Source organism: Bos taurus, chromosome X, assembly GCF_002263795.3.
Source record: "Bos taurus isolate L1 Dominette 01449 registration number 42190680 breed Hereford chromosome X, ARS-UCD2.0, whole genome shotgun sequence".
Classification (NCBI taxonomy): domain Eukaryota; kingdom Metazoa; phylum Chordata; class Mammalia; order Artiodactyla; family Bovidae; genus Bos; species Bos taurus.
In genome coordinates this window covers 60,949,422-61,021,510 of record NC_037357.1, presented here as the reverse complement: position 1 = coordinate 61,021,510, position 72,089 = coordinate 60,949,422, and positions in this window count along the sequence as shown.

Below are 72,089 nucleotides of genomic sequence, written 5' to 3'. Positions count from 1 at the left end.
TGGCTTTGACTATATGGACCTTTGTCTGCAAAATGATGTCTCTGCGTTTTAAAACACTGTCTAGGTTTGACATAGCTATTCTTCCAAGGAACAAGTGTCTTTTAATTTCGTGGCTACAGTCACTGTCTGCATTGATTTTGGAGCCCAAGAAAATGAAATCTGACACTGTATACACATTTTCCCCATCTGTTTGCCATGAAATGATGGAACTTGATGCCTTGATCTTAGTTTTTTGAATGTTGAGTTTTAAGCCAGCTTTTGCACTCTCCTCTTTTACCTTCATCAAGAGGCTCTTTAGTTCCTCTTCACTTTCTACCATTAAAGTGGTATCATCTACATATCTGAGGTTGTTGATATTTCCCCCAACAATCTTGATTCCAGCTTGTGCTTCATAGCCAGGTAAATAAGCAATGTGACAATATGCAGCCTTGACACGTTCCTTTCCCAATTTGGAACCAGTCCATTGTTCCGTGTCTGGTTTTAACTGTTGCTTCTTGACCTGCACACAGGTTTCTCAGGAGGCAGGTAAAGTGGTCTGGTATTCCCATCTCTTTAAGAATTTTCCACAATTTGTTGTGATCCACACAGTCAAAGGCTTTTCATAGTCAATGAAGCAGAAATCGATGTTTTGGAATTCCTTTGCTTTTTCTATGACCCAGTGTATGTTGGCAATCTGATCTCTGGTTCCTCTGCCTTTTTAAAATCCAGCTTGCACATCTGGAAGTTCTCAGTTCACATACTGCTGAAGCCTAGCTTGAAGGATTTTGAGCAAAATCTTACTGGCATGTGAAATGAGAGCAATTGTATGGTAATTTGAACACTCTTTGGCATTGTTTTTCTTTAGGTTTGGAATGAAAACTGACCTTTTCCAGTCCTGTGGCCATTGCTGAGTTTTCTAAGTTTGTTGGCACAAGGAGTACAGCACTTTAACAGCATCATCTTTTTAGGATTTGAAATAGCTCAACTGGGATTCCATCACTTCCACTAGCTTTGTTTGTAGTGATGTTTCCTAAGGCCCACTTGACTTCACATTCTAGGATGTCTGGCTCTAGGTGAGTGACCGTATCATTGTGTTAACTGGGTCATCAAGAGCTTTTTTTGTGCAGTTCTTCTGTGTATTCCTGCCACCGTTTCTTAATTTCTTCTGCTTCTGTTAGATCCTTGCTATTTTTGTCCTTTATTGTGCCTATCTTTGTATGAAATGTTCCTTTGGTAACTCAAATTTTCTTAAAGAGATCTCTAGTCTTTCCCATTCTATTGTTTTCCTCCATTTCTTTGCATTGGTCACTTAAGAAGGCTTTCTTATCTCTCCTTGCTATTTTCTGGAACTCTGCATTCAGTTGCACTGCGGTGGCAAATTAACACCAACTGTGAACAGTGACCTACTTATTGATCACTCTATGTTTCTGATGTAGGTTTGGGAAAAGACAAAGAAGCATATGTCACATCACACAATCATTCAGGGAGCTGGGAGGCTGGAGGCATCATCTTGTAGCTGAACCATCTAGAGTATAAATCTATTATATTTCAGATACTTCATCTGTTCCTCATAAATAGTTTCTCTACTACTGGCCTTTAGTAACCCTCAGACAACTAAGCACTAATGCCCCAAGGTAATGGTTGAGTATATAATCTATTAACTTCTTTTTTTATATAATTTTATTTTAATCTTTATTTACTGGTTGCACTGGGTCTTTGCTGAGCACAGGCTTCCTCTAGTTACGGACGAGTGCAGTCTTCTCATTGCAGTGGCTTCTCTTGTTGAAGAGCATGGGCTCTAGTGCATGTGGCTTCAGCAGTTGCAGTGTGTGGCCTCAGTAGCTGTGGCTCCTGGGCTCTAGAGCACAGGCTCAGTAGTTGTGGGGCTTAGATGCTCCATGGCATGTGGGATCCTCCTGGATCAGCGATTGAACCTGTGTCCCCTGCATTGGCAGATGGATTCCTATCCACAGTGCCACCAGGGAAGTCCAATAATCCACTAACTTCTAGGCATCTATAAAAGTATTTGTTATGTACCATCATTGGGAGAACTGAATAAAGAAACACGCAAATCTTCTTTTGTGATCTGTGGTTCAGATAAGGAATGTTGGTTAAGAAATGCATAAGTCTAGGAGCATTCCTGGCACATAATATGTGGTGGATCTGTGTTTATGCCTTTTAAAAATAAAGGTATCTGTATATGTTAGATCTATAAGAGATCTGATATGAATAGATCATTGAATCTAATTGTTCTTAACCCTGGCTATGCATCAGAATCACTTGAAGAACTTCTTAAAATGTTAGCTTCTTGAAGTCTATCTCTAGAAATTCTGATTTAATACATCTACTGAGGAGTGGGGAGGTGGGGAAATATATATTTTTAAACAACACCTTCAGGTGACTTAGATGCAGCCATTTAATTACTGCTTTGGCTGGTGGGCAGGCATCTGAGTGTCACATGTCATTTTCATGTGGAGCAACTTTGTCTCTTAAATGCAGAACACAATTCAGAAATTTTCCCCCCCTTGAAGTGCAAACACTCTTATCCTTTTGTTTCAAAAACAATTCTTACTGAAATTAAATTGAGTCATAAGGAAGCTAGATGTTTTGCAATGCATTTGGCTTTAATATTCTGGAATTTTGTACTTTTAAACCAGCATTACTTTCAAGCAAAGGAAAGCAATGGGGCAATTATTCTTAGGAATTATAATCTTTTCAAAATAGAGGAGAGTATGAGCAAGACTAAATTTGGCTACATTGAAAAATACTGTATTATTGTTTGTTTCCAATCTCAGATGAAGCAAGAGTCCTGGAAAATACACAGAAGCCCTTCAGAAGTCACCAAGATAGCATATGCATGTAATGGTCTCTTCAATATGACCAAATCAATTGTAAAATTCTAGGGTTTTAAGGCTATATTCCCTGGCCTAACGCTGGTCTCTTATTTATGCTTATGTCTTTCAAAACACATCAAGTCCAAAACTTTAGCTGTGTTCTAAAGCTTCCTGGGCTATTTGGCTGAATAATGGAGCATAATCTGTAGTTGTTTAGGGGCATCACACAGGGTTTAGAATGCATGCTGGGGTAGTTAGGTGCCAGCTTGATAGAGAGTCTAAGTGTTTGGCTCACTTTTCCAAACTTCATTCCACTCCATTTCACCAGTAGTTAGGGAGAAGTTCTTTTCCTTGCTATTGGAAGGAAAACATGCATTTCCCACACAGTTGCAATGGGCAATTCCTTCCACCAGTCTTTGCACACCACAGCTTTGACAAATTCTACATATGTTTGGTACAATCTTTTTTTCCTTTGCTTCAGTTTCCAAGATTGAAGACATATCTATTAATATAATAAGTCTATAAAGCATATTTTATTTAGTTCATATACCAAAAGTTCCCCAACGATACTCTGATGTACACTAGTGCTCTGAGAAAAGCAGATTCCATCATAAAATAAATTTGGTATGGCTGCATATTTTAAATCTTATCTTGCATATTCACTTTATATATAATCTTACTAAAGGCTCAGAGAAGTTCTATAGTTATGAAACCCATTTATCTTTGTAAAACCCATCATACCCTTATATAAGCATGACATCTTTTCTTGGAGGAACACGTTATGATATATTGCAGATCACCATTTGAAAAATGTTTTAAAAGACTGAAAGACATCAATGAAGAAACTTCTGGAGGTCATCCAATGCAATACCAAAGCTGCATTTAGGCCTTATTTGTACTTTATACTTGTAACCATTTATGCCATTCTGTAGGTCAGTAAGTGAAAACAAACCTTTCATTATTGAAAGGGTCAGTACAACTGTACAGAAATGAACATTGACATTTTTGTAATACTTTTCAAGTTATTTCTGAAGCAGCATGAAATTGTGTGTGTTTTTTTTTTTTAAAGGTAGTGGACTGGGAGTCCAAAGACCTGGTTTCTCTACCAACTCTGCCACTAACTAGTTTTGTGCCTTTATAGCAGCTGGTTAACTTCCCTAGGTATAATTTTCTTCATCCATACAGTAGGAATAACAATGGCTGTGTTAATCACCTCAGAGGGTTGTTATGAGGATCAAATAACCAAATACATGGGATAATTATTTCCAAACATTGTGGCAGAACACACATGACAGTGGGGAAAGGCAACTGAGGTGAGATGCAGGACCAAGAGAACACTAGCATTGTATAGGGTCTGTGATGATGTGCATAGAGCACAAAGCCATCTTTACTCCAGAAAGACTGGAAGTCAGAAACAAGGGTGAAGAAATGCATCATTTCAGGCTTGAGTTTTGAAAATCCCTTGCACTCTCCCCCTATTTTTTAAATTGGAGTATAATTGCTTTATAATCCTATATTTTTGCTGTACAACAATGTGAATCAATTGAATACAAGCAAACAATGTATATATGTATACATATATCCCCTCCCTCTTGAGCCTCCTTCCCACTCCTGCATCTCATCTCTCTGGGTCATCATAGAGCACCAGGCTGAGCTCCCTGTGCTGTATAGCAGCATCTCACTAGCTGTTTTCTACATGGTAGTGTGTATATGTCAATGCTACTCTATCAATCCATCTCACCTACCCTCCCCCTATTTCGATAGCTCAGAACTGAGGATAGCTGGAGCACTGGTAATGGAAGCACATGGGTGATGTCTTAGCTCTGACTTTCATCCTGCCTCATGTCACTCCACAACCTCTGTCCCAGAAAACAATGAAGCAGTTTCAGTGGCTATTTGTAGGTGACTCTTCCTTCCTCTCACTATCCTGCTCAGGTTAATAGTCCCCCTTACACCTTGCAGTTGATTTAGGTCTCTGATAAAGATAGATGCCTGGGCTGACTAGACCATGAGAGTGACTCAGCGTGTCAATTCTTTGGGCTTCTGAACTCTGGCTCTTAGTTGGAACTTCCTTTTCTGAGTCCTTGATTCTGCTTCCATTATGTGTCACTGGTAACAGTAGGACAGGGGGACTTTTCTAGAATATTATTTCTCAAATAGTTCCTTCTACTGCTCCCTTGTAATAATCAGTACAGTGACTTAATGTTTGTTGTTGTTGATCAGTCACCCAGTTGTGTCCAACTCTGTGACTCCATGAACTGCAGCACACCAGGCTTCCCTGTCCTTCACCATCTCCCAGAGTTTGCTCAAATTCATGTCCAGTGAGTCAGTGATGCTATACAACCATCTTATCGTCTGTTGCCCCCTTTCTCCTCTAGCCATCAATCTTTCCCAGCATCAGGATCTTTTCCAATGAGTTGGCTTTTTCATCAAGTGGCCAAAGTATTGGGGCTTCAGGTTCAGTACCAGTCCTTCCAATGAGTATTCAGGACTGATTTCCTTTAGGATTGACTGGTTTGATCTTCTTGAAGTCCAAGGGGCTCTCAAGACTCTTCTTCTGCACCACAGTTCAAAAGCATCAATTCTTTGGTGCTCAGCCTTCTTTATGGTCCAACTCTCACATCCACACATGACTACTGGAAAAACCATAGCTTTGACTAGATGGACATTTGTCAGCAAAGTAATAATGTCTCTGCAGTCTAATATGCTGTCTAGGTTGGTCATAGCTTTTATTCCAAGGAGCAAACATCTTTCAATTTCATGGCTGCAATCACCATGTGCATTGATTTTGGAGCCCAAGAAAATAAAATCTGCCATTGTTCCCATTTGGTCTCCATCTATCTAATGTTTGCTGCCACTTATATTCTCAAAATGTTATAGAGCCCACTTCATCTTTTGCCTTTTGATGCATGAGCTCAGAAGCTGCTTTCCCTGTTATATTAGCTATTCATTGCTGCATAACAAATGTCCCCAAAATGTTAGCAGCTTACAATGTCACACATTTATTACTCCAAGCTATCGGTGGGACAGGAATCTACGGATAATTTATCTTGGTTCTCTGGCTCAGAGTATCTTACAAGTCAGCAAACAAGGTGACTTGTCCCCAAGGTCAAAGTCACCTCCAGGTTCCACTGGGACAGGATGTATTTCCAGGCTTACCTAGGGGTTGTTGGCAGGATTCAGCTATTTAAGGACTATTGGACTAAAGGTCTCAGTTCCTCACTAGCTGTTGACCAGAGGATGCTCTCTCCTCCTTGCCACATGGGCTTCTCCATAGACCAGCTCACAATATGGAAGCTGGCTTCATTAAAGTCAGCAAGTGAAATAGAGCAAGAGATATCGAGTGTGTAAACACAATACAAGTCACAGTGTTTTATGACCTAATCTCAGAAGTGACATTTCTTTTTTTGCTTGTTTTCTGTTGCTTAGAAGCAGATCACTAGATCCAGTCCACAAACTAAGGGAGTGGAATATACAAGAGAAGGAGATTCCACAAGAGCATGAATACCAGAAAGTAGCTATCATTGGAGAGGGTGGGGGAATCTAACAAGGCTACCTACCACAACTGTCTTGAATTGGATATGTAGAAAATTCTGGGCTTTGGGCTCTCTTCCTGGAACATCCCAACTCAGTGTAGTTCTACTCATTGTCTCTTAAGATTTCTGTTTCTTCTCAACCAGCAATTTCCTCTTTAGGTCAATAATACAACAGCTCAACTCATCCCATCCCCAGATGTCTTAGGTTCTTAAATCTGGCAGGATTTCTGATCCTTTTCTTCACAACTTTTATTTTCTGGGCTCCAATTCCCTTGCAGGATTTTTTTCTATCCCCACTTTTGATCAATTGCTCTCTTAGAATGACCTACTCCCTTTACTTTCCACCTTTTAGTACTTCATCCCACTATGGCCTCTGACTGTTCTTTAAAATAAGCCAGATTTCTCTTATTATTGTTTAGCAACCAAAGAACGTTGAATCTAAAGTTCCTTCATAACTTTTAATCCTTTTCTCTTGATTAAAGAGAAAACACAAACCATTAGTCATCTTACTGAAGAGCTTTATGTCATTTATCCCAATTTCCTGCAATAGAGGTAGGTACACTTTCTATTCTTTAATCATAACAGACTTGCTGTTCCACCAGGCAGTGAAACACAATCTCCAAAGGGAAACATGCCCATTTGGCATGAGATGGACCTAGCTTTGTATTTAATGAAGCCAAATGAAATCTGTTTCTACAGGAGAGGGACCGTCTCCAGTTTTCTGCAGGACTTGTTTTCTATTCACCATAAAGCAGGCAATCAATGAATATTTATTGTCTATCATGGGCCCAGCATTATTCTAAGTACTGAGAGGATTCAGAAGGGAAACATAAGACGTGGTGATTGCCATAAGCGAGCTGATACCTGTGGTTACCCTAAAGTAGGTCTCATTTGGATTGAGACCAGGCACATGACATGAATTTCAACAATTTTGTGGAGATATGTGGAACTGGGCCTTAAACTATGGATAGAATTTCATAGGCAGTGGGAAGTAAGAGGGGAAAATATCATGAAAGCATATGCAGAACCAAGCAAGGGGTGAGATGATATCTTCCTTTTCATTGTGTTTATCTTCATGAATGTCTTCCCATTTAAAAAAATTTCATTGGTAGGCCACAGGAATGGTTTGAGTTTTCTTGTGATTCTTACTGGGTGGGGCAAGACCACTTTCAACTCATATGCTGGGCAAGGCTGTAGCTTGCCCATTTTTATACTTTTTTATTTCCATTTGTTCTACTGTATAACTGCTTTTGTCTGGTTTGGGCTCAACTGCTGATGGTGACCCCATGGACTGTAGCCCACCAGGCTCCTCTGTCCATGGAATTCTCCAGGCAAGAGCTGGAGTGAGTAGCCATTGCCTTCTCCAGGGGATCATCCCAGATCAGGAACTGAACCGGGGCCTTGTGCATTGCAGGTAGTTTCTTTGCCATCTGAGCCCCCAGGGAAACCCTCAACTGCTGATAATTGGTACCAGTTTGAAAGTTCTCCTGCATCCCTCTTCTGTTGCTCATCTTTCTATATTCTACTGTAAACCAGGCTTTGTGCTACGTGCTACAAATAAACAACATAAATGAAAAAGACATGGACTATAGCCTCCAGGCGCTTTCAGTCCAGTGGAATATGGGGACAGCTAACATGACAACAATGACTCTCAGTGAAGACAAATTGGCCATGCTATTGGAAAGGCTTTGGCATAGTCAATAAGCAAAATAGATGTTTTTCTGGAACACTCTTGCTTTTTCGATGATCCAGCAGATGTTGGCAATTTCATCTCTGGTTCCTCTGCCTTTTCTAAAGCCAGCTTGAACATCTGGTTCATGGTTCACGTATTGCTGAAACCTGGCTTGGAGAATTTTGAGCATTACTTCACTAGCGTGTGAGATGAGTGCAATTGTGCAGTAGTTTGAGCATTCTTTGGCACTGCCTTTCTTTGGGATTGGAATGAAAAATGACCTTTTCCAGTCCTGTGGCCACTGCTGAGTTTTCCAAATTTGCTGGCATATTGAGTGCAGCACTTTCACAGCATCATCTTTCAGGACTTGAAATAGCTCAACTGGAATTCCATCACGTCCACTAGCTTTGTTTGTAGTGATGCTTTCTCAGGCCCACTTGACTTCACATTCCAGGATGTCTGGCTCTAGGTCAGAGATCACAACATCATGATTATCTGGGTCATGAAGATCTTTTTTGTACAGTTCTGTGTATTCTTACCACCTCTTCTTAATATCTTCTGCTTCTGTTAGGTCCATACCATTTCTGTCCTTTCTCGAGCCCATCTTTGCATGAAATGTTCCCTTGGTATCTCTAACTTTCTTGAAGAGATCTCTAGTCTTTCCCATTCTGTTGTTTTCCTCTATTTCTTTGCATTGGTCACTGAGGAAGGCTTCCTTATCTCTTCTTGCTATTGTTTGGAACTCTGCATTCAGGTGCTTAAATCTTTCCTTTTCTCCTTTGCTTTTTGCTTCTCTTCTTTTCATAGCTATTTGTAAGGCCTCCCCAGACAGCCATTTTGCTTTTTTGCATTTCTTTTTCTTGGGGATGGTCTTGATCCCTGTCTCCTGTACAATGTCACTAATCTCTGTCCATAGTTCATCAGGCACTCTATCTATCAGATCTTGTCCTTTAAATCTATTTCTTACTTCCACTGTATAATCATAAGGGATTTGATTTAGGTCATACCTGAATGGTCTAGTGGTTTTCCCTACTTTCTGTAATTTAAGTCTGAATTTGGCAATAAGGAGTTCATGATCTGAGCCACAGTCGGCTCCTGGTCTTGTTTTTGCTGACTGTATAGAGCTTCTCCATCTTTGGCTGCAAAGAATATAATCAGTCTGATTTCGGTGTTGACCATCTGGTGATGTCCATGTGTAGAGTCTTCTCTTGTGTTGTTGGAAGAGGGTGTTTGCTATGACCAGTGCATTTTCTTGGCAAAACTCTATTAGCCTTTGCCCTGCTTCATTCTGTATTCCAAGTCCAAATTTGCCTGTTACTCCAGGTGTTTCTTGACTTCCTACTTTTGCATTCCAGTCCCCTATAATGAAAAGGACATCTTTTTTGGGTGTTAGTTTTAAAGGTCTTGTAGGTCTTCATAGAACCGTCCAACTTCAGCTTCTTCAGTGTTACTGGTTGGGGCATAGACTTGGATTACTGTGATATTGAATGGTTTGCCTTGGAAATGAACAGAGATCATTCTGTCGTTTTTGAGGTTGCATCCAAGTACTGCATTTCAGACACTTTTGTTGACCATGATGGCTACTCCATTTCTTCTAAGGGATTCCTGCCTGCAGTAGGAGATATAATGGTCATCTGAGTTAAATTCACCCACTCCAGTCCATTTCAGTTCGCTGATTCCTAGAATGTCAATGTTCACTCTCCTGTTTGGCCATTTCCAATTGGCCTTAATTCATGGACTTAACATTCCAGGTTCCTATGCAATATTGCTCTTTACAGCATTGGACCTTGCTTCTATCACCAGTCACATCCACAACTGTGTATTGCTTTTGCTTTGGCTCTATCCCTTCATTCATTTTGGAGTTATTTCTCCACTGATCTCCAGTAGCATATTGGGCACCTACCGACCTGGGGAGTTCCTCTTTCAGTATCCTATCATTATGCCTTTTCATACTGTTCATGGGGTTCTCAAGGCAAGAATACTGAAGTTGTTTGCCATTCCCTTCTCCAGTGGACCACATTCTTTGACTGTGTGCATCACAATAAACTGTGGAAAATTCTGAAAGAGATGGGAATACCCGACCACCTAACCTGCCACTTGAGAAACCTGTATGCAGGTCAGGAAGCAACAGTTGGAACTGGACATGGAACAACAGACTGGTTCCAAACAGGAAAAGGAGTACGTCAATTTTGTATATTGTCACCCTGCTTATTTAACTTATATGCAGATACATCATGAGAAACCCTGGGCTGGAAGAGGCACAAACTGGAATCAAGATTGCTGGGAGAAATATCAATTACCTCAGATACGCAGATGATACCATCCTTATGGCAGAAAGTGAAGAGGAACTTAAAAGCCTCTTGATGAAAGTGAAAGAGGCGAGTGAAAAAGTTGGCTTAAAGCTCAACATTCAGAAAATGAAGATCATGGCATCCAGTCCCATCACTTCATGGGAAATAGATGGGGAAACAGTGGAAACAGTGTCAGACTTTATTTTTTTTGGGCTCCAAAATCACTGCAGATGGTGATTGCAGCCATGAAATTAAAATATGCTTACTCCTTGGAAGGAAAGTTATGACCAACCTAAATAGCGTATTCAAAATCAGAGACATTACTTTGCCAACAAAGGTCCATCTAGTCAAGGCTATGGTTTTCTCTGTGGTCATGTATGGATGTGAGAGTTGGACTGTGAAGAAGGCTGAGCACCAAAGAATTGATGCTTTTGAACTGTGGTGTTGGAGAAGACTCTTGAGAGTCTCTTGGACTGCAAGGAGATCCAACCAGTCCATTCTAAAGGAGATCGGTCTTGAGTGTTCTTTGGAAGGAATGATGCTGAAGCTGAAAGTCCAGTACTTTGGCCACCTCATGTGAAGAATTGACTCATTGGAAAAGACTCTAATACTGGGAGGGATTGGAGGCAGGAGGAGAAGGGGACAACAGAGGATGAGATGGCTGAATGGCGTCACCGACTCGCTGGATGTGAGTTTGAGTGAACTCCAGGTGTTGGTGATGGACAGGGAGGCCTGGCATTCTACAGTTCCTGGGGTCACAAAGAGTCAGACACAACTGAGTGACTGAACTGAACTGATTGGAAATGCTAAAGCACTTTACTATGAGGAATGTGAGTTCTGACTTCCTCAGCTGGGCATATATTATTTGTTTTCACCTATGCATTTTGTAGACCTCAATTCTGCCACATGTTTTGAAATACAAAGTGTATGTGTGTGTGTGTGTGTGTTTTCCTGAATGGCTATTGTGTGGTCTCCATTGTCTCCTACCAGAAACCAATTCATCTTTGGAATGGCTGGAATGTCATTTCATAATAAACTGAAGCTGAACACTCTGGTTGATTCTCCTTCAAAGAGTTTTGCTGGTTCTGGGAGCAGGGGAGGAGGGAGGAAGCAAAGACAAAGTTGTTCTTCTTGGCCAGGAAGCATCCCTTTGACAATGCACCTGGGATTGGAGGGATGAATTAGCAAATGAACCGAGGCATTGACAGCAGCATTCAGTCAAGCCTTCCCATGCAAAGGTGTCCCTTTCATTCTTGCAGAACTGAGGAGAACTAGTCTCATCAGAATAAGTAGTTTCTGACATATGGGTCAGAATGAAGGTGTGATAAGATAGTAGGCAGGAGGTAGAGTCTGGCTGTGCTGGGCTGATAACAGCCCTGAGCAAAGACTGCTGTGTGGCTCTGGAAAACAAGACCTGTGAACACAGCCCACGTTTGACACACTGGCAGTAGGGGAATTTTCAGAATATGTTCCTATCAGGAAAAATGACACAGCTCTCCACCCAGTCTCCTCAGAGTGGGAAGCATTATTGCACACTAGTGCCTACTGAGGCCTTGGCAATAGCCACAGTGAAAGGAAATGGCCACAGTGGTGCAGGGGTTTATAGAGTTGCTTACCATTGATGCAAATGGAGGGAAGAGCCTGTAGGAGAAGAGTGTAAAGAGGCTGGCTAGGTTGTAGTGAAGAAACCTATTGTCTGCTGAATCAGGGTAGAGACAATAAGAAACAGTAGGGACATTTTATAACTGCCTATCTCTCTGTTCTATTTGCAGTTTGAAATTTTGTGATAATAGTTCCCATTATGAGGGTGAAGGGGGCTAGACTAGGCCACCCCCAAATATGCCATTTTGTATAAGGATTATTTTGAGCTGAAGGCAGTTGAGAAGCAGCAAACACAGGAAGAGTTCGTTACCCTTCCCCACCTGCCTAAAAGAAGGACATCAATTTCCCTTTATGAAGGGCTTCCTCCTCCCCCTTCCATACAAAACAAACCTCATCACCAGAGACTTTAACAAAGAAATTGCTAAAAAATCCTTTGTCTTCCATTAGTGTATCCCAGGCTTCCCTGGTGGCTCAGATGGTAAAGAATTTGCCTATGATATGGGAGACCTGGGTTCAACCACTGGGTTGGGAAGACTCCCTGGAGAAGGGAATGGCTATCTACTCCAGTATTCTTGCCTGGAGAATCCCTTGGACAGAGGAGCATCTTCCATATATTGGATTAGTCAAAAAGTTCATTTGGGAGTTTAAAAATCTGAAAAAAAATGTTTGGCCAACCCAATATATACCTTCCCAAAATTTCCCATGCCTGGAAGCCCAACACTTTGACCTTTGTCTTGTCACTTCTTCACAATTTGCAGGCCTCAGGTACAGAATCTAAAAGAGTAGAGGAAAATATTTTTCCCTCCCCTAAAGGGGCAAGGAAGTGGTATTGGAGATAAATTCAGATGCTTTGGAAAGTCATTCACCCCTGACTTTCTGCCAGTGAGAACCATTGCTCTAGGAAAACCCTAAAACTTGGGGCCAATTTAGAGTTTTGGCTGAATGACTGAGGTCACTTGCCTTTGTCTTCCTGACTGACTCTGCTTCTGCTCCAGTGCTAGTGCATCAGGCACTCTGTTTGTTCTTTGACCAATACCCTGCTTCATACCCCTGTTTCAGTAACTGGGTTCTTTTGCAGTATCCCTGACATAAGCTCTTGGAAAGAGTTCTCAGAACCCACATTTCTCTAAAGGATGGGTCCTCTAATTTTAGAGTATATTGGAATTAGGTATATACTCTGCCAGACAAAATTCAGGTTTCAGATAAATAACAAACAACTTTCAGTGTATGTTGTATGCAGTATTGGGGATGTATTTGTAAGAAAAATGATTTGTTGTTGATTGGAACTTCAAATTTCACTGGGCTTCCTGCATTTTTATTTTCTAAATCTGACAATAATAATCTGGGAACTTTGTTAAAGTGTAGATTTCTGGTTCCTACTCCAAGAATTCTAATTTGACATGACTGTGGTAGGGAATTTATTAGCAGGTTCATTAAGAAAGGTAGTCAAAGAACACACTTTCTGAAACACTAACCTGTACTACAGATCTGTGTGCAGCCCCTGAAAAAAAAAAAGTGAAAGTGAAAGTTAATTGCTCAATCATGTCCGACTCTTTGTGACCTCATGGACTGTAGCCCCACCAGGCTCCTCTGTCCATGGGATTCTCCAGGCAAGAATACTGGAACGGGTTGCCAATTCCTTCTCCAGGGGATCTTGTCCCTGTTCCCTGGTTAATTCTGGAACCTGGATTCTTTCCCCATGACCTGAGTCCTATACCTGGGTTCTGCTCCAATTCCAGACAGCACAAATGCCTAGCACTGTTGAAGGTAAAAGTGTCAGTCACTCAGTTGTGTCTGACTTTATGACCCCATGGACTGTAGCCTGCCAGGCTCCTCTCTCTATGGGATTTTCCCAGGCAAGAATACTGGAGTGGGTTGCCATTCCCTTCTCCAGAGGATCTTCCCAACTCAGGGATCGAACCTGGGTCTCTTGCATTATAGGCAGATTCTTTACCATCTGAGCCATGTTGCTTTGCATTGTTATGTTTATGCAAAGAAGCAACTTATTACGGAAACATTTCTCAAGGCCCATGGCTCTGGAGTGTAGAGAGGAATAGTGAGCATGATTCAGAATACTCTCAACTGAAAACAATAATTATAGAAATAACAGCAACAATATCTATCACTTACACAGCACCTGCTATGTGCCAGACACTATTTTAAGTGCTTTTACATGAGTTAACTCTTTTAATCTTCACAACAACTCAATAACATAAGGACTATTATTATCCCCATTTTAAGATGAAGAAACTGGAATACAGAGATTGTAAGTGATGTGCCCAAGGTCTCACAGCAATTAAGTGACAGAGCCAGTCAGTTGGATCTATGTGAATTCACCTTAAATAAAATTCTTGGAGGGCAGTATCTAGTAACGGCCCTCAACAAAATTGTAAAGTGGGTGGTCTGCTTTCCTTACCCCCACCTCTCTTCTGGTCACCTTTTTTCCAGTCCTTAGTCATTTTTCATTTTTGTATGTTCTCTAATTTCCTCTTCATGTCCAACAACCTAACTCAGCTCTCTGTTTTCCCCAAGTATCACTTGACAAAAAAAGAAAGAAAGAAAGAAAAAAAAAAAAAAAGGAAGTATTTACTAATAAGGCCGTTTTTTATCTGAAAACTACTTCAACAATGACACCTTCCTGAGCAAGAGAGAGGGAAAGGGAGCAGGAAGGGGGGGAGGTCTGTGTTCATGGCAGTTTGAGAGGTCGTGCCCAAGTTAAAGTTTCTAGGTAAATGTAGGCAAAAAAAGAATAAGAATGACCTTTCATCCCTGAAATATTTGGAACTGATGCCTTTTCTTTTTGACATGATCCTTGACATAGTGACCCATGTTCCTGTGAATTCTTTGCTGTGGCCATCTCTGGAAATCATTAGCTTCCGGTGTGGGTAAAGAATTCTGAAGGGTAGTTGCTCCAGATCTCAGTCCTTGAGTTCCAATAGCATTATTCTTTTGAACTGAGATCTCTCCATCTCAGCAGGAATTTTCTGCTGTGTCAGAAACAGGGTAGAAGAAGCAGTTATTCTCTTGAGCAAATACTTACCATTTCATTATTTAAAGTTTAACTATATAAATACACAAATATTTGTTGAATGAATGAAATTTGAAGCATGAAATCAATTGACTGTTTTAAACACGGTCTTGAAAGGACAGATCTTTTCTTAGGGTAAAATGGCGGAAGAATCTTTTTTCTTTCTTCCAGTGAGCGAATGGAGTGTGGTGAACTCACCCTTGATAGAGATAGGTTGGTCACTTAGAAGTGAATCAGGGGCCATGGGAAAGAGTTGGTTGCGCTATAAAATACCAATGTGAGGCTCCTTGTTCAAAAGGCAAGAACAAAGGGCACTTCAGTTCAGTTTGGTTCAGTCTCTCAGTCATGTCCGACTCTTTGCGTCCCCATGAACCACAGCACGCCAGGCCTCCCCGTCCATCACCAGCTCCCGGAGTTCACCTAAACCCATGTCCATCAAGTCGGTAAAGGTAGTAACATATAGAATGTTTTCCTTTCAAAAAAAATAAATGTAGGCAGTTCTAAGGAAAACTGTTGTTCAGCTATTATTGTCACAGTGAAGTAGGTCTGACCGCTAAGTGGAATAAACATAAGGCTTGTCCCTCTTTAAAAAATGGAGGTAAAATTGCCTGTTGACTATAGAATCAAGCCTGATGCTATTAAACTGAACTATATCTCTTCTCTTGTCCCTGAAAATAGTCCCTGATGCAGAGAAAACCTGCCCTGTTAACTGCAGATCTCTGAATGGAATATATCCTGTCTGTGTCCTAATCAATACCTCAGTTTTGCAGAGTGTAATTGGCCTGGAATGTAGAGCTGTGTTCAGTGTCTCTTGGGCTGGTTGCACAATAAGAGTTGAACAGAAGCTACAGAAGAACTTGTCAGCAGCAAGCTGGCAGCCTAGGAAATGAAGGTATTTCACAAAGTGTAGGAGAGCAATAGAGTACTTTTGGAACAGGCAGAGCAAGAGAAAAATTAATTTGGTGAAGCTAGGAAGGTTTTATTTTTTATTTTTTCTCTTTTTCCAGAAGGAGAGTGTTGGGAAAGATTAATTAATTTATTCGTCCACGAATTCGGCCATCCATTCAACAAATATTTAATATGGGTCTATTTCCATGGTGGCTCAGATGGTAAAGCGTCTGCCTACAGTGTGGGAGACCTGGGTTCGATCCCTGGGTCGGGAGGATCCCCTGGAGAAGGAAATGGCAACCCACTCCAGTATTCTTGCCTGGAAAATCCCATGGACGGAGGAGCCTGGTAGGCTACAGTCCACGGGGTCACAAAGAGTTGGACACAACTGAGCGACTTCACTTTCACTTCTCACTATGCATTAACCACCACTTAACAAACTAGTGATACAGGCTTGAAAAGGGAAAATTTCCAGGTTTTATGGAGCTTACATTCTAGTGATGAAAGATCTAGTGCAGAATTCTGCAGTTTGGATTCAGTAACATGGATCAAGACGATGGCCTATTGATTTACTGAGGTTACCACAAGCAGTGAGCCTATGGTCATGAGTGGCTAAAGTTCAAAACTAGGAAGCTAAGCTGTCACCATTTGGATGTCCTTCTCCCTCATTGCTTCTGGATCAAAACCTACTTGTCCCTCAAGGTATCCTATTCCACTGCCTCCATAAAGCCTTATATAATGACTGCTGCTGCTAGACAAGTGTTTAGTCATGTCTGACTCTTTGTAACCCTGTAGACCGTAGCCCACCAGGCTCCTCTGCCCATGGGACTTTTGCAGGCAAGAACACTGGAGTGGGTTGCCATTTCCTTCTCCAGGGGATCTTCCCCACCCAGGGATTGAACCCACGTCTCGTGTCTCCTGCATTGACAGGCAGATTCATTAGCACCACCTGGGACCTCCTCTATAATGACAACAGTGCACAATAGTCTCCTTTCCTTGCTTTCCACGTCTGACTCTTATACTTGATTATGCAAGGTCCATTTCCCAGCCACTTTTTGTGTGTTCTTACCTTGCTGGTGGTAGGCGTAGGGTGATGGAGTTGTAGCTGATAAAAGAAGACAGAGCCTTATTCTTCCCCACGGGGATCCAGGATCCCTCAAAGTCTTCCTCTGTCAGCTTCCCGACAGTATTGAGGGATTCAGAAAGACAATCCACTCTTCCAAAGGAGCCAGGAATTCCTTATCCAGTCTTGTTTTCTTTCTGTCCTAATGGGAGGTACCAATCTCTGTAGTCCTGGGAGCTGGGGAGAGGGGCAGAAGAATGCACATCAGTTGGGGTTCTTAGTTGTAAAGAGCTAAAACCTAAATGTGACAACTTAGGCAAGGAAAAATTATTTGAGGCTTGTTAGAAGCTTATACAATCCCAGAGAAAGCCAGAGAGCCAACTTGGAGGCAAGGGAGTAAAAAATAACACTCAAAATCACAAAGCAAAAATGGAGATCCCCCTGTCACTGCTGCTGGACACAAATACCATAGCTTGAACTGTGAGAAAGAGAAAGGCAGACCTCGATGTGAAGGAGCTGGCCTGATGCTATCCCCAAAGCCTTGGTGCTGCTAGGAGCTGGTCTGGCACTCACAGTTGGGTCTTGGTATTCTCCTGTTAAACAACAATTTCACAAGACAGCCACATCAGACAGGGTCACCCTGTGATGGTTATGGATCAAGACATAAATGTAAACATTGCCCAAAGCACAGAAGTGACCAGACATCCCCCTCCACTGGCTAATGGAATGACTGCTGTTTCTTTACCAATTACAGCTTTAGCTTTGGGTCAGCACTCCCTCCTCCTAGGTAAGATTTATTAAGATACTCAATCATGGAATTACCTCTGCTTCCTAATAGCATCCAATTCAGAACAAAGTCCCACTTCCTCAACAAGCCCCCATCTCAAATCACCTAGTGTAGTGTTAGTCTCTCAGTCATGACCGACTCTTTGTGACCCCATGGACTGTAGCTCACCAGGCTCCTCTGTCCATGAAATTCTCCAGGCAAGAATACTGGAGTGGGTTGCCATTCCCTTCTTCAGGGAATCTTCCTGACCCAGGGATCAAATCCAGGTCTTGTGCATTTCAGGCAGATTCTTTGCCACTGAACCACTGAATCACCTAACACAAGTCCAAATCCTAAAATGCTGCTGCTGCCCAATCACTTCAGTCGTGTCTGACTCTGTGCGACCCCATAGATGGCAGCCCACCAGGCTCCTCTGTCCATGGGATTCTCCAGGCAAGAATACTGGAGTGGGTTGCCATTTCCTTCTCCAGTAAAATTTAAAATATGTCCTCTCTAATATCCTCCCTGTGGTATGCATTTTCTCTTTTGACAATGAGTGATAAACTCTACTTGCTAAACTACAAGATGTGCTCCTGGTAGTCTTTGTCTGGAGGGCATTGACAACTGCCAGTATCATTCACTGTGGGCACCAGACACTTCTCCTGGAGCCTCTGCAACTGCTGCCTCTGAAAATGAAATGGAACTGCCCCCACCTTAACCAGAATGCAGTCAATATAATATCTGCTGCTCTGCATCACTAGCTTTCAATTCTAGGTCTGAGTAGGAAAACGTGACTGAAAGAGCCTAGGTAACATGCCTGTACTGGAGCAGTAGGGAGGCTTAGAAAGGAAGTGTCTTCTCTGGGGGTCTGGGACTTCTAAGGTGAGGAATTCTCAAAACATAGGAAGGGTGTTAAAAAGTGGTGACAGGCTGTTGCAGACACTGTGAGTTCTCCATTCAGATCCCCAGGGATTATTTTTGGATTTGGTGCATCTATGCCCCAGCTACTATGAGTGCTGCTGCAAGCTCACATGTATAACCTTCTCTGTGGGACTGCCCTTGGGCAATCAAAACCACCTCACCTAGAAATTCTCTGTCTCCTAGGACTGACCATAGCCAATGACTGATTGGGGCAGAAGCAGTACAGAATCCCTACCCCTTTTGTCTCAAGGTAGGAAGGACCCTTTTGAGCCATTTATACATACCCAGAGTTACCTGTGTGATCAGGTAATGGTAGATTTCATGTGAAGTAACATCCTTGCTTAGCTTTATTCCTCACTCTCCCTTTTTCCCTTCACAGTTTTCTCCCGAAAACATTCTCTTAAAAAAATCACTTGCACAGGAATCCATTCTGAGGAATCAGTCTTAAAATGACATCTAATGTCCATACCTTTGGCTACCCAATATCAACATATATCCTTTTCCATACATAAACTTCACAACAACAAAGGCCTCTGTGTAATAGAACTATTTCTGACATAAATGAAAGCATGACAAAGAGTGGCATCTCAAACTCTGATTAGTTACTGTATATTCAGATCTCAATCCAGGGTCTTTGGGTGATGTGCATTTATCCTCTGGTTCCATCACATTTTGATATTCTACAAATGAAGGACTCTATAACATTGACCACTATGTGTAGTACAGTTGGAGGGGAGATGAAATATGTCACCTGAAGGAAGAAACTCTGGGTAGATACTACAGTCTACTTTTTGAAACTTTACCTGTTCTACTCAGTCTATATTTCTTTTGCCCCTCCTTAGTCAGCAGCTAAGCTGATAAAGTTTCTTTACCTCATGACCTAAACCTTCATTGCTGAGGTGTCATGGTTTTTGGGGGCCTGCCTGTATGTGGTTGTCTAAGTCTCCCTTTTTAACTTTGGCACTAAAATGGCAGCGGAAGTGCCTCAAAGGATCCTCTGTGTGTTCCAGAGATACTCCTGCCCACTTTCACTCTGCAGTGGCAACCCTATATCATACTATCTAGCTCTGAAACTCCCATCTTGGGTGTTATTCTGGTGAAACAAATAGCCCAAAATATTCAGATGGCTGTCTCTTCTTTTATGTATCAGACACGCCATTGTGTGTCTGTCTAGAAGTATATCTTTCTCAAGTTCTGAAACTTCTAAACCAGAAGAACCATACAGTTTTGTGAGGAGGCTAGCAGATGTCATAGTGGGATGAGCCACTCCAACTTCCAGCCCTTGGTTCCTAGGGTACTGGATCTAATAGCAGCACTGTCTACTGGTCACTAGTTCAGAGCATATGCCACATCCTATAGGATAACATATCCAGTGTTCAGATCCTGCCCAGTGTTCACAGACCCTGTGATTGAGTTTTTAATAGACCTCTGCACTGGTCTACCAGGATAACTGCTCCTGGCTTATGATGTTTGTGGTAAGATCAGTGAGTCTTGTATTAGTCCATTACTTTCATTTTTTCTCCATAAAATGGGTTTCTTTTTTTAAATTAAATTAAATTTTATTTTTTTAAAATTTTTATTATTATTATTATTTACTTTACAATATTGTATTGGTTTTGCCATACATCAACATGCATCCACCACAGGTGTACATGTGTTCCCCATCCTGAACCCCCCTCCCACCTCCCTCCCCATACCATCCCTCTGGGTCATCCCAGTGCACCAGCCCCAAGCTTCCTGTATCCTGCATCGAACCTGGACTGGCGATTCGTTTCTTATAAGATATTATACATGTTGAGTTTCTTGTGAGTGATGCAATGGCAGTGAAAAGAACATTCAATAAATCTATTAGCTGGCCGAACCATTGCCAGTTGGAAAAGCAAATCCATGTCAGAGTATTATTTCCAGACAGGACAAACAGCTTTCTTTTCCCTAATGAAGGAAAGCCAAAGTAACTGACCTACTACCAGATCTCTTTGTGGAATGGGACCCAATCAGGCACTTAGCCTGGGGCTCTGCTGCTGACAGTTTGGGTACTCAGCAGATACAGTAGCCCAGTGAACGTTGGTGAGGGAGAATCCATGGGATTGATGCCATGTATCACCTCTATCTTTGCCTTCATGGAGCTCACCACTTTATGTGAGTCCTGGAGGGACAGGGAAAAGAGGCTGACTGACATCCATTATGATAGGAACATTTTGTCCACTTGATCACTGAGAGATTTCTGTAGAGTGGTGCCCTTTTGGTGAGCCATCATACAGGATGTAAATACTCTCATGAACTAGAATTAATTCTGATCCTGTAAAGTTGAGATGATGCTGGGGGTCAGGAGGCACAAAATGAAACAGTACAGGGGAAACCTCCAAGTGAATTTTAAAGTATGGTTAGTACATCTATACTAAGCCCCTTGTGAATGGTTAAGCCAGGAATCTTTCGAGTGGTGAGTGAAGTCTAACACCTGACTGATGAAGTTATACCTCTGAAGAGAGGAAGCTTCTGAGAGGCCTTTCATTGACAGAGAGGTAGAAAGAGCCTAGGACTTAGAATCTGAAAACCTGACTTTGACTTTCAGCTCTGTCATTTAAGCTGTATGACCATGGGCAACATGCTTTGCCTCTCTTGGTTTAACCTTCCTTTTCTATAAAACAGGATTAATAATAGTTTCTTTGCCAACCTCATGGAATTCTAAGGTCCAAAATGTGATGATTCATTCGGAAGTGCTTAACAAACTATGAAGTTCCGTACAAGTATAAAATTAATTTTTCCCATAAAGGAAGGACTTCCACAAATTCTGTTGAACTTGGAGGAGAAAGCACAAGGACCAGGTCAGATGCTGTGACTTCCTGGGAGCATGGACCAGGCTGATGGACAGGTCCATAATTGCCAATCTCACTGGCCCTCTGCTTTAGACCAAGAGGCCTGTGGAGCAGGCAGACGTACCATAATCTGGAAGAGCCCATCTGAGAGAAGGCTTAAAGTCAATTTCCAGCTGTGCCTTTTGAATCTGTCTCAGAAACAGAAAATCAGCATGTATGCACATGTTCTAGGCTAATAACTCCCTCGATGGTTGACTTTGAAAACCAAGGAAGCAGATAATAAGGAAGCCACAGAGAGTTTTTATTGGCTCAGGAGCCAAAGGAATTACTTCTGGGAAAACTAACAAACAAACAAATGCAATGTTCTGAAACAAACCCCATTTCTTCCCTACCTAAACCTTGGAATATTTCTCCAGAGTACAGAATGAGATGGGTAAATGATGAGTCTGTTTCCTTGGATTCATGTAGATGATCAATTTAAATAATCCACAAAAATAGTCCACTTTGGGGCTCAGTGTATGCATGTGTGTTTGTAAGTAATCCACACTCTGTGTGCACTCCCCATCTCTAAAGCAAAAACAGACCCTTGTCGTGCAACGTTAATTGTTAGATGAGAAAGCAGAAGGCTCCAGGGAACAATGGGAATGAATGATCCTGCAGAAGAAGGGAGGCTTGATCAGAGATGCATAGAGCCTGTAATGTGTTAGTCACTCAGTCGTGTCTGACTCTTTGTGACTCCATGGACTGTAGCCCTCCAGGCTCCCCTGTCCATGGGATTCTCCGGGCAAGGATACTGGAGTGGGTTGCCATTTCCTTCTCCAGGATATCTTCCCAACCCAGGGACTGAACCCATGTCTCTTGCATCTCTTACATCTCCTGCATTGGTAGGCAGGTTCTTTACCACTAGTGCTACCTGGGAAGCCCTGGATGAGCCTAAAGGACAAAAATACCTTTGGCTAAGACTGCAGGGTTTGCTGTTATGTTGGTAGCTATAGATAATCTTCCTAATAATGCAATGCTGAATTCTGCACAACTACAAAGTGTGAGGGGAGAACGCTTGTTTTGGTACTTTATCACATGTCCTTGACATGCCTTTCTCAAGGTCTTGGCCCCCTGGCAGCTTACAGTGAGAGCAGCAGATGACATTGTCATATATCTCAGATAATAGAGGCTATTGAGCCAAAGCCCTCTGTGTTCTTAATATCAGCATCTGCTTTCTGATTCTTCACTTCTTCGTTCCAAAAGAAAGATCACATAATTATCAAGTGGCAGAGCCAGGATTCACACACTGTCTGACTAGTTCCAGAACTTGAATTTAGATGATGACACACTCTCTGCTCGCTGGGATTGGTGACATGGTATGGACTGGCAACCTCCTCCATTTGGCAAACCTCTCCACCCAGTCTTAGTAAAAAGCCTGAAACATATTTTTCTGAAATAGACCATCCCTTATTACTTACCCTCAACCAACCCTATTCCCTCCCATCTCCTATACCCAAATCCTGACTCCTATACCCAAATCCTGAGGTGTTTCCATCATTTTTTAAACTCCTGGAATTACATTTCAGAAAATCAGTACCTTGTACAAATAGCTAAGGGTCATTGGAGTCTAGATGTGCAGGTTTTGTGTGCAGAAGATTGAATTCTCAATTACATTCTGTTCCCTGAATACTGAAGAATCATGAAGCACAGGCCGTGAAGCAAGCCACAGAGCTCCTGGGGATTTGGTTATTAGTTGTCAGGGCTGGAAGCTTTAGTACGACTCTCTGTAGAGCAATGGGAGGTGATGAAGACCTTAAGTTATTTTAAAAGATGCTAAGGATTCTTTCTGACTTCCATTGCCTGAGGCTAGTGTGCAGTTTCAATACAAAAGTATTGGTTTGGCTAGTACCCTGTGCCCAGCAACATGCTAGATGTTATGAGAGATTGAAAGCCCAAGAAATGATTCCTGTTCCTAAGACCTTTCAATCTAGTTGAGAAGACATGATACATAACAGATCAATACAGAACTTTGTATAATTATGTTAAAAATTATATGTAATCTAATACCAGTATGAAAAGTGAAAGTATCAGTCGCTCAGTCATGTCTGACTCTTTGCAACCCCATGGACTCTATTCTGCCAGGCTCCTATGTCCATGGGATTCTTCAGGCATGAATGCTGTAGTAGGTAGTCATTCTCTTCTCCAGGAGATCTTCCCAACCCAGGGATCAAACCCGGTATGAAAGGTGTTACAGAAAGTCAGAAAAAAAGTGAAACAAATAATATAATACCATCTACTATTTTATTTAACACTAAATATGTGACAGATATTTCCTAAGTACTTAAAAGAATTTTAAGCAAGTCAGGTAACTTGCTCATGGTCACACAGCTCGTGAGTGGCAGCCCTGGATTTCAACCCAGGCAGTATGGAACCATTGTTACCTAGTGCTCTATTCTGCCAAAATTTCAGTTATTGGAATAGTATTCATGAATGCTGTGAGACTGTCTTTTAGCTCTAAAATCTACACTGTGACAAGGCTTGAGGGATGGTGTAGCTTTGGAAGATCATGGAGTATTTTGCAGTTTAAAAATAGTATAATGGCGTCACATTGGTTATAACTTTTCATTGAGCACCTATTTGACAGTTTTCTTTTGCAGTGCAGTGGATTGTTTGTATGTTAAGAATCCTATAGTGATAGTCTGATATAATAAGAGGAATATGGGCTTTGGAGTCAGACAAACCTGGCTTTGGGTCTTGGATCTGTCTGTACTAGCTATGTAACTATGGCTTAGTTTCTTAACCTCTCTGAGTTAAATACAAAATCACATTAGTTTTTCTTTTCTGTCTCTATTCATCTTAAAAAAAACTTTTTATTTTGCATTGGGGTATGGGCTTCCCTGGGGGCTCAGATGTTAAAGAATCTGCCTGCAATGCAAGAGGCCCAGGTTTAATCCCTGAGTTGGGAAGATTCCCTGGAAAAAGGAAAGGCTACCCACTTCAGTATTCAGTATTCTTGCCTGGAGAATTACATGAACAGGGGAACCTGGCGGGCTGCAGTCCATGGGGTCACAAAGAGTCAGACACGACTGAACAACTAACATACATACACACAGCTGATTAACAGACCATGTTGTGATAGTTTCAGATAAACAGTGATGGACTCAGCCATACATATACATGTATCTGTTCTCTTCTAAACTCCCTTCCCGTCCAGGTCACATGACATTGAGCAGAGTTCCACAAAATCATACTGGTTCTAAACAGCTCTTTCATTGCACACTTAATAGAGACCATGATCTTTATATGCATAACCTCATTTAACCCTCATGGCAACTCCATGAGCTAGGAATTACTATCCTGATTTTACAGATGAAGGAACTGTCCTAGGTCAACTGATTAGTAAATAGTAGTGTAGGGATTCCAGTCCTGGCTTGTAATTATGTTCTGTAACTGCCACCACTACAGACTAGGCCATGATTTTAGCTGGATGTCCTACGTTAAGACTCAATTTAAACATGCAGAACACTGAAACATATTCTTAGGTGGTCCCCCAGTGCTTGGCCATTTTATTGCAATTTCACACAAATTAAAAGAACATCAAGAACATGATACTTATGAAAGGTTCTTAAGTATTTAAATATTGTGAAAGTGTTAGTTGTTCAGTCGTGCCTGACTCTTTGCAACCCCATGGACTGTATGAACTGTAGCCTGCCAGATTCTTCTGTCCGTGGAATTCTCCAGGCAAGAATACTGGAATGGGTAGTCTTTTCCTTCTCCAGGGGACCTTCCCAATCCAGGGACTGAACCAGGATCTCCTGCACTGCAGGCAGATTCTTTGCTGTCTGAGCCATCAGAGAAGCCCTCTTAAATATTAAATAACCTTATTTGGTAGCTCAGATTGTGAAGTGTCTGCCTGCAGTGTTGGAGACCTGGGTTCAATCCCTGGGTCAGGAAAATCTCCTGGAGAAGGAAATGGCAACCCACTCCAGTACTCTTGCTTGGAAAATTCCATGGATGGATGAGCCTGGTAGGCAGTCCATAGGGTCGCAAAAGGTCGGATACGACTGAGCAACTTCACTTTCACTTTCATGCATATAATTATTAATTTGCAAGAATAAATAGGTGATAATGCAGTGACAGGGAGGGGGGAGAAGAGTAGTGAGAAGCAGTCTGTTCTACCAGATATTCAAACAGATGTTGTAAGGTGACAAGAGTTAAAACATGGTGGTATGTGAGAGAATAAGCATATCAACAATAACAAAACTACCTAACACTTGAATAGGTCCTTGTAAAAAAATTACTAGATATATGATCAGAGATATATGCTGAGATATTCAATAACTATCTACTGAATGAATGAATGAATGGGGCATTGCCAATCAGTGAGGTGTTAAATGCTTATATGAAAACTTTACTGTACGTGTTGAGCATCTTTACATATATTATTGCTCATAAATTTCACAACAAACCTGTGAAGAAGATAACACTTTCACTGCGTGGATGAGGAAACAGAGGCCAAGAAGTCTTAAGAAAAAATAAAGACCAAATTCACACAGCCCATGAATAACAAACCAGAACATGAACCCAAGTTTATCTGATCCCACATCCCGTTTTCCTCTATTACATCACACTGTTTCAAAATTAGTAGTAGTGTTTGTGTAAGGGAGGCTGCCTCATGGGTTTTAATTTGGAGTTTTTTGCTATTGCCTATATATATATAATTAAAACCCCTGTTGTATTCAAAATAATAGACAACCAATGTGACAGAAAGAGAATGTTTTCCATCTATAAGAAAGGTTCTCAAGGACTATAACCATGCCTCACTAAGCTGATACGTTAAACTTGATTACTGGAACCTCAACCTTAGGGCAACAGAGCTTGCACTGAAAGTGAAAATGAAAGTCCCTTGGTTGTGTCCAACTCTTTGTGACCCCATGGACTGTAGAGTCCATGAAATTCTCCAGGTCAGAATACTGGAATGGAGAATCCATTCTCTTCTCCAGGGGATCTTCCCAGCCTAGGGGTCAAACCCAGGTCTCCCACATTGCAGGCAGATTGTTTACCAGCTGAGCCATCAGGGAAGCCCAAGAATACTGGAGTGGGTATCCTATACCTTCTCCAGCAGATCTTCATGACCCAGGAATCAAACTGGGGTCTCCTGCACCAGAGGTGGATTCTTTACCAGATGGGTTACAATAGTGAGTGGTTAAAGAAGCCTGTTTAAGGTAGCCTAACCTGCACTCAATATGCCAGCAAATTTGGAAAACTCAGCAGTGGCCACAGGACTGGAAAAGGTCAATTTTCATTCCAATCCCAAAGAAAGGCAATGCCAAAGAATGCTCAAACTACCGCACAATTGCACTCATCTCACATGCTAGTAAAGTAATGCTCAAAATTCTACAAGCCAAGCTTCAGCAATATGTGAACCGTGAACTTCCTGATCTTCAAGCTGGTTTTAGAAAAGACAGAGGAACCAGAGATCAAATTGCCAACATCCTCTGGATCATGGAAAAAGCAAGAGAGTTCCAGAAAAACATCTATTTCTGCTTTATTGACTATGCCAAAGCCTTTGACTGTGTGGATCACAATAAACTGTGGAAAATTCTGAAAGAGGTGGGAATACTAGGCCACCTGGCCTGCCTCTTGAGAAACCTATATATAGGTCAGGAAGCAACAGTTAGAACTGGACATGGAACAACAGACTGGTTCCAAATAGGAAAAGGAGTACGTCAAGGCTGTATATTGTCACCCTGCCTATTTAACTTATATGCAGAGTACATCATGAGAAACGCTGGGCTGGAAGAAACACAAGCTGGAATCAAGATTGCCGGGAGACATATCAGTAACCTCAGATATGCAGATGACACCACCCTTATGGCAGAAAGTGAAGAGGAACTAAAAAGCCTCTTGATGAAAGTGAAAGTGGAGAGTGAAAAAGTTGGCTTAAAGCTCAACAATCAGAAAACTAAGATCATGGCATCTGGTCCCATTACTTCATGGGAAATAGATGGGGAAACAGTGGAAACAGTGTCAGACTTTATTTTTTGGGGCTCCAAAATCACTGCAGATGTTGACTGCAGCCATGAAATTAAAAGACGCTTACTCCTTGGAAGGAACGTTCTGACCAACCTAGATAGCCAATTCAAAAGCAGAGACATTACTTTGCCAACAGAGGTCCGTCTAATCCTGTGGTCATGTATGGATGTGAGAGTTGGACTGTGAAGAAGGCTGAGTGCCAAAGAATTGATGCTTTTGAACTGTGGTGTTGGAGAAGACTTTTGAGAGTCCCTTGGACTGCAAGGAGATCCAACCAGTCCATTCTGAAGGAGATCAGCCCTGGGATTTCTTTGGAAGGACTGATGCTAAAGCTGAAACTCCAGTACTTTGGCCACCTCATGCGAAGAGTTGACTCATTGGAAAAGACTCTGATGCTGGGAGAAATTGGGGGCAGAAGGAGAAGGGGACGACAGAGGATGAGATGGCTGGATGGCATCACTGACTCGATGGACATGAGTCTGCTTGAACTCCAGGAGTTGGTGATGGACAGGGAGGCCTGGCGTGCTGTGATTCATGGGGTGGCAGAGTCGGACATGACTGAGCGACTGAACTGAACTGAGCCTTGCTTTGTCCACTTCCCAGACAAGAGTCTCAGGATTTTATTCAGAGTCTGGAAAGATGACAGTATGTACCCCAGCTAGCAGCTCACCTATTCACGAGTTAGTGAACAGACTTTTTCAAGTATGCCATCAGAAACAAGTTTAATAATGCCCCTTGGCCATAATCCCTCAGAAGGGACACTGGGAGGTAGTTTATCCTACACACACACTCTAAAATAGCAGGCCAAGATTTATATGCTCACTCTACATAGTGAAAATGTAGTCTGGTTGAAATGATTGATTGGTTGGTAATTTTCAGCATAAAAGACCAATACAGACCTTCTTCAAAGCAAATCATCTTAATGTTAGCAGCAGCAGCAGCATAAATATATGTTGATTAGGTAATTTACATGTCATTTAAGCATTACAACAAATCCTGCAATGTCAATACTATTATTATCATCCTTATTGTACAGAGGAGGAAGTTGAAAGATCAAGGAACTTGCCAAGGGCACACAACCTCTTAGTAAGTGTAGAGAAATTCCTTCTTCTACCATTATCACTGATAAAGATTATTTATTACCTTAGTGCATCTGAATTAAATTTGAGAAGAGGATTTCCCTCCTCCTCACTAGTCCAAGCCTGTAGAATTGCATTTTATCTGCAAAGAAATGGTGGAGAAAGCCATGAGGATTTAAGATTTAGACTATTGAGTATTAGCTGGTCCTTCTTATTTGTGCTGTGTGCTTAGTCACTCAGTCATGTCTGACTCTTTGCAACCCCATGGACTATAACCTGCTAGGCTCCTCTGTCCATGGGGATTCTCCAAGCAAGAATACTGGAGTGGGTTGCCATGCCCTCCTCCAGGGGATCTTTCCAACCCAGGGGTCAAACCAAGGTCTCCCGCATTGCAGGCAGATTCTTTACCATCTGAGCCACCAGGGAAGCCCAAGAATCCTGGAGTGGGTAGCCAATTCCTTCTCCAGGGTAACTTCCCAACTCAGGAATTGATTGGGGTCTCCTGCATTGGAGACGGATTCTTAACCAGCTGAGGTGTCCAGGAAGCACCTTGTCTGATCCATGCCTAAACTGATGAAACCTGCATACTTCCATACCACTCCAGTACTCTTGCCTGGAAAATCCCATGGACAGAGGAGCCTGGTAGGCTGCAGTCCATGGGGTCGCGAAGAGTCGAACACGACTGAGTGACTTTATTTTCACTTTGATGCACTGGAGAAGGAAATGGCAACCCACTCCAGTGCTCTTGCCTGGAGAATCCCAGGGACAGGGGAGCCTGGTGGGCTGCCATCTATGGGGTCACACAGAGTCAGACACGACTGAAGTGACTTAGCAGCAGCAGCAGCGTATTTCCTACCTTGCTCTTGGGAATGTTCTTCCACAGATGGTTCTCTGCATATATCATAGTCTGTTTCATCTCTTGAAAAGACTAATTATCAGTCATGATCACTGCCCTTGAGATGCTTACCATCTACACAAATGATAATGTTGTGTGTGGGTAGCGTCACTGCTGGTATGGTTAAAATTTTTGAAAATGGCACACAGATTCAATCTTAAATGCTTTGCAGCAAAGGAGGAACATTTTACATAAATTAAAAGCTTCGTGGGAGTGAGTGTGAAGGGGGTTTAATCTGTTTGGAAAGTACCCAAGAAGATTTTGCACTAACTTTTGACTGCATGGAGGTCAATTGTAGGAGCTATTTGGAAAATAGGAGTGGATGGGGGTGAACATGGTGCATAAAGGTATGAGAGAAAAGCCTGATATTGGGAATGTTGAGAGAAGGCTTGAAAGAAGAAATGGAAAGCCTGACTCTGGGAGTATTCAGAGGAGAACACATATAGCTCTGAATTCACTGGATAAGTAAGAATTTAGGTTTATGTAAGAGAGCAGATAGAAAGTGAGAAACAGTTAAAGTTCTACTCAGGCTGGGAGCTAACTATGGTTACTGGATGTTTTATAATAGAAAGAAACTAATGTGGCTCTCTGGACTGAACAGATCAGTGGTATTATTGGTTCTGAGTTCTTCCTGCACGTTAAGGCCAGCTTCTTGTACTGAACATAACTAGCATGTATGGTCTACTTTTCGTGTGCCAGAATCTGGCTAGGCCTTTCACATATATTATCTCCTGTCATCCTCAAAACAACTTCACAAAGTACAGTCCCTAACAGATGGGAAATGTAAGGCCCGTGGAGATAAAGTGACAAGTCCAAGTTTACACAGATTGTAAGTGGCTGAGCTCAGGCCTGCTTGACTCCAAACCACATGTGCTTCCCCAGATGCTCCATCTTGGGCAGTGTACCAATCTTTTCATCCTTTACAATATGGGACAGAACTCAAGAAATTAGCATGGCTGGCAGGCAGACTAGTAACTCTCTGATGAGTCATCTTGTAAAGGACATATGCAATCATTTGTGATTCCACTTGCCTCTATTGAAATCTACACATAATCTAAAGTAACAATGTTATTCTCCTCTCTCTACTGTTAAACTTCTTACCAGGCTGATTCATAAGGGATAATCAGTTATCAGTATCAGTTCGGTCACCCAGTCATGTCCAACTCTTTGTGACTCCATGGACTGCAGCAAGCCACACTTCCCTATCCATCACCATCTCCTGAAGCTTGCTCAAGCTCATGTCCAATGAGTCGGTGATGCCATCCAACCATCTCATTCTCTGTCATCCCCTTCTCCCACTTTTAATCTTTCCCAGCATCAGGGTCTTTTCCAATGTGTCAGATTTTTGCATCAGGTGGCCAAAGTATTGGAGCTTCAGCCTCAGCATCAGTCCTTCCAATGAGTATTCAGGACTGATTTCCTAGGATTGACTGGTTTGATCTCCTTGCCATTGAAGGAACTCTCAAGAGTCTTCTCCAACACCACAGTTCAAAAGCATCAATTCTTCGGCGCTCAGCTTTCTTTATGGTCCAACTCTCATATCCATACATGACTACTGGAAAACCATGGCTTTGACTAGATGGACTTTGTCAGCAAAGTAATGTCTCTGATTTTTTATATGCTGTCAGGGTTCATCATAGTTTTTCTTCTAAGGAGCAAGTATCTTTTCATTTCATGGCTGCACTCACCATCTGCAGTGATTTTGGAGCCCAAGAAAATAAAGTCTGTCACTGTTTCCATTGTTTCATAAGGGATAATAGTGGATAAGGGATAATAGTGATCAATAAAGGATTAATAGTGGATAAATCACTTCATGGGAAATAGATGGGGAAACAGTGGAAACAGTGTCAGACTTTATTTTTTTGGGTTCCAAAATCACTGCAGATGGTGATTGCAGCCATGAAATTAAAAGATGCTCACTCCTTGGAAGGAAAGTTATGACCAACCTAGATAGCATATTCAAAAGCAGAGACATTACTTTGCCAACAAAGGTCCCTCTAGTCAAGGCTATGGTTTTTCCAGTGGTCATATATGAATGTGAGAGTTGGACTGTGAAGAAAGCTGAGAGCCAAAGAATTGATGCTTTTGAACTGTGGTGTTGGAGAAGACTCTTGAGAGTCCCTTGGACTGCAAGGAGATCCAACCAGTCCATCCTAAAGGAGATCAGTCCTGGGTGTTCATTAGAAGGACTGATGCTAAAGCTGAAACTCCAGTACTTTGGCCACCTCATGCGAAGAGTTTAGTCATTGGAAAAAACCCTGATGCTTGGAGAGATTGGCGACAGGAGGAGAAGGGGACAACAGAGGATGAGAAAGCTGGATGGAATCACTCACTTGATGGACATGAGTTTGAGTGAACTCCGAGAGTTGGTGATGGACAGGGAGGCCTGGCATGCTGTGATTCATGGGGTTGCAAAGAGTCGGACAGAACTGAGCGATTGAACTGAACTGAAGTGAAGGGATAATAGTGATCAATTTTTGCTTATCATTTCTCTTGGTGGAAGAATATCTGTGCAGTAAATCAGTCGATAAACAGAAAACAGGAAGAAGGGAGGCAAATAAAGAGTCCATCCAGTCATTAAGGTTCCACTAGACAGAAGATGAGATGGCTGGATGGCATCACTGACTTGATGGACGTGAGTTTGAGTGAACTCTGGGAGTTGGTGATGGATAGGGAGGCCTGGCATGCTGCGATTCATGGGGTTGCAAAGAGTCGGACAGAACTGAGCGATTGAACTGAACCGAGGCAGTTAACACGTGAATTCATCCATGGCTTCCCGTTAACTAGAGGAAAATGTAAATATAGATCTAGAAAATATGGAATACTTCCTCGTCCCAGGTAACATTAGTAACATGGGGTCAGACAACTGACTTTTCTTCTAAGAGATTAGGCTACAGTGTTGTTTTTTTTTTTTAATAAATACATTTATAAAAATATATAAATTTGTAGTAGTGCCAGAATCTCTAGGATTCCACCCCTCAGACACCATATATGTATATGTTGTTCAAATGTGGTGAAAACACATAGCATAGAATGTATCATCTTAACCATGTTAAGTGTACAGTTCTGTAATGTTAACTATATTCATTCTGCTGTACATCAGATCTCTGGAACTTTTTCATTTTGCAAAACAAAAACTCTGTATGCACTAAACAACAATTCCCTACTTCCCCTCCCCACAGCCTGTGGTAATCCCCAATCTACTTTGTGTCTCTATGTGTTTGACTAGTTAAAATACTTCATATAAATGGTATCATATAGTTCTTGTCTTTTTGTGACTGGTTCACATCACTTCCCTGGAGGCTCGCAGAGGGTAAAGCATCTGTCTGCAAGGCGGGGGACCTCGGTTCTATCCTTGAGTCAGGAAGATGCCCTGGAGAAGGAAATGGAAACCCACTCCAGTATTCTTGCCTGGAGAATCCCATGAATGGAGGAGCCTGGTAGGCTACAGTCCATGAGGTCATAAAGAGTCAGACACGACTGAGCGACTTCACTTTTTTTTCTTTTTCACATCACTTAGCATAATATCATCAAGGTTCGTTTAGATCCTATATTAAAACTTCTTGAAGGCCCTCCTTGTATAAGTGAGAGTTATTACTTTTTTTCATTGTAGTAAAATACATATAAGATTTAACTTTAGTGACATTTAGTATATTCACAACATTGTGCAGTTATTACCACTTTCTACTTCCAGAACATTTTACTACCTCCAAATAAAACCCCATATCCATTAAGCAGTCAGTCTAGATTCCTCCCTCATTCTAACTTCTGGCAACCACTAAATTGGCTTTCTGTTTATATGGATTTACCTATTTAGGATATTTTGTATAATCAGAATCACATAATATGTCGCCTTTGGTGTCTAGTTTCTTTTACTCAGCAGAATGTTTTTCAGTTTCAGCCATATTTTAGCATGTGTCAGAATTTCCTTCCTTTTTATGGCTGATTAATATTCCATTGTATGGTTATATTACATTTTGTTTATTGACTTATCATTTGGATATTTGAGTTGTTTCTACCTTTTGGCAATTTTATTTTTTAATTTATTTATTTATTATAATTGAAGACTAATTACTTTACAATATTGTGGTGGTTTTGCCATACATTGACATGAATCAGTCACGAGTGTACATGTGTCCCCCCATCCTGAACCCCTCTCCCACCTCCCTCTGCATCCCATGCCTCTGGGTTGTCCCATTGCACTGACTTTGAGTGCTTTGTTTCATGCATGGAACTTGGACTAGTCATCTATTTCACATATGGTAATATACATGTTTCAATGCTATTTTCTCAAATCATCCCACCCTCACCTTCTCCCACAGAGTCCAAAAATCTGTTCTTTATGTCTCTTTCACTGTCTCACATATAGAGTCATCGTTCCCACCTTTGTAAATTCTATATATATGCATTAATATACTGTATTGGTGTTTTTCTTTCTAACTTACTTCACTCTGTATAATAGGCTCAAGTTTCATCCATCCACCTCATTAGAACTGACTCAAATGTGTCCTTTTTAATAGTTGGGTAATATTCCATTGTGTATATGTACCACTGCTTTCTTATCCATTTCTCTGCCAAAGAACATCTAGGTTGCTTCCATGTCCTAGCTATTGTAAACAGTGCAGTGATGAGCATTGCGGTACATGTGTCTCTTTCAGTTCTGGTTTCCTTGGTGTGTATTCCCAGCAGTGGGATTGCTGGGTCATATGGCAGTTCTAGTTTCAGTTTTTTAAGGAATCTCCACACTGTTCTCCATAGTGGCTATTCTACTTGCATTCACACCAACAGCGTAAGAGGAGTCCCTTTTTTCCACACCCTCTCCAGCATTTATTGTTTGTAGACTTTTTGATAGCAGCCATTCTGACCGGCATGAGCCATTCTGACCTCATTATGATTTTGATTTGCATTTCTCTGATAATGAGCAATATTGAGCATCCTTTCATGTGTTTGTTAGACATCTGTATGTCTTTTTGGAAAAATGTCTGTTTAGTTATTTGGTCCAATTTTTGATTGGGTTGTTCTGGTATTGAGCTACATGCTGCTGCTGCTGCTGCTGCTGCTAAGTCGCTTCAGTCATGTCCGACTCTGTGCGACCCTATAGACGGCAGCCCACCAGGCTCCTCCATCCCTGGGATTCTCCAGGCAAGAACACTGGAGTGGGTTGCCATTTCCTTCTCCAATGCACGAGAGTGAAAAGTGAAAGTGAAGTCGCTCAGTCGTGTCTGACCCTCAGCGACCCCATGGACTGCAGCCTTCCAGGCTCCTCTGTCCATGGGATTCTCCAGGCAAGAGTACTGGAGTGGGGTGCCATTGCCTTTTCCGTGAGCTACATGAGCAGCTTGTATATTTTTGAGATTAATTCTTTGTCAGTTGCTTCGTTTGCTATTATTTTCTCCCATTCTGAAGGCTGTCTTTTCACCTTGCTTATAGTTTCCTTCACTGTGCAAAAGCTTTAAAGTTTAATTAGGTCCCATTTGTTTATTTTTGTTTCTATTTCCATTACTCTGTGAGGTGGGTCATAGAAGATCTTGCTGTGATTTATGTCAGAGTGTTCTGCCTATGTTTTCCTTTAGGAGTTTTATAGTTTCTGGTCTTACATTTAGATCTTTTATCCATTTAGAGTTTATTTTTGTGTATGGTGTTAGAAAGTGTTCTAGTTTCATTCTTTTACAAGTGGTTGACCAGTTTTCCCATCACCACTTGTTGAAGAGGTTGTCTTTTTTTCCATTGTATATTTTTGCCTCCTCTGTCAAAGATAAGGTGTCCATATGTGCATTGATTTATCTCTAGGCTTTCTATTTTGTTCCATTGATCTATATTTCTGTCTTTGTGCCAGTACCATACTGTCTTAATGACTGTAGCTCTGTAGTATAGTCTGAAGTCAGGCAGGTTGATTCCTCCAGTACAATTCTTCTTTCTCAAGATTGCTTTAGCTATTCAAGACTTTTTGTATTTCCATACAAATTGTGAAATTATTCGTTCTAGTTCTCTGAAAAATACTGTTGGTAGCTTGATAGGGTTTACATTGAATCTATAGATTGCTTTGGGTAGTATACTTATTTTCACTATATTGATTCTTCTGATCCATGAACATGGTATATTTCTCCATCTATTTATGTCAGCATTGATTTCTTTCATCAGTGGTTTATAGCTTTGTATATATAGGTCTTTTGTTTCTTTAGGTAGATTTATTCCTAAGTAGTTTATTCCTTTCATTGCAATGGTGAATGGAGTTGTTTCCTTAATTTCTTTATTTTTTCATTGTTAGTGTATAGGAATGCAAGGGATTTCTGTGTATTAATTTTATATCCAGCGACTTTGCTATACTCATTGATTAGCTCTAGTAATTTTCTGGTGGTGTCTTTAGGGTTTTCTATGCAGAGGATCATGTCATCTGCAAACAGTGAGAGTTTTACTTCTTCTTTTCTAATCTGGATTCCTTTTATTTCTTTTTCTTCTCTAATTGCTGTGGCTAACTTGCAAAACTATGTTGAATAGTCCTGGTGAGAGTGGACATCCTTGTCTTGCTCCTGACTTTAGGGGAAATGCTTTCAATTTTTCGCCATTGAGGATACTTTTTGCTTGGGTTTATCATATATGGCTTTTATTTTGTTGAGGTATGTTCCTTCTATGCCTGCTTTCTGGAGGGTTTTTGTCATAAATGGATGTTGAATTTTGTCAAAGGCTTTTTCTGCATCTATTGAGATAATCATATGGTTTTTATCTTTCAATTTTTTGATGTGGTGTATCACATTGATTGATTTCTGAATACTGAAGAATCCTTGCATCCCTGGGATAAAGCCCACTTGGTCATGATGTGTGATCTTTATAATATGTTGTTGGATTCTGTTTGCTAGAATTTTGTTGAGGATTTTTGCATCTATGTTCATCAGTGATATTGGTTTGTAGATTTGTGCGTGTGTGTGTGTGTGGCATCTTTGTCTGGTTTTGGATTTAGGGTGATGGTGGCCTCCTAGAATGAGTTTGGGAGTTCACCTTCCTCTGCAATTTTCTGGAAGACTTTGAATAGGACAGGTGTTATCTCTTCTCTAAATTTTTGGTAGGATTCACCTGTGAAGCCACCTGTTCCTGGGCTTTTTTTTTTTTTTTTTTTTAAAGCTTTCTGATTACAGTTTCGATTTCTGTGCTTGTGATGTGTCTGTTAAGATTTTCTATTTCTACCTGGTTCAGTTTTGGAAGGTTATACTTTTCTAAGAATTTGTCCATTTCTTCCAAGTTGTCCATTTTATTGGCATATAGTTGCTGATAGTATTCTCTTATGATCCTTTGTGTTTCTGTGTTGTCTGTTGTGATTTCTCCAATCTCATTTCTAATTTTGTTGATGTGATTCTTTTCCCTTTTTTTCTTGTTGAGTCTGCCTAATGGTTTGTCTATCTTATTTATCTGCTCAAAGAATCAGCTTTTAGTTTTGCTGATTTTTGCTATAGTCTCCTTTGTTTCTTTTTCATTTATTTCTCCTCTAATTTTTATGATTTCTTTCCTTCTACTAATTTTGGGGTTCTTCCCTTCTTTTTCTAGTTGTTTTAGGTGTAAAGTTAGGTTATTTATTTTATTTTTCTCTTGTTTATTGAGGTAAGCTTGTATTTTTTTTTTTTTTTTTTTTTTTACACAGGGTATGGTTTAGCTTGTAAATATTCTATGTGTTTGAAAGCAAGGTGTGTTCTGTTGTGTTGGATCATGTTTTATAAAGATTAATTGGATCCCCTTAGATTATAATGCTGTTTAGTTCTATATCCTTTATACTACATTTGTTGTTATTGTTCAGTCACTGAGTCATGTCTGACTGTTTGCAACCCCATGGACTGCAGCATGTCAGGCTTCTCTGTCCTCCACAGTCTCCCAGAGTTTGCTCAAACTCATTCATGTCCATTGAGTCTGTGATGCTATCTAATCCTCACCTCCTCTGCGCTCCCCCCACCTCTTAATCTTTTGCCTCCAATCTTTCTAAGCATCAGGGTCTTTTCCACTGAGTTGACTCTTTGCAATAGGTGCCCAAAGAATTGGAACTTCAGCTTCAGCATCAGTCCTTCCAATGAATATTCAGGGTTGAATTCCTTTAGGACTGACTGGTTTGATCTTGTACAAGGGACTTGCAAGAGTCTTCTCCAGCACCACAGTATGAAAGTATCAATTCTTTGGCACTCAGCCATCTCTGTGGTCCAACTCTCACATCTGTACATGGCTACCGGAAAAACCACAGCTTTGATTATACAGACCTTTGTCTGTAAAGTGATGTCTCTGCTTCTTAATATACTTTCTAGGTTTGTTATAGCTTTCCTTCCAAGGAGCAAGCATCTTTTAATTTCATGGCTTCAGTCACCATCTGCAGTGATTTTGGAGCCCAAAACCATTAGAGTGGTATCATCTGCGTATCTGAGGTTATTGATATTTTTCTTGCCAATCTTGATTCCAGCTTGTGAATCATCAAGACTGGCATTTCACATGATGTACTCTGCATATAAGTTTAATAAACAGGGTGACAATACACAGCCTTGTAACTCCTTTCCCAATTTTGACCCAGTCAGTTGTTCCATGTCAGGATCTAACTGTTGCTTCATGACCCACATACAGGTTTCTCAGGAGACAGGTAAGGTAGTCTGGTATTCCCACCTCTTTAAGAATTTTCCACAGTGTGTTCTGATCCACACAGTCAAAGGCTTTAGCGTAGTCAATGAAGCAGAAGTAGATATTTTTCTGTAATTCCTTTGTTTTCCTCCATGATCCAATGAATGTTGGCAATTTGATCTCTGGTTCCTCTGCCTTTTCTAAACCCAGCTTGTACATATGGAAGTTCTCAATTCACATACTGCTGAAGTGTAGCTTGAAGGATTTTGAGCATAACTTTACTAGCATGTGAAATAGATGCAAATGTATGGTAGTTTGAACATTCTTTGGCATAGCCCTTCTTTGAGATTGGAATGATATTTGACCTTTGCCAGTCCTGTGGTCACTGCTGAGTTTCCAAATTTTCTGGCATATTGAGTGCAGCGCTTTAACAGTATCATCTTTAAGGATTTGAAATAGCTCAGATGGAATCCCATCATGTCCACCAGCTTTCTTCATAGTAATGCTTTCTTAGGCCCATTTGACTTCACACGCCAGGATGTCTGGCTTTAGGTGAGGGTCCACACCATTGTGGTTACCCAGGTCATTAAGACTTTTCTTGTATAATTCTGTGTATTCTTGCCACCTCACTTCTTTTTAATATCTTCTGTTTCTGTTAGGTCCTTACCATTTCTGTCCTTTATTGTGCCCACGCCTGCATGAAATGTTACCTTGGTATCTCCAATTTTCTTGAAGAGATCTCTAGTCTTTCCCATTCTATTCTTTTCCTCTATTTCTTTGCATTGTTCATTTAAGAAGGCTTTCTTATCTCTCCTTGCTATTCTTTGGAACTCTGTTTTCAGTCAGGTATATCTTTCCCTTTCTCCTTTGCCTTTCAGTTCTTTTCTTTCCTCAGCTATTTGTAAAGCCTCCTTAGACAACCACTTCGCCTTCTTGCATTTCTTTTTCTTTGGGATGTTTTGGGTCACTGTCTCCTGTGCAATGTTATGAACCTCCATCCATAGTTCTACTGGCACTCTGTCTACTATATCTAATCCCTTGAATCTATTATATCCCCACTGTATAATCATAAGGGATTTGATTTAGGTCATACCTGAATAGCCTAGTGGTTTTCCATACTTTCTTCAATTTAACCCTGAATTTTGCAACAAGGAGTTCATGATATGAGCTACAGTCAGCTCCAGGTCTTGTTATTGCTGACCTTATAGAGCTTCTCCATCTTTGGCTGCAGAGGATATAATCGATCTGATTGCGATATTGACCATCTGGTGATGTCCATGTGTAGAGTTGTCTCTTGTGTTGTTGGAAAAGGGTGTTTGCTTTGACAAATTTGTTGTCTTGACAAAACTCTGTTAGCTTTTGCCCTGCTTCATTCTGTACTCCAAGACCAAACTTACCAGTTATTCCAGGTATCTCTGGACTTCCTACTTTTGCATTCCAATCCCCTATGATGAAAAGGACATCTTTTTTGGTTTTATTTCTAGAAGATCTTGTAGATCTTCATAGAACTGGTCAACTTCAGCTTCTTCAGCATCAGTGGTTGGGGCATACATAGACTTGATTTACTGTGATCTTGAATGGTTTGCCTTGGAACAAAACTAGATCAGTCTTCGTTTTTGAGATTGCACCCAAATATTGCATTTCAGACACTCTTGTTGACTCTGAGGGCTACTCCATTTCCTCTAAAGGATTTCTTTCCCACAGTAGTAAATACAATGGTCATGTGAATTAAATTCACTCATTCCCATCCATTTTAGTTCACTAATGCCCAAGATGTTGCTGTTCATTCTTGCCATCTCCTGCTTAACCACGTCCAGTTTACCTTGATTCATGGACATAACATTCCAGGTTCTTAAGCAATAATGTTCTTTACAGCATGGGACCTAACTTTCAAAACTAGCCACATCCACAGCTGAGTGTTGTTTCCGCTTTGGCCCATCGGTTTCATTCTTTCTGGAGCCATTAGTAATTGCCATCGGCTCTTCCCCATTAGCATATTGGACACCTGCTGACCTGGGAGGGCTCATCTTCAAGTGTCATACTTTTCTGCCTTTTACACTGTTCATGGGGTTCCCGTGTCAAGAATACTGGAGTGGCTTGCCATTCCCTTCTCCAGTGGACCACGTTTTGTCAAAACTCTTCACTATCACCCATCTGTCTTGGGTGGTTCTACACGCCATGGCTCATAGCTTCAGTAAGTTATGCAAGCCCCTTTGCCACAACAAGGTTATGATCCATGAAGGGGATACTGTATTTATATCTTCTAAATCCTTGATGAGTTCCTTTCTGTGGTTGCTGTTGATTCCTTAGAGAAAGGTGTTTAAAACCCTGACTATCGTGTAAATTTGTCTACAAGTCTGTTCGGTTCCCTGAGTTTTTGTTTTATGTTTTTGAAACTCTTCTTTGAGGGCCTACATATTAGGATTGTTGTGTCTTTATAATTTCTTTGGTCAGCCCTTGAAGACCGTGGGCCAGACTTTCACTTCTTTACATCAGGTCTAAGGGGTGTAGCCATTGGTTAATAAAGGGAGCAGCTGCAGGCCCTACGAGGAGCCAAGGTGAGGACACTTCTTCAATAATTGGGAACCAGGCATGCCAGGACTAAGAAAGACCAACAGATTAGTCAATACTAGATATTCCATTGTAGGGGTTGTGGCTGACACACCCCTTCACTTTTTTTTTTTCCCCTGGTGTTTCAGGGAAGCAAGTGCCTTGGTTTGAAGTGTCAATTCACAGCAAGGGAAGGGACCAAAGCCTAGTTAATAGTTAGTATGATGATCTTGAATGTATCCTAAGACTCACTCCAGAGCACAGGGAGCCTGAATGCCAGCACATTCTGTCAGTCCAGTATACCTCAGGCAGGGACAAAAGGCCTCATCCCAAAACTCCCTGTGACTTCCACCCTAGGTATATTAGCTTCTAGGACTTCCATAACAAGTACCACAACTTTGGTGGCTACAGTAGCCATAAATTTATTCAATCACAGTTCTGGAGGCCAGAGGTTTGAAATCAAGTTGTTAGCAGTGTTGGTTCCTTCTGGAAGCTCTGAGGCAGAACTTATTCTATGCTTTTCTCCTGGCTTCTGGTGGTTTGCCAGCAATCTTTGCCTGCCTCTGATGTCAGATGGCCTTTTTCCCCTCTGTGTCTCTTCTGTGTCTCTATATCCAAATCTCTTTCTCTTTTCTGTTACAAAGATACCAGTCATTGCATTTAAGGCTCACCCTATTCCAGGATGACCTCACCTTAATTTGATCACATTTGCAAGGATCCTGTTTCCAGTTATGGTCACATTCACAGCTAGTGGAGAATAAGACTTGAACACATCTTTTGGGGGCACACAATTCAGTCCATTATACCAGAGGTCTTAGGGGGCAGGAAGAAGAACAGCCCTGTGGGTACCTAGAATAGTGCCCTCAAGGAAACCTGCAAAGATTGTCTTTATTACAACTAAGGAAGTATCTCCCTGTTGAAGATGAGCACATCCTCTGTCTTCTTCCTGGTGGACTGGTATTACCTGTTCTCCTGCCCACACTTCTGCCTCATGTCCCTGGCCAGTGTCACCATACCTTGGGAGCAGAGGAGTAAGAAGTTTGGTAAGAAACACCACAAATCCCAAAGTCAGACACCTCCCCTCCTATTTGTGGGGATGTTCTCCAGGGCCCCCTTGCTGCTGGCATTCTTAAGAACTTCAGAGAGCCACACCCACTACCATTGTTTCTGCAAGTGCTTCAGCATGAGATCAGATGAAGGTGCCAGGAGCCAAGATGAGAAAAGGATAAGCACCTCTCATTTAAGAGCTGACCCAGAGACCTTCTAATGAGGAAGCATAGTACAGTTGACAGTACAGTTCCTGCTGCACAAGTATAAAATAAGAGACCCACTACAAAAGCAGATGTGTTAAAGATTGTCAACAAAAAGCACAAGCACTACTTCCCTGAAATCTTCACGAGCACTTCAAGCTGATTTTTGGCATGAATGTAGAAAAACCATCCCCAGAAGTCATTCCTATGCCTTTGTCAGCAAGTTGGACATAACCCACAAAGGGAGTTTGACTAGTGGCAGGGAAATGCAAAGACTGGACTCCTGATGCCTCTCTTGGGTTCGGTCTCCATGAATGGCAGTTATGGCACTGAGGAGGAGATCTTAAGATTCCTGAATAGTGTTGGGGAATATGTTGGGAGGAGGCATTTAATTTGGAGGGACCCCAAGAAACTCCCCACCAGAGATTTAATGCAGGGAAAATACCTGGAGTCGGGGAAGATGACCAGCAGTGATCCTCTATGCTGTGATCTTTAGGGTCCAAGAGCCTGGTTGAAACCTGCAAGATGAAAATCCTGGAAGTTTTGGCCAATGTCAACATTGCTGTCCTGGTATGAAGAGGCTAGGAGAGATGAGAAACAGAGAGCTTGAGCAAGAGTTGCAGCCAGGACTGGCACTACTGCCATGGCCAGTTCAAATTCCAGGGCTATGTCAGTAGCTTTTCCTGCCTCTGGTGAAGTCTGAGGCAAATTCTTCATGTTGTAGATGAAGAATGAATCTTCTTAGTAATGGAGGGCCAAAGTGAGGCTGTGGGTGTCTGCGTTCCTGTTCTGTGTGGAGAACTTTGTGATTTACCTTTTTTCTTTCTTTGTTGTTGTTTTTTTTTTTAATGTCTTTTTTTACAGAAAGTTTATTTAGCATAAGAATATAAGTTTATGAATGACATGGATCACAGGTTTGTTGCTGTTTATCAGGCTTAAGAGTCTTGGTATTTTCTTGGAAATAATTTAAAAAAATCACATAGTGAAATACATAGGATCACAAAATAGAAGGGAAATAAAATAGTTAATTATTGTTTTTTTAATATATTAGTATTTCTTTTAGTAAAAGTAAAGACACAGATGTGCTTAGCTTATTCAAGAATATAGGAGAAATAAAACCATACTTAATTAACCTTTAGGTCATAAGCCCTTTCATCCTTCAGACATTATTAGGCATCTGTTCTTTAGAAGCCTCCTTATTAGTACAAGGAATGCTAAAATAAAGATGGTCCAACCCTTGCCCATGGAACTTTAGAGTCTAGGAACAGCTTTCACATGATGAAGATTGTGAAACACTGAACAAATCAAATAGAACAAACAAAAGGAAAGAGTGAGATGAGCTGTAGATGAGAACAGTCAAATATAAGTCTCAGAAAGGAAGAATGTTTGAGGTTTTGGACCTGACTGTTTTTTCAGTGGGAGGTATTTTTTAAGTTAAGTTGGATAGTGGGCTAGATGAGGTTGTCAGTGTTGTGAGCAGAAGCCAGACACTCATATGTATCTTAGACTTGAGCGACTAAGCCTGAAATGAAAAACTGTTCATAACAGTTATTTTGATATTTTAAGTAAGTCAGAGAGAACTTCTACCTGTGACAGTAACAGAAGGTGTCCTGTACTTTGTCCCAGTGCAGTTAAATCTAGTGCAAAACCTAGGTGTTTTATGTATATTGTATACAGAGAGTTTTTGTGGGAAAAAGTCTGTGACTTGATTGAGGTATGATGTGAAAAAGACGCTGGGCCTGCAGTCTTTGTCTTTGGGCTGAGAACTAGAGCCTACTCCATTAAAAAGGGCATTTGAATTGTTATCTTTTGTAAGTCTACAAATGGCTAGATTTCTGCTTGTGGTGGAATGAATGAAAATAGGTGTGATTTGGATGGAATGGCAGCTGGGAGGAATATAAGAAGGTGGGCCTTCACACAAATTTTAGGAGCTGTGAATTGTATCCAAATGGAGAAGACTTTTCAGCACTCAAATAATATTTTACTGAATGAAAGTCCATGTGCCCAACACACAGTGAGGCCAAACAACACCAAAAGGCTGGAGTCTGTAGCAGAGCAAGGCTTATTGCAGAGTCTTGCAAGGAAATGGGTGGTGGCTCATGCCTTAAAAATCCAGAACTCATGGTCTGTCAGATCACACAATCTTCCTGAAACTCCAACAGCACAAATGTTGTTTTCTGGTCAGGTCATGGTCAGATTATCCTGTATATTTCAAGCTATAGGCAATATTCTTTTAAAGAAGGTGCAAAGCCAGCATGACTAAGCACAGGCACCAGCACACAAAGGTTACAGTAAGGTTAAAGCAAAAGGAACACATCTAATATGGAGTCAGATTTGTTCTTCCCTACTACATTATGTCTTCCAATGGGGGAAGTTGATGACGTTTTACTTGCAAATCAGCATTTTGGTTGATTTACTATTTCATGTCCTATAGCACTTCATGCACTCTGAGAAATGCATTCACAAACTGTTAATCATCTCAGATATGCCAGGCACTATGACATATGCTTTATATATATTAACTATATTCCAGCATTCCTAGAATACAGGGCTTATCAAACTCATTTAACAGATCAACAGCCTAAGGCTCATAGAGTTTGGTAATATGCCCATGTTGACAGGGCTAGAATATAACAGAGCTGGGACTAGAAAGGTGATCTGAATTCTTCTAGAACCAACTGTTCTGCTGTCATTTCTTCATAAAAATAGTGCTTTTCCCCCACTTCTTTGCAAAGGCTTTTTTTTTTTTTTTTTTAATAAATCAAGCAACATATACAAGTGGTCTGTTTGGAGACACTCTATTTGGTTACTTTGGTCTATTTGCCTATGCCTACGCTTATTCCATAAACTCTAAAATATTAAAAAAATCAAGTTTCTAATCCACTTGGAATTGGAATTTGTGTTAATCCATTTGGAAATGAAATCTGTGTTGTGTGAGGGACAGTTTTAGTCACATTTTGTGTTTAATGTGGATATCAAACTCTTGTGTTGTAATTTTTTATTAAAACACTGTTCTTTTCCCCCACTTCTCAATAGTATCTAACTTTCAATAAACCAGGATATGTACAATGAGTCTGTTTTGGAACATGCCTATATTTATACCACAAACTCTCATTACTGTGATGTTTTCACAATTCTTAATATCATATCTTTCTTTTTCAAGAGTATATTGGCTATTCATAGACTTTTGCAAGTCAATGTAAATTTTAGAATTACCTTGTCAAGGTTTACATACATACACACATACATAAACGTTTACATACAAATTATGTGGCTTCATTGAGAAAGAGACATTATAGTTACTAGTAGATTAAATTTGGGGAAGATGAACATGTTTATGCTTACCTGGTGGCTCAGATGGTAAAGAACCTGCCTGCAATGCAGGAGACCTGGCTTTGATCCCTGGGTTGGGAAAATCCCCTGGAGAAGGGAATGGCTACCTACTCTATTAATAGAGTAATAAAATGGTTTTAAACAAAATTGCTAGGTATAAGATAAATATATAAAAATGCACCTTTTTCTGTAGCAACAAACAGTATTAAGGTGAATTCAAATAAAAATAACTTTTAAACTATAATGATAAATATCTCATTCCTAAAAATAAATATAATAAAAGTATAAGAACTCCATAGAAAAATTATACAGATATTTCTTGAAATTGCTTACATCCTAACTAAATGGAGAAATATTATGTGCATTTCTATGGAAGATTCAATATTATAAGCATGTTATTTAGTGTTAGTCACTCAGTTGTGTCCAACTTTTTGTGACCCCATGGACTGTAGCCCACCAGGCTCCTTTGTCCATGGAATTCTCCAGGCAAAAATACTAGAGTAGGTAGCCATTCCCTTCTCCAGGGGATTTTCTTGACTGCCTTGCCAGAAAACTGTATAACTTTCTACATCCTTTCACTCTTAAGATAGTTGTTTCTATGTCCCTAAGGGCACATGGTTTTAAGAAGGTAATTATATAAGCCAATTTAGAATAATACTAAAACTATGATAATCATAACTGAGCTGGCTCAGCTGTCCTGACCTCTCCATAAAGATGGTCTTGCATGATTCCTTTGGGGAATTAACTTGCCCTTTGCTGTGGCTCACTGGCTGTCTCTGTCTCAGGGACATGTGTTCAATGACCCGATTTGACCTTGGAACGGGCTCCACATCCAGCCTTTCAGGACTGGTGATAAAGCAAACATAGGGAGTTGTAGCCGTCTAGTACTCTCCACCCACCACATGGCCCCACCCACCCATCTATACGTAGTGCTTCATATGCCTGTTGCCAAAATGTAACCTGCACAGGATTCCAGTAGGAGGTACTTCCTAGATTAACTCTTCCAACTCCCGCACCTCATATTACAGGTCTAAGGGATTGGGTTCCCATCCATTCTAATTTGAAATAAGAGAAACTGGAAATGGGAAGAGGAGAAAGCATGGAGGATGGTGATGCTCTGCTACTAAAAATAATGTTAATTATGAGAGAGAAACAGAAAATGGGAAAGAGAGAGAAGAGACACTGTTATGCCAGGGGATAGGAAACCCATGGTATCAATAGAAAGGAATGGGAGATACTACGGTGGATGAGAACAGAAGGAGAAAAGGAAAGAAAAACTTTGTGACACAAAAAGAAAGGGAAACATAAATAGAGATATTATAAGGAAGAAACAGGAGCCAGCGGGGTGGGTGTGGGGAGAGCAGCGGCAGAGCTCATGCCTCAAAGAGCTCAGATAGTGCCAGAGGAGAAAGGCCAGTTCTGCCGTGGAGAGCCTCAGTGTAAACTTAGTGTAAACTCTGGTCTTACAACTTACTGGCTCTGAGTCTGTTTCTTTGGCTATACAATGGGCACAGCAGTACATACATCATTAGATTGGGAGCCTGCTCTAAGGCTATGGTGACCAACCTGGGACCATTTCTTGAGTGTTCTCAGCTATTTTAAAGGCCCCATCACAAGCTTGCGACAGCTTTATGTCACTCGATATCTGTCATGGGTGCTGGTTCAAATGAGCAAATAAAGAAAACAAGTGTCCCTCACCGATGCTCTCCCACAGTCTTTGCTTCGGGGGCTTGAGATTTTGGACTCTACTCTCATGACAATAGTGCATGAAAGAAGGGAACTATGAAGGAAGTTAATGGGTACAGAAGGGGTTCTGGGTCAAATTGCCATCCATTTCAATGTCTCCTTTGTTGCTCCAAGGGATTCAGATAGCTGTGATCATTTAGGACAAAAGCATAGCATGAAGAAAAGAGGAACAGTAGAGCCAGGACACAATGGGGATCCTTGTTACTTACCCCTTCTGGACCTCCTCTTGATGATGCTGGAGGCAAAGAGGAAGCACGTGTCGGTTTGGAAAGTTTGAGAGACTCCTCTTCTGCCTTGGCCAAAGCCTGCAGCCTTCCAGTGTTGATGCCAACTCCTAAAGGCACAAGGGCCTCCCAAAAACATAAAGCCTGACCAAGCCACTGATGGTCCTATTTTCAGGGTGACTGTGTAGAACAGGTAGGGCTGGTGAAGAGCTGTTGGGGACCAAGGGTGAGTGGGGAGCATTGTAAGGTAAATAACAACTCCTAAATCTTCCCACTTCCCAACATTTTCTGTCTTCCTCCCTATCCCTCTTCCTCTTTTTTCTTTCTTTTTCACATTAGGTACAGTTGGATTACTTATATATTCCTTGGTTCATGATATATTATCATCATTGGTGCATACATGACTTCATATATTATTTGTAGATTTTTTGATGATGGCCATTCTGACTGGTGTGAGGTGATAACTCATTGTAGTTTTGATTTGCATTTCTCTAAGATATGCCAGAGAAGGCAATGGCAACCCACTCCAGTACTCTTGCCTGGAAAATCCCATGGACAGAGGAGCCTGGTGGGCTACAGTCCATGGGGTTGCTAAGAGTCGGACACCACTGAGCGACTTCACTTTCACTTTTCACTTTCATGCATTGGAGAAGGAAATGGCAACCCACTCCATTTTCTTGGCCGGAGAATCCCAGGGATGGGGGAGCCTGCTGGGCTGCCGTCTATGGGGTTGCACAGAGTCGGACATGACTGAAGTAACTTAGCAGTAGCAGTAGCAGCAGCAAGATATGCAGATGATACCAGCCTTATGGCAGAAAGTGAAGAGGAACTAAAAAGCCTCTTGATGAAACTGAATGAGGAGAGTGAAAAAGTTGGCTTAAAGCTCAACATTCAGAAAACTAAGATCGTGGCGTCTGGTCCCATCACTTCATGGGAAATAGATGGGGAAACAGTGGGAACAGTGTCAGACTTTATTTTTTTGGGCTCCAAAATCACTGCAGATGGTGACTGCAGCTATGAAATTAAAAGATGCTTACTCCTTGGAAGGAAAGTTATGACCAACCTAGATAGCGTATTAAAAAGCAGAGACTTTACTTTGCCAACAAAGGTCCATCTAGTCAATGCTATGGTTTTTCCTGTGGTCATGTATGGATGTGAGAGTTGGACTGTGAAGAAAGCTGAGCACCAAAGAATTGATGCTTTTGAACTGTGGTGTTGGAGAAGACTCTTGAGAGTCCCTTGGACTGCAAGGAGATCCAACCAGTCCATCCTAAAGGAGGTCCTGGGTGTTCACTGAAAGGACTGATGCTGAAGCTGAAACTCCAATACTTTGGCCACCTTATGCGAAGAGTTGACTCATTGGAAAAGACCCTGATGCTGGGAGAGATTGGGGGCAGGAGGAGAAGGGGACAGCAGAGGATGAGATGGCTGGATGGCATCACCAACTCAATGGACATGAGTTTGAGTGAACTCCTGGAGTTGGTGATGAACAGGGAGGCCTCGCATGCTGCGGTTCATGGGATCACAAACAGTAGGACACGACTGAGCGACTGAACTGAACTGAACTGAATAATTAGTGATGTTGAGCATCTTTTCATGTGCCTCTTGGCCATCTGTATGTCTTTGGAGAAAAGTCTATTTATATTTTTCAAATATCCCCATGTTTAATTGGGTTGTTAGTTCTTTTTGATGTTGAATTGTATGAGCTGTTTGTATATTTTGGATATTAACTGCTTGTCAGTCACATCCTTTGCAAATATTCTGTCACATTCTATAGATGATCTTTTTGCTTGTTTGATTGTTTCCTTTGCTGTGCAAAAGCTTTCAAGTTTGATTAGATCCTATTTTCTTATTTTCATTTTTATCTCTTTTGCCTTGGGAGACTGACCTAAGAAAATATTGCTATGATTTATATCTGAGAATGTTTTGCATTTGTTGTTCTCTTCTAGGAGTTTTATAGTGTTATGTCTTATTACTATAGAACTGTCTTATATTCTGTTTATTGTTTCCATGATTTCATGATTCTCATTTTCATATATATATATGTGTGTGTATGTATATGTGTATATATATATATATATATATGGAGAATATTTATGCTTATATGTATGTATGTGTGTGTGTGTGTGTGTGTGTGTGTGTGTGTGTAGAGAGAGAGAGAGAGAGAGAGAGAGTGCACACATTATGTGACCAAGCTGTGTGACCTAAGCAAGTTTCTCAATGTCTTTAGGTTTCAGTTCTCTCTTGCATCCAACAACAATAATAGTATCTAACTCGGAGGGTTGTTGTGAAAATTCAGTGCCTTAATGTATAGAAAACCCCTAGAGAAGCACTTGGAATATGACATGCTTATGGGTAATGGAGGTGGTAGTAGCAGTAGTAATGATGGTAGTAACACTTTTTACTCCTTTACTAGCTCATGTGCCATCCCATCTAGGGAGACTAACCTGATTTCCTCTGTTGAAAGCAATTATTTTTTTTTTACATTTCGATGGTACTTATTCACACCTTTATTCTGGCCCATATTTTTTTTTACTAGGTCTATTAGTAAGTCTGTTTCCCCTTAAAGCAGCCATTCTTAATATTATCAGCACATTAAAATCATCTGGGAACTTTTAAAGAGTCATGATCTAAGGCCTGTGCCAGACCAATTTGAGAATTTCTGAGGATGTGGTGCAGATGTTAGCATTTTTAAAGCTCTCCAGGTGATTGTAATGTGTAGCCAAGGTTAAGTTCCACTCTTTAAGGCAAGAGTTGGCACACTCTGGCCCACAGGTCAAATCCAGATCACTGTCTATTTCTGTAAATAAAGTTATATTGGTCTATTTGCTTATGTTATCTATGGCAAATTTCACACTACAGTAGAAGAGCTGAGTAGTTACAACAGAGGTCCTCAAAGCCTAAATCAGGTACTATCTGGATCATTGCAGAAAGTTTGTTGATCCCTGCCTTTAGAACATAATCTCACTGAATATAGGGATCATGTCTTATTCATCTCTCCTTTGTCTACATATGCCTACCACAGTGCCTTGCCCATAGTCACTTAATAAGTGCTTGTCCAAGGACCAGATAGAAATAAGGTGGGAGGTCCTGTCTGCCAAATTCTAGCCTGAGTTTTATTGGGTTGGCCAAAGAGTTTGTTTGGGTTTTTCTGTAATGAACTTTTTGGCCAACCCAATGTTTTTCTAGTAGCACTGACATTAGCCTGTGCAGTTGTCCCTCAGTATCTACAGGTGATTGGTTCCAGGGGCCCCTGCATATACCCAAGTCCACAGATGCCCGAGTCCCATAGTGGGCCCTTCACATCCATGGTTCTACGTCCACAGATTCAACGAGCTACACATGGTGTAGTACTGGATATATTTAAAGAAGAAAATCCATGTATAAGTGGACCCGTGCAGTTCAAACCACTATCGTTCAAAGGTCAACTGTATTTTGAAGGATGTCAATTCCAGTCTTCTTTGAGGTAGGGAGAAGATGACCTGGAGAGAACACTAGAAACAGGAAGTTAGGGAAGCTAGCTTGCTTTGCTCCCTGCATGGATTCTAGCATGGTGCTGGACTCATGGTCATAAGCCTATTTCATTTTTAGAATCTCTAACTGGTTTCCATCTCTCCCAAGTTGCTTTAGGTTGAGAAACACTTGAATTGATTGACTTTTGGAGATGTCTTCCAAATATGTCTTATGGGATGCCTTGTGGTTTAATTGTTTAGGTCACAGTGGTTAAAAGTTGAGGCTTTAGAGTCAGGCACAGTCGGGTGTGAGTCTTGGCTATGTGACCCTGGTCTTAACTGCTTACTGGCTCTGAGCCTCTTTTTCTGCAGCTATAAAATGGCACAGCTGTACATACCTATAGGGTTCTTGGAGTAAATGAGTTAATGCCTGTAAAACTCTAAGCACAGTATTGGATGAATACTATGCACTCAGTTAAAGGGTAGCTATTACCATTTTCATCACAGCTGTCATCACCAAACAGAGGTCTCATCGACCCTGCCATGTTACAAAACGCCCTTGTAGGCAAGGGCCATATCCTAGCCGATTCTGTATTTCTGCCACACCTGGTACATACATAGTGGGCTCTCAGTGTGCATCAGTTGTTTGAATTGTATTCTAACTGTCAACCCCAAATAAGGCTTATGGCAATGATGCAGATGTCAAACTCCACCTTACCTCACACTCTGCACTGCCTTCATCCCTAGGCATCTGTGTACTAATCAAGGCCATACATCAAAAATAGGCACTGACACATGTGGTAATTTTACCGGCCTTGGGACCATCAAAAATCCATTTGTCTACATTCTCCAAATGAACAGTAACTTTATTAAAATTCTCACCTATAAACAACATATAGCACATTCAGTTTAGTTCAGTTCAGTCACTCAGTCATGTCCGACTCTTTGCGACCCCATGAACCACAGAATGCCAGGCCTCCCTGTCCATCACCAACTCCCAGAGTCCACCCAAACCCATGTCCATTGAGTCAGTGATGCCATCCAACCATCTCATCCTCTGTCATCCCCTTCTTATCCTGCCCTCAATCTTTCCCAGCATCAGGGTCTTTTCCAATGAATCAACTGTTCGCATGAGGTGGCCAAAGTATTGGAGTTTCAGCTTCAACATCAGTCCTTCCAACGAACACCCAGGACCGATCTCCTTTAGGAGGGACTGGATGGATCTCCTTGCAGTGCAAGGGACTCTCAAGAGTCTTCTCCAACACCACAGTTCAAAAGCATCAATTCTTCTGTGCTCATAGCACATTAATTTTTCTTAAAGAAAGGAACTGTTGTTGGGATGGTATTATCAAAATACTTGTCTCAACAAGTCTAAATTGCTAAGATAGTGCTTATATTAAAAACTCAAGGATATGTAAAGGGCCAGATTTCTCCATCTTTGACAAGACAAAAGTAAAAAGGCGTTTTAAAGCTGGCGACCATTTTTCCTGCTTCAACACCAAATTAGGCTCAGGGACTGCTATGTTAGCCTGGGAATAATGCACTGTGTTTTGGAAATGTAATTGTTTGTATTAACAAAATGCCACTGAACAGATGCTCCCAGGCCAGCATGTCTGGACTTGGCCACTTCCATTGATTTATTTAACACTGTCCCCAGGAGGATAAGTGGGGCAGACACCTCAGCCAGTGAGAGATCGCTGTGGGGCAGCGTCAAAACCGTTGTCAGTTCAACAGCAAAAAGCGCAAGATCTGGGGTCCTCATTAAAGGTCAAGCCTGTGGGTACTCAGGGCCAATAGCAAAACCCATGGGGTGGGGATAGGGGAGTTCACTCTTCCTAGCCCCTGCCTTCTTTTTATGTGCCCTCTGTCTGACTACCACCTCAATTCCACAGCAGGTGGTACATTTCTTTACACTCAGTCTTATATTAATGGCAATTTTTAATGTGGCCCCTTCCCACGGGTGTTGCATTTGTACAGAGGTCAATGGACTCAAAAGAATAACATACTAGTAGTAAATAAACCTAAAGAGAGGCATGCCAAGACACATCTTAGTCAAACTTCTGAAAACTGAAGACAGAAAAAAAAATAATGAAAGTGATGAGAGAAATAATATTTTGCCTAGAGTGGAAAAACATAATTCAAGTTACAGTGAATTTTTAAAATCAGAAACTATGGGGGCCAGAAAGATATGGCACAAGATTGTTAGAGTGTCAAAAAAAATAGAACTGTCAACCATAAATCCCACCTCCAGCAAACATATCCTTCAAGGAATTGAGGGGCAATCAAGACGTTTGTCCCCCATGGGTAGGTTATTTTATTTAATTATTGTTAATTCTTTTAGGTGATTTTTGTAATTTTATTTTATTAAAGTATAATTGATTTACAGTGTTGTGTTTCTGGTGTATAGCAAAGTGTTTCATATGTGTATATATATATATATTTTCATATTTTTTTCCATTATGGTTTATTACAGGATATTGAATATAGTTTCCTGTGCTATACAGTAGGATCTTGTTTATTTTATATATAATAGCTTGCATCTGTGAATCCCAAACTCCCAATCCTTCCCTTCCCCACCCACACTCCCCCTTGGTGACCTCAAGTCTGTTCTCTATGTCTGTGAGTCTGTTTCTGTTTCATAGATAAATTCATTTGCATCATATTTTAGATTCCACATAAAAGGAATATCATATGGTATTTGTCTTTCTCTCTCTCTCTGTCTCTGTCTTTTTTTTTTTTGGCTGCATCTTTGGCATGCAGGTTAGTTCCCTGACCAGGGATTGAACCCATGTTCCCTGCAGTTTAAGCAAGGAATCTTTTTTTTTTTTTTTTTTTTTTTTTTTTTATTTTAAAAAGAAAGTTTATGTATTTTTGTTTATTGTAAAATCTGGCTAAATTATTAAATAATTGGAAAAGATATGGATTGAAAAAGTACACATCAGATCAGATCAGACCAGTCGCTCAGTCATGTCTGACTCTTTGCGACCCCATGAATCGCAGCATGCCAGGCCTCCCTGTCCATCACCAACTCCCGGAGTTCACTCAGACTCACGTCCATTGAGTCAGTGATGCCATCCAGCCATCTCATCCTCTGTCGTCCCCTTCTCCTCTTGCCCCCAATCCCTCCCAGCATCGGAGTCTTTTCCAATGAGTCAACTCTTCACATGAGGTGGCCAAAGTACTGGAGTTTCAGCTTTAGCATCATTCCTTCCAAAGAAATCCCAGGGCTGATCTCCTTCAGAATGGACTGGTTGGATCTCCTTGCAGTCCAAGGGACTCTCAAGAGTCTTCTCCAACACCACAGTTCAAAAGCATCAATTCTTCGGCGCTCAGCCTTCTTCACACCACAAAGTAAGTTTCTGTCTTTCTCTTTTTGTCTAACTTTATTTAGTATGATGATCTCTAGGCCCATCCATGCTGCTGCAAATGGCTTTATTTTATTCTTTTTTATGGCTGAGTAATGTTCCATTACTTGCCTGGAAAATCTCATGGACAGAGGAGCCTGGTGGGCTGCTGTCCGTGGGGTCGCTAAGAGTTGGATACGACTGAGCGACTTCACTTTCACTTTTCACTTTCATGCATTGAAGAAGGAAATGGCAACCCACTCCAGTGTTCTTGCCTGGAGAATCCCAGGGACAGGGGAGCCTGATGGGCTGCCGTCTATGGGGTCACACAGAGTCGGACACGACTGAAGCAACTTAGCAGCAGCAGCAGCAGCAATGTTCCATTGTATATACGTTTCATATCGTCTTTATCCATTCATCTGTTGATGGACATTTAAGTTTGTTTCCATGTCTTGGCTATTGTAAATATTGTAAATAGTGCTGCTGTGAGCATTGGGGTGCATGTATCTTTTTGAATTATGTTTTTCTCAGGGTATATCCTTAATAAGTGGAATTGCTGGCTTATACAACAAACAAGGCATTCTTAGATGAAGGCAAACTAAGAACACTCACTGCCAGCAGACAGTGTATGTCTGCTACCTTAGAAAATAGTTAAAGAATTTCTTGGAGGAGAAAGGAAATGATAAAAGAAATAATCTTGGTATGTCTGGAAGGAAGATATTTGACATCACTTTCGACAGTAAAAACATCCTTGATTCTATAGTGAAAGGGAATGGGGAGAGGAGAGAGAAGGAAAGCCTGGAAGTGATTCTTTATAGAATAATGCTAACTAATAAATATAGAAGGAATGGTAGAATTAGTGAGGCACCATTTTACATCCTCCAGTGTAATAACAAGTGCAAGCGTAGATCATTATTGGAGAGTAGAACCATTAAGTGAAAAGTTTTTGGGAGCTGATAGTCAAAAGGACTCAGGATATCACTGTAGAGTTAACTTTATGAAGGAAAAAAAGTACATTTACAGTGTGGAGAGCTGATAGCCCCCTAAGGTGACCATAGGATTAAACCCAGTATAATCAGTACAGGGACAAATTAACATGCCTGCTGAGGTGGTGCATTGGGAAGTCTACAACATCATCTAAATGGTGGTCTTTTTCAAAATGTTTAATCAGAATATAGTGATGGACTATCAGAAAACTCCAGAATGTGGGACACTCTATATGACAGAACTGACCTGGACTCTTTGAAACTCTCAGTGTCGTGAAAAAGAAACCACTAGTAACAAAATAGGAAGGAACTATTCAATATTAAAAGAAACTAAAGAGATGTTTTAACTCAAACGTAATGGAGGACCTTGCTTGAATTCTCAACCATAAATAAAGCTTTGCAAGACAATTTTAGGAGAAATGGAAGAATTAAATATGGACTACATACTATATGAGTTCATTACTATTGAATATGAATTCATATACTATTGAATTCATGTTAAATTTTCTAAGTGTCATGTAGAATGTTTTTTTTTTTTTTTTTATGTCAAGAGATGGCTGCTGAAGTATTTAGAGCTAAGGTCCATGCTATTTGCAATTTCGACAGAAAGAGGGAGGGGGAAAGGGAGAGAGGGAATGACTGGGAGAAAGGAAGAGGATGACAGAGAAAGAAAAGCTGATGAAATGTTTAAAATTGGTGAATCTAGTTAAAGGGTTGTAGCTGATTTAATGGTGCACCCTCAAAAATTATGTCCAAGCCCAAATTCCTGATACTTGTGAACGTGAGCTTATTTGGAAAATACAGTCTTCAAAAATATACTTAGGTCAAGAATTTCAAGATAATAACATACTAGGTTAATGTGGACCCTAAACCCAATGACTCATGACCTTGTAAGAGAAATGAGAGTACATAAGAGTACAAATAATAAATGCCTGTAAATTGGAAGTGTTACTGGCATGGTAGTGTTTGATTCATTGTGACCCATGGACCATAGCCCTCCAGGCTGCTCTGTCCTTGGAATTCTTCAGGCAAGAATACTGGAGTGGGTTGCCATGCCCTCCTCTAGAGGATCTTCCTGACCCAGGGATCAAACCCACATCCCCTGCATTGTGGGAAGATTCTTTTTTGTCTGAGCTACCAGGGAAACCAGTCCTATAAAGATGGAGGCAGATACTGGAGTTACCACAAGCTAAGAGTCCCCAGGAGCCACCAGAATCTGAAAGTGACAAAGATTCTTCTACAGAGGGTGCTTGGCCTGGGCACCGCATTGATTTCAGATTTTTAGCCTCTGGAATTGTGAAAGAATAAACTTCTGCTGTTTTAAGCCATCCAGTTTGTGATCATTTGTTGCAGCAGCCCCAGGAAATTAATACAAGTGTGTTCAGTTTTGCACCATGCTTGCTTTCAGGTTTCCTGTAGGTTTTAAATTTAAAAAAAAAAAAAAAAAAAAACTTAAAATACCATCCTGGCAGATCAAGAGAGACTGCACAGGAAAGAGAAATTGTGATATTTAATACCTTTCATGACACTTTCCTGCATTTTAAACCAGAGGCTTCACATCTTCATTCTGCAGTTTGCTGCAAATTCTATAACTAGTCCTGCTGTTGAATAAACTCTGGGGTTAAAATAAATCTTCTTAAACCATTCCTGTCATGGTGGTCAGTTCACTAATGCCAGCCTGAATTTGTGAGGGCAAGGAAACCCAGTAGGAGGAGGGCCAAGGGCCGCAGTGCCTGGGAACTGGACAAGGCCTGACAAGGGACTTTGACAGCCTTGAAAGATTAGAACCAAATCAGCAATCCTTTGCGTTGTCTGCTTTATTTCCTACTTATCACCTCAACAAGACTTTAAGATATTCAAGTGCCAAGACCTCTCCTTCTGCTTCTTTGAATCACTGAAACCTCATGGCATTGTTTTATGTCAGAGTTAGTTAGATCTTCAGTGATTACTCGAATTGGGATTTGTGGTAACCTAAAGGGAGTTTCGGGCTTCACTAAGTGTGTATCAACAGATGAATGGATAAAGATGTGGTATAATGGAATGTTAGCCATAAAACAAAATGAAATGTTTTTCATTTGTAACTACATGGTTGGACCTGGATAGTATTTTGCTTAGTGAAAGAAGTCAAAGACAAACACTATATGTTATCACTTATATGTAGAATCTAAAAAATAAAACAAGTGAATATAACAAAATAGAAACAAACTCACAGATACAGAGAACAAACTAGTGGTTAACAGTGGGGAGAGGGAAAGTGGGATGGGTAAGATAGGGGTATAGGATTAAGAGGTACCAACTACTGTGGATAAATTAAATAAACTATAAGAATGTAATGTACAGCACAGGGAAATATATTGAGTTTGTCAAAAGGACCATTTGAGTTTTTCTGTTATGTTGTATAACCCAAATAAACTTATTGGGCAACCCAATAACTTACTTTGTAATAAATTTAAGTGGAGTATAATCTATAAAATATTAAATCACTGCATCATCTATCCAGTCATATAAAGCAGACACAGTGTATGTCAGGTTTCTCAAGGAGTTTTTTACAACTATTAGAAACACAAATGAAATCTCAAAATTCTGGAAGGCATTGGTTTGCTATGTGCTTCTTTTATAGACTATAGTCCAGAACATGCATTTCAACCAGTCACTATATGAATACCAGTTACTAGAATGGCCTTTCTTTACTGAGTGGCTTTGGGAGGTGTAATAGGGTCAGTTAGGCTGGCCATGAAGGGTGTGACTTAACAGAGCTTTCCTCCTCTATCAGAGATCAGCTCTGCCATTAGCAAGATACTGCTTTCAAATCCTAGCCCTGCCACTTACTAGCTATATGTGAATTTAAGGTGGATAAATTAACTGATCCAAACTTTCATGTCATCATCTTTAAATTGAATAACACCTGCCCCATAATGTAGTAAGCATTAAATGCCAGAAATGAATATTCTATTTTTTAGTAATGTGAAATTCAATGAGCATCATTAACAAAACCTGAGCACAGTGTCTGGCATAAACTGTTATATTAATTCCCTTTCTTTAGATGCACACAAAGCCAGATTTTTATGTTCAAAGGGATGAGTCTTCTATTAATACGGAAAATTGAAATTCTACAGGGTTTTCCATGTGAAAGTAAATGGGGTGGGTGGAATGCAGTCACTGTTGGCTTATCAGTGAGGTGGAGATAGAAGAAAACAGGTGCCATGTAATGTATATACTAGAAATCAGTGAGCAAGAAGGAGGACTGCAGAATCAAAGCCAATACCAGAAAGTAATACCAATAATTTAGTGCATGAGTACTCAAAGTTATAGAGGCAATCAATGACTGGAAAGTGTGGTCCAGATACCAAGACAGTTGTACTGATTCTACTAAATGGTGTAACTCACTCTAGGACTTTTGCTTGTGAAGTGTGGGCATTAACTCTTGCACAAAGGTGACACTGAAGATTCATGACACTATAGTCTGTTGAATGTTTTTCCATTTTCCTGGCCAAGTGAGACCTGAAGATTTATAGTGAGGTAAGAAAGCATGACCATCAATGTAGAAGGCTTTACAGATGTATCACAAGCTTCCAGAGCTCTCCCAGGGGCATGAGGTGTTAGATTTTGCCAAGATGCTGATATATCTTAAATTCTCTATTTTGTTTCAGCAATAACTATATGGTCATAGGCCACATGGTGCTGGGTGAAGATGTTCCAGAATCCCCCCAGAAGGTTGATATTTGTTTTAACCATCATGGGTAGAGGTGAAAGCAGTGACATAGGTTTCATGTGTTGCCAAATGGACAGAATGGAGGTAGTGAAATTAGGTCAATCATACATTCTTGTCTCTCTAAAGGTGTGTGTCAGGGGCTCATGTCTGCAGTTATGTGTTGTGTCTTCATCCAGGGCAGTATATTCTAATAGTTAGACTGAACTACCTGGTATTTTAAGAGGAATTACTTATGCCAGGTACCATGGTGCTGGAGATGAGTGGAAGTAAGTGCAGGGAAGTAAAAAACCATAGGTATTTAGAAATATTGTTAAAGTTGTAGACACATGAGAAAGAGAGAAACAAGGAGACATTTGAGGCAAGGCTCTCAGGGAGGACAATCTTCAGTGAATTCACAGTAGTTCATACTGTGAATCCTGACATTGCACAGTGAGAATCTTATTTTGTTTCCAGTGTGCTCAGAGTTGATTAGGATCTGGAGGATTGATGCTATTAAAACCACAGAAGTTGATGTATAAGCCAAACAACAATTTATTCTCTTTTAATGAAAATTAACTGCCAAGAAGGCTAGAATACTTTGTCAATTTGTTAGCAAATTTTCTCCCCATAACAAAATTTATATGGGAAGGTAATTAAAATCAGATTATATCTTAGAGCACGGACTCAGAACAAGGGGGTTAGGTGGCAATCTTAATGACTAATGGCACAAATTGAGATGACCTGGGGCCTCTGTCCCACTGTAGATGGACCTGCAAAATCATCTGCTGGTCAACATCCTCTCTCTGACTCTGGAGAGATTACTGATGTCCTATGGCTCTTTAACTGCTCCCCCCACTATAACTAGATCCCAAGCAAATGATTCTCATGTTAACAATTCCTTCTTCAGACTTGTAAAATGATTAGATTCTTTCTTGTTTGGTGGTATTAACCTGTAGCAGATATGCCCCTCTAAACTACAACCTTGGTTGGACCTGAGGATTCCCCAAGCCTTTTCAATTACAGACTGCATCTTTGAGTAGGGTACATGACATTTATTCTTTATAGATTTTAGTTAGTTTCGCTCTCAGAGAAATTCACTTAGGTATAGGACTCATCCATGTAACTCTCTTTATGCTAAGTAATTAACTGATTCTAATTGAAGAGGATGGTGTCACTATAACATAATGTTGAAGTAGTAAACAAAATGCTTGCTAGCTAGTAGGCAGTAAAGCATTGTCCCAGCATCCTTTTCATACACTCAGTCTAGCTGTTGGATGGCGCAAGATAGAGTACAAGAGATCCCTGACTGGAAATTTCTCAAAAAGGGACTTCTAGAAGTAGGAGGTGAACAGAACTTCATAGCCCAGGTTTAATTATCTGCTCTGAGAGGCAATGAAATCTGAGGAAGAAGGTAATGTTGCTGCAGAGGGAAAGTTTTCCTCATAACATAGAGTGTGTGTATGCTAAGTCACTTTAGTCATTTCTGACTCTTTGCGACCTTGTGGACTGTAGCTTTCCAGGCTCCTTTGTCCATTGAATCTTCCAGGCAAGAATACTGAAGTAGGAGGCCTTTTTCTACTGTAGGGGATCTTCCCAACCTAGGGATCAAACCTGAGTCTCACATCTCCTGCATTGGCAGGTGGGTTCTTACTACTAGTACCACCAGGGAAGTCTGCATAAAACAGTGAAATTTTTATATGTCAAAGGTATATGTACATAAAGTGTACATAATAATAAATTGCTGTCATTGTTTAATTGTCAAGTTGTGTCTGACTCTTTTCGACCCCATGGACTACAGCCCACCATGTTCCTACTCCATGGGATTTCCCAAGCAAGAATACTGGAGTTGGTTGCCATTTCTTTCTCCAGGGCATCTTCCTGACCCAGGAATGGAATCTATGTCTCCTGCATAGCAGGTGGATTATTTACTACTGAGCTACCTGGGAAGCCCATGATAAACTGTGGTCCTAAGATAAAATTGATGGTTAAGTCAATTAAATGCTCCTATCAACATATCAGGACCACACTGAAGTCAGCAACAAAAGTGACTAGAGTCCATTGGGTTAGTCCTTTATGACGGAATTGGTGGTGCTAGATTAGGATGCCTGCAGGTAATGCCAGAGTCACTTAAATTTCAAGTAGAGCTACCTGTTAGAGGCTCTCATACAATCCCAGTACACTAGTGGGAATTTCTCAGCACAACGGGAATTTGTGCATTCAGGTCTCCTTGTTGTAAGAGCATATGAAGTAAGGTGGATAGGATATATAGCAAGCTATTGATAAGGGAGACCCCTTGCAAGTACCAACCAGAATTGACACATTGGTTAGTGTGGCACTCATGGGTGAAAAGTACTGTTGTTAGTGCTATAGGCTAAGACTAATAAAGTCCTAGCTGGGCCTAGGTAGGGTCAAAGCATAATTTTCTAGGACAAACTACAGTAGTGCTTCATGTTCTGAGAGGCCTTGGTGGCTGCTGCTGCTGCTAAGTCGCTTCAGTCGTGTCCCACTCTGTGCAACCCCATAGAAGGCAGCCCACCAGGCTCCCCCGTCCCTGGGATTCTCCAGGCAAGATGGTGGGTGCTAGGAAATACTGATTTAATGATTTTACTTCAGGGAATTCATTACCGGGATATACTTCAGCACCAAGAAACAGGGAACTAGGAGCAGATAGTTACCAGAAAACACCAATTATCCCTGCATAGCCTTAACGTTTTAGGGATTTTTACCTTTCAGCATAGCCCTAGTTTTGTTCAGTAGCATTAGGGATCCATACACAGAGTGGAGGGATGCCAAAAGCATAGCACAAGCAATGATACCCCCATTTCGTGATTTTTTGTAAAGATGATGTTGATGTATATACCGCAGGATTTTAAACATGAGATGGTTTATAAAATTATCATTAGTTGCTCTTTAAGAAACTCAACTAGGTAAGAGTCCCAAGGTGATCTATAGGGGTAGAGCTTAGCATCAGTGGGCAGAGATCCTAGATGGTGACCATGCTTAGGCCTTTAGAGTCATAAACTACTGAAGGGCCTGATTCTCAGTCTACAGTGGAAATTTAGTCAGCCACCGCTGCCCCTCCCCCCCGATCTAAGGCAGCAATGACATGCTTCAGACACAATAATTATGATGTAACACATTCTCCAAATTTTACCAAATAGTTATCAGAGGTCATTATCCTAGAGCATTTTGAACTGTCCCAAGACATGCTGGAACCTGAAGTAGGTTTGGAGCAAAACGGAGGAGGCTAGGGCTTGGCTAAAAACATGTTCCTGCCTGAAGGGCTAATTTTAAAAGAAGTGGACCCAAAGTTGCAAGCAGAGAGCTTGGACATGCATACCATCTAGTTTGTCAATAGCAAAAGATCCAGGTAGTTGGGCAAGTAGAAGCATTTAAATAGTAATAAAATCAATAATCATGAAATGGTGGCAGTGTTGTGGTTCCATGAAATTTAGTTTATTTTAAGATAAACTCTAGTCAACAGATGGAACATGAATCAGCTTCTAATAGAAAATGCTGGTAGGATATGGAAATGCAACTGGGGCTTCAGCAAAGAGTCCTAAACCCACAGGGAACTAGCATACAGGCCAGTGAGAGTGAGGGTAAAAGGCTTGGGCCAAAATGTAGGCACAAAGACTTGGGCCACCACTCTCAGCCTGGATATCTATTACCCACTGGTTAGGACGGAGTTTTCCAAGGCATTGCCAGGGTGGTTTCCATTGGGTCTTAAAGGGCAAAATTTTGCCTGAATGCTTCAGTACTCTTGGAAAATTAGTCCCAGCTGCAGAAAGTATCTGGAAGTTGTTTTCATCATTGCTGGATCAGGTTTGGTGATGAGTCAGCTAATGAACAAGATCTGTTTGCTGAAATTCTCAGAAGCATGAATTTATGACTGTCTATAAAGTGGTATCACAGTTCCCCATCTGTATTTTAAATGTTAATGCAGGATATAAATCAGTGAGGCTGGAGGTGAGAGGGGTATGTTAACAATGTGAATTGTCTGGGCTCCTCTTACTGATGAGTTATTTATCCTTGCTTGGGCTTGAGAACTTTTGGCAAGGCAATCTATTGTGAACTGACCAGCATGGCTGAAGTAGAGGCATGCCTGAATTTTTTGCTGGTGGGCTCGTTTGACCAGAGTGAGAGGTGGCTCATTTGCTTGCAGCTGTATAGGGTCTTCCTTGGGTGCTGGCTCTGTAGAGTTGGAGAAGCTTGGTAGAAGCTCTGGCTGGTCATTATGCTTCTTGCCCAACTGAATACACTGAATTATGATAAGGTCTGGGAGATTGTCCATCAGATCTGGGCCACTAATTTCATCCTGAATGGAGTCAGCTAGTTCTTCTTGGAAATGATCACTCTGATTGGATTCATCATCTCTCAGATTCTTAGGAAGGAGCTGAAAAGTAGTAGCATCCTGCTGAGAGAAGTTGGCTTCTCTGTCAACCTTTGTATTCACCAGGGAGTTCATTTTCTGTTTTGTGGGCTCACCAAATGACTGCGAAACTCAAGAAGAAATTTCTCATACTGCTTCAACAGAGGACGCTGGTAGGTGGTGATTCTGTACAATTGTCTATTGTGTCTTCTGGAATCAAATAAGACCAGGCAGAATTGAATACCAGGACTGAATACCAGTGGGTAGACAGTGGTTTTGCTGTCATCAGAAGGACAGCGTCATGAGCAAGTAGCCAAATCTATTAGCTATGAGGTCACAAGGGTATGCTGAGAGCTCAGAGATGCTCAAAACTGTTGTTCACCGTTCAGTGTTGCCTGTTCTTCATGAAGAATGCCAATGTTTTGCATATTCAGAAGAAATGAATTACCTTAGGACACACAGAAGATTTGGAATTAAGATAAAGGAAAAGTTATAGTAGATTACTTTCTCCACTCCCCTTCTTGATAATACAGGGACATTTGCCCTCAGACTAAGCCTTTGGTTATAAAGTTTCTTTCTTTATAAGATAATCCATTGATTTTATAATCCAAAGTGATCTTAGAAATCATCCAGGCCACATTCATAATTTCACAGAGGATAAAAACAGACCCAGAGAGGTAAACATGTTTACCCAAGGTCAGACAACTAGTTAATATCAGAGGTGGCTTGTTCAGCAGGAATGCTGTCTAAAACAGCACTTTCTCCAGGACTACAAACATACTTAAGCTGCTACTGCTGCTTCTAAGTCGCTTCAGTTGTGTATGACTCTGTTGGACGCCATAGATGGCAGCCCACCAGGCTTCCCCATCCCTGGGATTCTCCAGGCAAGAACACTGGAGTGGGTTGCCATTTCCTTCTCCCATGCATGAAAGTGAAAAGTGAAAGTGAAGTCGCTCAGTGGTGTCTGACTCCTAGAGACCACATGGACTGCAGCCTGCCAGGCTCCTCCATCCATGGGATTTTCCAGGCAAGAGTACTGGAGTGGGTTGCCATTGCCTTCTCCCATGCTTAAGCTACTTGGGCATAATGACAGTTCTTTACCCTTGCTACTCCAAAAGCTCTCAGGGAACCATCAGCTTTGGCATCACTAGGGAGGTTGTTGGATATATGGACTCTAAGGCCCCATTCCAGACCTACTGGAACAGTATTCCATTTTAACAAGATTCTCTAGGTGATTTGAGTGTTCACTGAAGTTTGAGAAGTACTGCTCTAGAGGATACTTAGCCAGAATTGGAATACTTACTGGTTGAACTTGATTCTCAGTGCATATCCTGCAGTGTTCTGGGGATCTGATTGCTGTGCTAGTTGTTAATGTATTTTTTCTGGCTTTCTAGTCTGTGTTTGAGGTCACATGGTTGCCATGGAGATGATTAAGACATCACAGACAAAATGAAGAGGTGAGGTTCACAACCTAGGAAACAAGAACAGAATATACTTAAAGTATAAAGATCAAAATCGTTAGTCTCCCCTTCATTGATAACACAAGAAACCAGGTAAAGTTTAAAAGACATCCAAACATTGTATATTGGTTGAACTCTTCTGTTACATATTTAATTCCTCTTATTGCCCTTTACTTGTGCAGCAAATTGGCCCTTTGAGGGCAAAAAAAATGTGTATCACTGAGTGTAAGAGTTGATTCTCTAGGTTTTATTTGATGACACCTCCTCTCTAGACCTATAGAAGATATTATTGGAAGAATGAAATTGTTGAAGATTGGAGGCAGAAACTTGGGCTGGAAACTTACCCAAATCATCAGTTGGATGATTTGATTGAAGAACTTGTTTTCTTCTTAATTTCCTCTTTTATAATGAGGATGAGTATACTGTCAAAAGGGTGTTGTGAGTATCAATGAAACAATAGATAGGTGCTCTGAGTAGCAACAAAAAAAAATGAGTGATTTCCTTCCAATATTTTTCCAATGCAGCTGAACAATTCCAATGTTGAGACTCTACCCTCATCGCATAATACCAAAGTAGGAAGATCCTGTCATATATCCTTTCTTCTTTTCTATATCTCATCTATATATTTTCCTATTCACCTTTAAGAGATCTTTTACTTTCCAGGGCCCATCCATGAGTTTATTCCTGCCTACTCAGCTAGGTTTCAACTGATATAAGATGTTAGTTTTTGAAGGTAAATGATTGGCCTTTCTCAGGGCATTCATTTTTTTCCCCCTCAAACTTTATTGTGTATAAGAGCCTGCTTGGTACCAGTCTCTAGCAATTTTGATTCAGTATGTCTGAAGTGGATACCAGTAACCTGTACCAGTTAACTAGGAGATTTCTTTTGCTGACGGTCCTTGTGAGAAAAGCCATACACAAACATCATGGAATAAAGCCATATTAGTTTCATCTCACAGTAGGGATGGGGAGGTGACATTTGTAGGTAGGAGGTTGACCCTCACCTGACATACAATAGGTAATAGCCTATTCTACCTCCATATAAAGCCCACAAAGAACCCTCACTGTCCTTAACAACTGTTTGTTGTTAAGGGAGACAACTGTTTGTCTCTTTCTGGTAGTAGAAAGCAGGATTTCAGCATAGATGTTCTACAGGCATAATAATCTCGGTCCAAGCCCTGGCTTGCCAAATGCCTTGTGATTCTGGACAAGTTATTTAACCTCTGTGATAATCAGTTCCAAACTTTAAAATGGAGATGATTTTAATACCTACCTCATGGTATCATTAGTATTAAATGAGATGAAAATAGATTAGCAAAGCTCCATGCAGATGGCAAATGCTCCATAAATGCTAGTTATCATTATTCTAGGTCCATAGTCTATGTTTTAGAATTTAAATTATTTTCAGATTTTAGACTGTAACACAGAGTATGTACTATTTATTACATAACACCCCCAACAGTGTCTGGGAAAACATCCCATAATTTATCCATTAACATTTCTTCAGGAAAAAATGTCTAAATATTCAAAAACTAAGTTCATGTCAGTTTAGGTCAGGTTTTTGTGCCAAATAAGTTTTGGCAGCAAATTAAAAAAAAAAAAAAAAAAAAAGCTTCTGTTGTATACAGCATTTTGATTTCAAAATTGAAGATAAGTGTTTGTGCACTTCTACCAAACTCTTTTGGGGGAGATGTGCAATTATAACTTTTCCTTCTCTCTCCCTGCTTTCTGCCCTTTCTCTCTACCATCAGAAGTTTCAGAATATCTGTTAAGGTCTCCTGCTTCTTTACAGAATTATGTATTCAAAATGGCAGAACTTTTTCTGATTAATGTGGCACTGGTGAAATGCTTGCTAAAATTATAAGCCTTAGCCCAAATGCAAATCACACAATGGCACTGTTGTCAATGGCAATTGTTTAATCCCTCAAAGAAAATCTACCTTACCTTATTATTTTGGAAATTTCTTTTCCTCTAGATGTAAATGGCCTTCTATTGGATTGTCCCAGCAGATCCTTTTGGGCGAGGCTGACAGTTTGGAGGAGTTCCAGACCACAATCTTTTGGAGATGAAGTAGAAACAGAGCTCATAACTCAAAGGAACAGGCTTGAGAGATCCAACTCGTGAGCCTAGACTAGGTGTGATAGAAAACTGCATGTGCTTAAACTTTTCCTTATTAGTATGAGTTTCAACTATGAAAAGAACAGCATGAAAATAGGCTTCGTGAACTATTGCAGATCACTTGGGTATTTATGTTCAGTTTGACTCAAAGCAATAGTTAAGAGTTTGCCCAGATATATAATTACTCCACTCTGGGGTTCCCTGAGACTTATTTGGACAAGGACCTGTCATACCCTGCTGCTTATAAGAGAGCTTAGATACCTTACCCTGGTTTATTTTCAGGCTATTCTACATAACCCATTGGTAGTTGCATTCTTATTCTTGGTCTCCAGATCTTATAAGGGATGCTACTAATGGGAGCTAAATGTGTATGTGTTAGTCATTCAGTCGTGTCCAGATCTTTGCTACTCCATGGGCTGTAGTCTGCTAGCCTCCTCTGTCCATGGAGTTCTCAAAGCAAGAATGCTGGAGTGGGTAGCCATTCACATCTCCAGGGGATCTTCCTGACCCAGGGATTGAACCTAGGTCTCCTAATTGCAGCCAGATTATTTAAGGTCTGGGCTACCACGGAAGCCCATGGGACCTAAACTGATACACAGATAACCCTCATAAGGTGACCACAGGGCATACTGTTAGGACCTATCTGAAGACTTGGCTATGACCCCCAGCTCTGCCACCATCTATACGTACAACCTTGGGCAAGTCACTTCCTCTCTCTGGGTCAGTTTCTAAATCTATATAATGAAAGCATTGGGTTTTTCTCAAAGTTTATCAAGAAAATAAATCATGATTCAGAAGGGTTAGCAAGAGACCTTGGAATCTGAATTTTATGTTTGGCTACCCTCAAATTATTCTGTATCAAGAATTATTCACATTTTACCTTTGGAATATTGGGGGGACTGATTACTGCAAAATTCAGACTTAAAGTGAAGAAAGTAGGGAAAACTGCTGGACCATTCAAGTATCACCGAAATGAAATCCCTTACAATTATATGTCGGGAGCCACGGTAGGCATTACTGACAAAATGGAGGCACGGTCCCCAGCCCCCTCTCCTCATTCCGCAGGCACGGATCCTGGGATGAAGGAGTTAGGCCTTGTAATTCTGACTTGTCTTTTCCATTCCTCGGCTGAGTTGACTGAAAAGGAATATTAAGGTGCTTATTGTTCTTGAGAGGAGCATGAGAAGGCACAAAGCCTTCTGCAGCTGTGCTCAGAAAATAATTCATAAAGTTAATCACTGACATTTGTTCAAGGACTTTTACAAAAGAGTGTTCCAGGATAAGCACATAGGCCGTAGCTTGAGGCCATGGGAGGGATTGCTATCTGAAGCCTATTTGTGAGGAGAATATTTATGGCAAAGGAGTTTACTGAATTTAGGGCTTAGAAATAATTAAAACAGTTAGAAGTTAAAGATTTAAGGAATGTTGTAAAAGTTAGCAGATTTTACTATAGCTTATAGAAGTTAGGAATTTTTAGAGACACTATAGCTAGAAGCCTTTTTAAGAGATAGTGAGCTCAGGATGTTAGGGGAAAACAGGATTTAGGAAGATAAGTAGTAAACTGAGGAATGTAGCATGAGTTACAATGTAATCACAAATTAACTACAGGACACATTAGAAGAGGTAGATAATAGATGATAAGGTTGATTCCAAGAGAATCACTGAAGCAGGAACTCTGTTTGAAGAGCAACAATGATTTATGGAGATAATAAATCTGGGAGAGGGGGAACTGAAAATGTCAAACCTCTGACCTAATGCTTTTGTAAAAGTATAAAAGAAAATCTTAAACTTGAAATAAATAGGCAGTCCAAGAAAATTGAGAGGCTGTCTCATTACTCGCTGACACCGTTCATCTCTTCAGGTTGGATTCCTGGCCCCTGGATCTGCAAAAAATAAACAGGCAGTCCAAAAGAAAAATGAGAGGCTGTCCCATCGCTGATACCGTTCACCTCTTCAGGTTGAATCCCTGGTTGCTGGAGTTGGACTCCAGCAATTATACAGTGGAAGTGACAAATAGATTCAAGGCATTAGATTTGATACACAGAGTGAAAGTAGAATGATGGGCAGAGATTTGTGACATTTTACAGGAGATGGTGATCAAGTCCATCCCCAAGAAAAACAAATTCAAAAAGGCAAAAAGAGTTTTCTGAGGAGGCCTTACATTTAGCTAGGAAAGGAGAGAAGCTAAAAGGCAAGTGAGAAAGGAAAGATATACCCATCTGAATGCAGTGTTCCAAAGAATAGCAAGGAGAGATAAGAAAGTCTTCCTAAGTGACCAGTGCAAAGATATAGAGGAAAAAAATAGAATGGGAAAGATTAGAGATCTCTTCAGGAAAATTAGAGAACCAATGGTACATTTCATGCAAAGATGAGCACAGGAAAGGACAGAAACAGTAGGGACCTAACAGAAGCAGAAGATATTAAGAAGAGGTAGCAAGACTACACAGAAGAACCATACAAAAAAGATCTTAATGACCCAGATAACCACTATGATGTGACCACTCACCTATAGCCAGACATCCTGGAATGCTAAGGCAAATAGGCCTTAGGAAGCATCACTAGGAACAAAGCTAGTGGAGGTGATGGAATTCCAGCAGAGCTATTTCAAATTCAAAAAGATGATGCTGTGAAAGTGCTACCCTCAATATGCCAGCAAATTTGGAAAACTCATGGTGAGGACAGGACTGGAAAAGGTCAGTTTTCATTCCAATCCCAAAGAAAGACCATGTCAAAGAATGTTCAAACTATGGCCAAGTTGCACTCATCTCACGTGCTAGCAAAGTAATGCTCAAAATTCTCCAAGCAACGCTTCAACGTGTACTCAGAAGTTCCAGATGTTCAAGCTGGATTTAGAAAAGGCAGAGGAGCCATAGATCAAATTTCCAACATCTGTTGGATCATAGATACAGCAAGAGAGTTCCAGAAGAACCCTAACTTCTACTTCATTGACTATGCAAAGCCTTTCATTTTGTGGATCACAACAAACAATACAAAATTATTAAAGAGGTGGGAATACCAGACCACCTTACTTTCCTCCTGAACAATCTGTGCAGGTCAAGAAGCAACAGTTAGAACCAGACATGGAACAACAGACTGGTTCCAAATTGGGAAAGGAGTGTGTCAAGGCTGTATGTTGTCACCCTGCTATTTAACTTATATGGAGAGTACATTATGAGAAATGCCAGGTTGGATGAAGCACAAGCTGGAATCAAGATTGCTGGGAGAAATATCAATAACCTCAGATATGCAGATGACACCACCCTTATGGCAGAATGTGAACAGGAACTAAAGAGCCTCTTGATGAAAATGAAAGAGGAGAGTGAAAAATCTGGCTTAAAACTTAACATTCAAAAAACGAAGATCATGGCATCCAGTCCCATCTCTTCATGGCAAATAGATGGGGAAACAATGGAAACAGTGACAGACAATTTTTTGGGCTCCAAAATCACTGCAGATGGTGACTTCAGCCATGAAATTAAAAGACGCTTCCTCCTCAGGAAGAAAGCTATGACAGTCCTAGACAGCATATTAAAAAGCAGAGACATTACTTTGCCAACAAAGATCCATCTAGTCAAAGCTACGGTTTTTAGACCATAAAGAAAGCTGAGCACCAATGAATTGATACTTTTGAACGCTATAGTTGGAGAAGACTCTTGAGAATCCCTTGGACTGCAAGGAGATCAAAACAGTCAGTCATAAAAGAAATCAGTCCTGAATATTCAATGGAAGAACTGATGCTGAAGCTCCAATATTTTGGCCACCTGATGTGAAGAACTGACCCATTGGAAAAGACCCTGATGCTGGGAAAGAAGGCAGGAAGAGAAGGGTACAACAGAGGATAAGATGGTTGGATGGCATCACCTACTCAATCAACAAGAGACTGAACAAGCTCTGGGAGTTGGTGATGGACAGGGAAGCCTGGTGTGCTGCAGTTCACAGGGTCACAAAGATTTGTACGTGACTGAGCGACTGAACTGAACTGCGTACACAAAACTCCTATATTTATCAGAGTTTTTCAAATTTCAGGATATATCAGAATCCCCAAGAATTTTAAAATTCACATTTTCCCGGTCTCATCCCTTGGCAATGTGATTTAGTGGGTCCAGGATGCAGATAATTTGCATTCCAATCAAAGTCCATAGATAATGTTGCCATGGAAGTTTCCCCATAAACATTTTCTAAAAGCTCTAGGCTGAATAGTCCTGAAAGGCACTTTCTACTTAGGCACTCTTTTCATTTTTGACCGTAGAAAGTATTTGACTCCAAAAGTGGCTCCTGACATGTGTGAGATGTGGATTGCTTCCTTCCTGGACTCTGCTTGAGGCTGCATGGTCACCTCTAAACAGTGGGCTAGAACAGACATGGCTCAGGCTTGGGACATGTAACACCTCAGAGGAATGAGAGAGGATAGCAGTTGAGTTAATCCTCTTCTCAGGACCCTCCAATTCCTACTGGGTGTTATGCACTATTTTACTCTGCTGGTGTTATGCACTATTTTACTCTGCTCTGTTAATGAGTGAGGTAAAAAAAGCATCCTCATATACCCATATGAGACAGAATAGTCCAGTTGGGATTAATTTGCCTATTGCTATGACTCAGATCAGACCTGGAGAAGGCAATGGCACCCCACTCCAGTACTCTTGCCTGGAAAATCCCATGGACGGAGGAGCCTGGTGGGCTGCAGTCCATGGGGTCGCTAAGAGTCGGACACCACTGAACGACTTCACTTTCACTTTTTACTTTCATGCATTGGAGAAGGAAATGGCAAGCCACTCTAGTGTTCTTGCCTGGTAAATCCCAAGGATGGGGCAGCCTGGTGGGCTGCCGTCTATGAAGTCACATAGAGTCGTACACGACTGAAGCGACTTAGCAGCAGCAGCAGCAGATCAGACCACACAACCTTCTTTAAGCTTCAACCTTCCTCTGGCTCAGTTGGACCCATGGCCTAGCTGCATATGAACTTCAGCATGTCATGAGCACTCTCTACATGTATTCATTGTCAGTTTCCCAATTTTCATTCCTAATGTGCACAGCACTATTAAGGAGCCTTAGCAGCCTTCCTACTCAATGGCCCTATTTAACAATCCTCTTAAGGTCATGTTTCCCAGTCTCCTCCATGACCTAGCTTCTCTCCTTTGCCTATTCTCTGCTGGCAGCCACATCACATGTCTGAAGGATTCTACTCAGTCACCAGCCAGGATAAGGTTGTCCCTGGAATACATGTCCAATAACATGGTCCTCTCAATACATGACCCACTTGCACTGTTGTTTTCTCTCTGTCCAGCAAAGAGAATGCCTAGAAGCAATGGGAGAGTTTTTCTAGATAGACAAGGATCTGGATGTCTAATTAGATCCAGATAGGATCTGCCTAATGGCATATTAGGCAGACATCATATCACTAGGGTTGAATATAGAGCATTACATGGAATCAAGAAGAAACCCCAAAGACAGACTCTATTGCTTCTTGGTTGTATTTGCCAATTTAATTCAGGCCCTGAGGGATTCCAATATTTCTATGGGTGGTAAATTAGGGAAAGTAGCCATGTTCTTGAGGTTTTTCAACTCCTAAAGTTCAAGTGTGCTGCTACT